Source organism: Triticum aestivum, chromosome 1A (genome assembly GCF_018294505.1).
Source record: "Triticum aestivum cultivar Chinese Spring chromosome 1A, IWGSC CS RefSeq v2.1, whole genome shotgun sequence".
In the NCBI taxonomy this organism is placed as follows: domain Eukaryota; kingdom Viridiplantae; phylum Streptophyta; class Magnoliopsida; order Poales; family Poaceae; genus Triticum; species Triticum aestivum.
Window position 1 is genome coordinate 145045424 of NC_057794.1, and position 72089 is coordinate 145117512.

The 72089-nt window shown below is 49.1% G+C and overlaps 1 protein-coding gene across 1 annotated transcript; it reads right to left on the minus strand.

Moving 5' to 3' along the window:
* Positions 1-46107: 46107 nt before the first annotated feature.
* Positions 46108-51297, minus strand: LOC123168507 (serine/arginine repetitive matrix protein 1-like). Its single transcript, XM_044586690.1, has 3 exons — positions 51157-51297; positions 46647-47402; positions 46108-46167 (listed from the first exon to the last, which is right to left on the minus strand). The coding sequence occupies exons 1-3, from the start codon at positions 51295-51297 to the stop codon at positions 46120-46122; spliced, it is 945 nt and encodes a 314-aa protein (XP_044442625.1). The 3' UTR covers positions 46108-46119.
* Between the last annotated feature and the right edge of the window lie 20792 nt (positions 51298-72089).

Sequence of the window (72089 nt, forward strand, 5' to 3'; positions counted from 1 at the left end):
TGCCTTTTTATTTGAATGATGTCGGGGTGCGGGTTGAGTTTTTGGCTAGAATGCCTCTCTATCGCGGCCACGAGGTGGCCGATCAGCCACGTCATATGCCTCTAGTCGGGGTAGCAACCTGCATTTTGGGTAACTCTTGGAGGGGCATTCGAGTTTATATTCCTCGGCCATGAGGACTTCAGTCCATCTGTGAGCTAGCAGATCTTGATCAGCTTGAAGCTGCTGCTGCTTTTTCTTAAGGCTATTTGCCGTGGCTATAAGCCGGCGCTTGAAGCGCTCTTGTTCGACGGGATCCTCTGGCACGACGAATTCGGCATCGTCGAGGCTTGCCTCATCTTCGGAGGGGGGCATTTAATTATCATCCTCCGCCTCTCCATCTGCCGCTCTCTCTGGAGGGCTGGCTCCTCCATCCTCCAGCTCTAAATCTTGCTGGAGGGGATTGTTGCCATCTTCGGCACTATCCGGAGTGTTGTTATCTCCTGTGCCGGTATCAACACTTTTGCTTTGGTGGGACTTAGAGCAGTGCCACTGACGTCGGCGCTTGGGTTGCTTCTTGGAGGGGTCATCCTCCGCTGTCTCGTCGCCATTACCTTCTTTGGATGTGTCCACCATGTATATATCGTATGATGAGGTGGCTGTCCAATGCCCTGTGGGAAGTGGTTCCTCTTCGTCTCCCGCATCATCGTCCATACCGTCGATGTCTTCGGAGTCGAAGTCGAGCATGTCGGTTAAGTCGTCGACAGTGGCTACTAATTGGGTGGTGGGTGGGCACTGAATTTCTTCGTCATCCGCATCCCAATCCTGCCGGACATAGTTCGGCCAGGATCCTCCTGACAAGGAGAGAGACCTTAATAAGTTCAGTATGTCGCCAAAGGGAGAGTGCTAAAAAATATCCGCGGAGGTAAACTCCATGATCGGCGCCCAATCGGATTCGCTAGGAACGGGCGCATGCGGTTCGGAGTCCGTGGCCGGAGAAGGGTCTGACAGTCTGACAAAACGGCTCTCGCGCAGGGTAAGGTCGATGTTCAGCTCGATCGCCGCTGAGGGTAAGGCCTCCGTGGCGGGGTCCATCCACCCGTCCATGGACGACACAACTGGCTCCGAATTGAGGGTCAGAGCGGCTGCCGGTGTGATCTCCCGAACACTGTCTGATGGTAGAGCTAAATCGTACTCAACGTGACCGTGTGACGCACAAGGCAGAGGCTCGAATCCGTCGAAGATCAAGTCTCCGCGGATATCTGCCGTGTAATTTAAGCTTCCAAACCTGACCTGGTGGCCAGGGGCGTAACTTTCGATCTGCTCCAGATGGCCAAGCGAGTTGGCCCGCAGTGCGAAGCCGCCGAACACAAAGATCCGTCCGGGGAGAAAAGTCTCACCCTGGACTGCATCGCTATTGATGATAGAAGGAGCCATCAAGCCTAACGACGACGACACAGAGGAACTCTCAATGAAAGCACCAATGTCGGTGTCAAAACCGGCGGATCTCGGGTAGTGGGTCCCGAACTGTGCATCTAAGGCGGATGGTAACAGGAGGCAGGGGACACCATGTTTTACCTAGGTTCGAGCCCTCTTAATGGAGGTAAAACCCTACATCCTGCTTGATTTATTCTTGCTGATATGGGTATTACAAGAGTTGATCTACCACGAGATCGGAGAGGCTAAACCCTAGAAGCTAGCCTATGGTATGATTGTATGTTGTCCTACGGACTAAAACCCTCCGGTTTATATAGACACCGGAAAGGGCTAGGGTTACACAAGGTCGGTTACAAAGGAGGAGATATACATATCCGTATTGCCTAGCTTGCCTTCCACGCCAAGTAGAGTCCCATCCGGACACGAGATGAAGTCTTCAATCTTGTATCTTCATAGTCCAACAGTCCGGCCAAAGGACATAGTCCGGCTGTCCTGAGACCCCCTAATCCAGGACTCCCTCACTTAGTATAGGATGCTAGTTTATGATCAGTGGCCCTACATTCTTGTCAGTCTGGCATGCTATACTAGCGGGCTGTGATCACGTCGGGTGTTGACACTACAAAAAATACACTTCCGTGATGATACGTGTTTGTCACAGTAGGTCGCATTTTTTGTCATGCATGTACATCCATGAAAAATTTATGACAAAATCAAGATAGTCATACCTGTGCTGTCGTAGAAGTGTTCCATGACATTAGCAAAATTATCATCACGGAAGTGTCCACTTCCATGATGATAAATCGCGTGTCACAGAAGTGCTTTCGTCAAGGGTGACCGACACGTGGCATCCACCGTAACGGAACGCCGTTAAGCTAACCGGTCGGGTTTTGGATCCAATAACCCGTTAACAGCCCTGACCAATGGGGATTTTCCACATGTAAAATCATCATTGGCTGGAGGAAACACGTGCCGGCTCACCGTTGGGACAAATGTCATCCGCTCATTGGACCGAAGGCGCCTATGATACGACAACACATGGCACGACCCAACAGAGGCCCATTCCTGTGAAAAGGACAGCCCGTTTGACTTGGTCAAAAGGTGGCGGGCCGGCCCACGGAAAGCCTATTAACGACCTGTTCGCATATAGCCCATTTACAGCCTGCTAACCCAGGGCCTGTTACGCCCTTTCCGAATTAGGCCCAGTAGCGTCATCTAGGCCGTCCAATATGATTCAGCCTGTTTTAACTTCCGACCCATGTGTGGCCCATGACTTCTTTCGGCCCATATGAGGACCTTTGTAACTCTTGGCCCATTAACGGCCCGTGGTGAAACTGGCCCGTAATGAGTAGTGTATCACTTTATACCCATTAACGGCCCGTTATTCCATTGGGCCATTTCCAGCCCAAGTTATCTTTCGGCCCTCTCAGGGCCCATTGATTCTTGGGCTCATTTGCAGCATTCGGTTACATACGGCCCGTTACTGTCATTTTCTGCTTGTGGGCCAAATTCAGCCCGTCGTTACAGTCGGCCCGTTTGCGGACCGTTAATATGTTGGGCCATTTTCATGTAAAAAACCCGTTGGGCTGTTTTCATAGAGTTATCAAATACGGCCTATTAACGACCCGTTATGGTCCACGAATAGTACGGCCCATGATTAGCGAAATGATGATACGCCCCGTAGAAGGCCCATGGATAGTACGACCCATAGAAGGCCCATGGATCGTACGGCCCGTAGAAGGCCCATGGACCCTAAGGCCTGTATAGAAGGCCGATGGATCCTACGGCCAGACGAAGGCCCAAGGATCATACGGCTCGTAGAAGGCCCATGATTATTTTGGCCTAGTTACCAAAAATAGGCTATTGTGGCCACTAGAAAAAACAGAAAAAGAACTGCAGTGACTACAAGCAAACAACTAAACAAGACAATAAGGAAATAAACAAGCAAGCAATTAATGCTAGCCTATTACCGCTATTACACATATTACATCCACTCGGCATCAAAGTTCGCCACCAGTGCAAATATAGGGAACAAAGCAGCACATTACATACATTGGCCGTCAAAACTTGCCACCAGTGCAAATAAACGCGGCAACAAAACAAGAGCATAACTGACACAACTTCAGAAGAGCTCAAGAAATGTTATCCTGGGTATCCACCATGCTGGCAATAAGCTTAGCAAGTTGATTAGCTTTGTCCTGTTTGGCGCTAAAATCCTCCAACGCTTGCTGTTGCACCAGAAAGTATGCATTTGAATGCTCCAGGGACTTCTGCAGTCCTTCCGCTTCTTGTCGCAGCACAGCTGATCGATGTCTTTCAGCTTGTAGTTGAGACTCAAGAAACTGAACTGATTCAGACAGTGAGTTTGAATAGCTTGTGCAAGCGGTAGTGGCGAGTAACTCGAACAGCAAACCAAGACATGACTTTGGGGTTGTCTCGCTGTCTTCAAGATAGTCTTCCTTAGCTGTTTTATCAGCTTTGTTGGAGACCAACAAGGATGTGTCACTATCCTGAACCTTATCTGCATTACTTCCTTTACCATTGCTTAATAAGGCACTCTTCCCCAATATTCTGTCAGCATTCTAAAAGAAGAAACAAGCAGACGCATAATAAGTTTAGCATGTACTAGTATATGAAACTCATTTCGGTGAACCAGTTCATTAGTAAGGTGGACAGGATCAAACTACCAAGTCTTCTATTGCCAAGTACTAGTACATAATAAAAGCATCAAACAAACATATATCTATGTCCTATGGTGTCGGTGTACTAGAGTAGGGGTACCCTAGTATCCCGAACTCGTGCACGGGCAGTTGCAGCACCCCGCGGCAAGGCTTGCCGGGTGACCGCCAAGACCCTCCGTGGTTCCCTTGAAGACCATTCATGAACAAAGTACACAAACCAAGGCCCCGGCAAGAGGAGCTTGCCGGGAAGGCCAACCAAGGCCCCAGCAAGAGGATCTTGCCGGGAAGAGACAAGACCCCGGCAAGAGGAGCCTACCGGGAAGGCCACTCAAGGCATACCAAGAAAGCTTGCCGCGACGCGCCCTGCGTCCCGGCAAGATCCGGCGAGCGACAAGCTTCCGGACGCGACAAGACGACGGTCGCGGCAAGGAGCTTGCCGCAGGAAACCCCCACTTCGTGCCCGCGCTCCAGCACACCTGCTAACGTGTCGCTCTAGGACTCTCCCAAGCACACGTGGCAGTAGGCCGTGCAGCTAGGGGTACGTGGTGGCAAGTGGAGATGAAGAGAAGCCCATCGTGGCAAACGGTGGCACTCCTAACGGTCACCTTTTGCACTGTTTAGGAGACTCAGACAGGCATTTAATGCCCTTGTTCCCTGCCGTCAGAGTTAGGTAGGGTGCACTGTATCCACAGTAGCGGTGGCTGCACCTACCGCATCCTTTTCCATTTTTACCCTTTTAGTCTATGTTGCCACCTGTGGGTAACCCCTTGAGAGTATAAAAGGAGGCCCAAGCGCAACGTAGAAGAGGTTCGGCCGGTTCGGCTCATTCGAGACACCAGAAACACTCCCACGCTCAGTCTGGTAGCATCGATCGCTCCTGAGCAAAGATTCAATACACACAAACAAGCAGCAGTAGGGTTTTACGCATCCGTGCGGCCCGAAGCTGGGTAAAATCGCCCGCGTGTACTGCCTCGATCCGCTCTTTGTGCGCTCTCCGCCCCCCACCGAACCGAAAGGGGCCTGTCCCCATAGGTGTTGGTGGATCAGGACCCCCCGACATCTCTGGCGCGCCAGGTAGGGGGATTCGGCGGCAGCTGTTCCGTCCACGTCAAGGCTCAGCTGTTCTTCATCGTCATGGCTCCTAAGGAGCGGGCGAGCAAAAGAACGACGCCAGTGCGGCAACAGAAAAAGCTAAGTCATGCAAAACTTTAGATATTTCCTTTCTATATAAGGTTATCCGCCTCGGAGATCTTGTTCTTTGTACGGAAAATCTGTGCGCGAAGGAATCAACTCGTAGCTAGTTGCGCCCTTACTTTGTTTCGAGTCCGCTCAACAACTTAAGTGAGCTGCTAGCGCCCTTACTTTGCTTCGAGTCCGCTCAGCAACTTAAGTGAGCCGCTAGCGCCCTTACTTTGTTTTCGAGTCCGCTCAACAACTTAAGCGAGCTGCAACTAGTTGCGACAAGGTTGCTTGTCGGTAGCGACCCCGCCAGCAGGCTGCTGAAGTTCCGCACTCGGCGCTCGCGGCAAGGGTGCCTGCACCGGCAAGTTTCCCTAGAAAGCGTAGGGTGGACGTACAAAGAGAGGTTGAACAGGAAGATAGCATGCACTATTTATTTGGGATTTCTGCATAGACCTGTATGCCAAGGAGCCTTCTCGGCGCTAGTTGCGCTGCATGTTGCCTCGAGTCCGCTCGGCAACTTGTGCGGTTGCGCTAGAACCAAGAAGGTAAACCTTTCCGGGAGGCGATGTTCCTGAATAGCCGCTAAGGGCCCGTTCCCTCAAGCACTGCTGGCTGGATCGTACGCACCGGAAAGCATTCCAGCAGGCATAGGGAATATGCCGCAAAAGTCAAAATTCGCAAGCGAGTTAAGTGCACTTCAGATGCTAATCACTTGTCATGTTTAAATGCAGTTATGGCCCGGGGGCTGGCAACGCCCCTAGGGCCAATCTTTCCGGTAACGATCTTGCCTGGAGCCGGCGTCAAGAACGATGAAGTTCTTCGCCATAAGCCTTTCCGGCAACGATCTTTCCGGGAGCCGGTGTCGAGAACGACGAAGTTCTTCGCCATAAGCCTTTCCGGTAACGATCTTGCCGGGAGCCGGTGTCAAGAACGACGAAGTTCTTCGCCATAAGGCTTTCCGGCAACGATCTTGCCGGGAGCCGGTGTCAAGAACGACGAAGTTCTTCGCCATAAGCCTTTCCGGCAACGATCTTACCGGGAGCCGGTGTCAAGAACGACGAAGTTCTTCGCCATAAGCCTTTCCGGCAACGATCTTGCCGGGAGCCGGTGTCAAGAACAACGAAGTTCTTCGCCATAAGCCTTTCCGGCAACAAGCTTGCCGGAAGCCGGCATCGAGAATGTCAAAGTTCTCTGCCGAAGATAAAAGCCTTCCTGGCAACAAGCTTGCCGGAAGCCGGCATCGAGAACGTCAAAATTCTCTGCCGAAGATAAAAGCCTTCCTGGCAACAAGCTTGCCGGAAGCCGGCATCGAGAACGTCAAAGTTCTCTGCCGAAGATAAAAGCCTTCCTGGCAACAAGCTTGCCGGAAGCCGGCATTGAGAACGTCAAAATTCTCTGCCGAAGATAAAAGCCTTCCTGGCAACAAGCTTGCCGGAAGCCGGCATCGAGAACGTCAAAGTTCTCTGCTGAAGATAAAAGCCTTCCCGGCAAGCCAGTATCGCTGGGGGCTGCGAGTGCCAAGAATCGTCCACGGCAAACCAGAGTTGCCGGGGGCTGCAATATCAGATAAGTCTTTCATCCCTCATCATGCATCCTCTTATGGACTGGGGAATGCGAAACCACGTTTCTTCCCGAAAACTGCCGTGCTCCCTCGACTCTAGGCCCTGGGCTCATTCTCGGGGCCAAGTTTGGTCGTAGTCGCGGCAGCAAAGGGATGAAACGAGGAGACCGCACCCACCTCGTTCCTGCCTCCGTCAAAAGCGTGAGGAAGGTCGAGCGACGTGGGAAGGCGGCAGGGCCTGTTGCCGGGAGATGAAATGTCTGTCCGAGGGATACCAAGGATTTGCTCCTTGGCGTGGGTTTAACTCGCGAGACAAATAACCTGGCAAGCATCCCCTTTTCATTAAAAAACATCCCACTCAGGTACAGTCCATAGAGGATGAAAAACATGAAAGAGAGGATTACAAGTTTTAGATACAGCTAAGGCCCGAAGGCTTACAAATTAAAAAGATAAGATGCCCGTAATCCCTTTCCTGTCCCTCTCCTCAGGAGGCAGGTCAAGGAGGCGAAAAGGGCAAAAGGAGCGCCTAGGCGAGCTACGGGTGCCAGAAGACACCAAGAGAACATCCCGGGGGCCGTCCGAAGGCTGGACGGCGACGGCGGCGCTGGAAGCGGGGCTCGAAGACGGGGCGGCAGGACGTCAGCACGCTGTCGAGGGCACCACGCCCTCGTACTCCGACCTGACGGCCTTGTCGCCAGCCCTCTTCCCCTTCCGCAGCCTCCCTACGCCAGCCGCCCAAGGAGACGACCCCGGGGAGTTCAAGAAGCCGGCGACGCGGATGATGGGGTCGCCGGTGCCGCGCAAAGCGGCGCCCGACGCCTAGTCAGACCCGCCGCTCCGCCGCCCGCTACCCTCATCGTCGCTGTCGCTCCCCTCCTCGTCGCTCTCGCTCGAGGAGGAGCCTTCGCTGTCGGGGGAGCTGTCCACGCAGCACTTCGCCCGAGTGCCGAAGCACCCGAAGGCCTTGACGGAGAGGAGATCGCCCTCCATCAACTTAAAATGGAGGGTAAACCCCTCCGTCAAGCTGTGGATGCGGGCGAACGTCTTCCACCCTCGATCAAGATACATCACATTAGGGGCTGGGAATGCAACGCGGACTCGCGTGCCGCTGATCCCACAGCCCCTCATGTGCAGTCTCAGTGTCTCGGGCGGGTCCAACTCCATCGCGCGCGCAAACGGAGCTGGAAGCCGGAGGCGACGACGAGGCGCCCGACGCAGCCTGACGAAGAACTCGCAAGGGTCGTCCCCTATATGGACCGCCGTGGGGGGAGGAGCCGCCGGCGGAGGTGAAGCTGACGCGCCGCCCCGTCCGCCTCTTCCCCGAGCGCCTCGACCTCGTCCTCGACCTCGTCCGCGACCTCGCCCCCTCCCTCTTCCCCTTATGGCTGGCTCTGCCACCACGGGCGCGGAAGAGGGAGAGATGCGCTGTCTGGCGGCGACCCTCGCCGCCACCGATGAAGGGCCTGGGTTCCCTTTCTCCATGGCAGATGAGAGAAAGGGGAGCAGAAGCTGAAGAAAGGAGAAGATGAGAGAGTGCGGGTTTCTGTGCTCCCGTCCCGCTCTTTATAAAGGAGCGAGGTGGGGGCTCGGCCGCCCCGCTCAGCGAATCAAGGCACGGGAAGGGCAGGGAGTCGGGGCCAACCCGCTGCCTCTGCTCGCGACGGCCCAGTTTCCCACTCCACCGTCCGTGACCCCAAGCGCATGGGAGCCGCGTGGCGGGGATGCAGAACCAAGGCGACAGATGAGGCGGCCTCGCTCCGCCCCGTGAACGCGGGGAGTGGACGTCCCGAAAACCGCGCACCGGCCCCGTCCAGTAAATGCACCGCGCCCCCACGCCTACCTCCGTTTAGGGGGGAGGGCGTGAACCGTCCTCATCATCGTGGCCTGACGCATGCTCGAGGGGCTTAGCCCCGCGCACGCCGCCCGCGTCACCCACGACGCCGCGTTTGACGCGTGCCGTTCTGGGCGTGCGCGGTGGGAGCGGAGTTAGATTCGGCGTGACCTAGGCCGCGCGTGCCCGTGCACTGTTTTGGGCCTGGCCCAACAGCGCTCGGCACCGTGTATGGCCCAGGCCCGGGGGCTCCTGTCGGTGTACTAGAGTAGGGGTACCCTAGTATCCCGAACTCGTGCACGGGCAGTTGCAGCACCCCGCGGCAAGGCTTCCGGGTGACCGCCAAGACCCTCCGTGGTTCCCTTGAAGACCATTCAAGAACAAAGTACACAAACCAAGGCCCCGGCAAGAGGAGCTTGCCGGGAAGGCCAACCAAGGCCCCGGCAAGAGGATCTTGCCGGGAATAGACAAGACCCCGGCAAGAGGAGCTTGCCGGGAAGGCCACTCAAGGCATACCAAGAAAGCTTGCCGCGACGCGCCCTGCGTCCTGGCAAGATCCGGCGAGCGACAAGCTTCCGGACGCGACAAGACGATGGCCGCGGCAAGGAGCTTGCCGCGGGAAACCCCCACTTCGTGCCCGCGCTCTAGCACACCTGCTAATGTGTCGCTCTAGGACTCTCCCAAGCACACGTGGCAGGAGGCCGTGCAGCTAGGGGTACGTGGTGGCAAGTGGAGATGAAGAGAAGCCCATCGTGGCAAACAGTGGCGCTCCTAACGGTCACCTTTTGCACTGTTTAGGAGACTCAGACAGGCATTTAATGCCCTTGTCCCCTGCCGTCAGAGTTAGGTAGGGTGCACTGTATCCACAGTAGCGGTGGCTGCACCTACCGCATCCTTTTCCATTTTTACCCTTTTAGTCTACGTTGCCACCTGTGGGTAACCCCTTGAGAGTATAAAAGGAGGCCCAAGCACAATGTAGAAGAGGTTCGGCCGGTTCGGCTCATTCAAGACACCAAAAACACTCCCACGCTCAGTCTGGTAGCGTCGATCGCTCCTGAGCAAAGATTCAATACACACAAACAAGCAGCAGTAGGGTTTTACGCATCCTTGCGGCCCGAAGCTGGGTAAAATCACCCGCGTGTACTGCCTCGATCCGCTCTTTGTGCGCTCTCCGCCCCCCACCGAACCGAAAGGGGCCCTGTCCCCATAGGTGTTGGTGGATCAGCACCCCCCGACATATGGTCACTGCATTGTCTTGCCAAATCAAAATAGAGACATGGTTCAAATCATATCAGTTCAAGACAAAGAAGCAGTGAAAGAATACAAAGCGTGGGAAACTACACGACACAACAAGATTTCAGATGGGTACCATGGGTCTACATGTACAACAACACTATTGGCTCTGTTGTGATGCTAGTAATGTGCATGATATGAAAGTCAACTATATACACAATTGAAATTGAAATCAACAGAGCTATTGATAAGACCAAACCTGTTAAAGAAACATGCGTGAACATACCTGCTGTGCCATTGGAGTTTTGATTGGATCCTTCAATTTAAAAATAAGTTCGTATGAGTAAATACAGTGATACAAGAGCAAAGCAATCATAGTTAAAAAAGGCGCGCCTAAGCGAACGCTTAAGCACGCCTAGGCTCTAGGCATTGGCAAAACACATTGCGCATAACTACGCATAATCTGTGCATAACTGCGCATAAGCATGCACTTTGGTCAGTAAAGCGCAAGGTGGTGGCAAAACGCACAATTAATGCCTAGTGCTTTTTTGAACTATGATAGCAATGGAATCTTAAATTAGAACAGTTGTTCTTCAGGTTTAGGCACTTGTTCTACATGAACAGAGTACAGTAAGACACAAGCATATAATACTTAAAAATAGAAAATGAGCTCATAGACCTTACGAAATTCTTGGTTCGGGACCAGTACAGAACAAGGCATTCCTAGTCATCATCCAGTAAATGTGTCTCAGGAGAACGTAAGGGAATTTGATGAGTTTGTTTGCCGATGAAGTACATTTTCTTCAGGTAATTCTCATACTGCCATCAAGCATTCTTGAAGACAACAGAGGTATTAGCACAGGTTACCTCATCCTGAGTTTCCAAATCGGTCCTTCTCTATAGAGAAAAATGGGAAAATTTCCTGTATTATAACCATCATGGAGGTAGGATGTATGGGACAAAGAAAAGTAATTGCCATGAATAACATTACTTACACATAACTCCTGGACAAACACCTGCAACTGTCATTTTCCTTCATCTTCAGTATAATATTTCCAAGATGGGAAGATACGCACATACGATTTAACAACATCAAATGCGATAGATACTAAACTACGACTAGCTGGTTGTGCTTCCTCCACAGGAATAGGCGTACTAACTGGTGGAGTTGGGGTTCGCCGTGATAGTACTGACCCTTTGGCCACTGGAGCTGCCTTACTAACTGCTCTTGTTTGGGAGCTCTATGGTGGAGATGGTGCTGTGTCAACAGGAACTGCGTTACTATCGGCTGGGGTTGGGGTTAGATTGGGTGAAGCTGGTTCTCTGTCCATCGTAGTAGGCGTACAATCTGCGAGAGTTTGGGTTATGTGTGGTAGGGCTGGTTCTTGTGCATGTACAACCGGGGTGCTATCTCCACCAAGAGGTAGCACTGTTTTATTTGAAGACCATGTTTTTAGTCCGCTAGATACTGGCATCACCCGCTCCAATTCAAATGGCTAATAAACAAGAAACATAGTTGAATGTACATACATTGTATGAGAGACATATGCAATAGATAGTGTGGAAAAAAGAGGGCATGAAATAGTTGACATGTATATTGTTTAACTAAAATGGATAGCATGACATAATTTCACATATATGATGTCTATCTAAACTGGATAGCATAGCATGACATAATTCAAAGATATGATGAATAACTAAACAGGATCGCATGACATAATTCACCTACATGTTATCTAAGTAATCAGGATCGCATCATTTAATTCACATATGTGATTTATATGCTAAACAGAGGGCATTCGATATGATGTCTGAACTAAGAACATGGTATTGAATATTGTGTATATGATGTCTAAACTATGCAATGCAAGACACCGTATGCATGATATGAGCAGTATAACCGTGCCAAGTTAGAGCATACATCTCAGTGGGGGAATAGGACTGTTCATCTATCTCTGAATCCATCTCTGAGGAGCTATTGGGACCCAACAAGAGATCTGCTTCGACAGGTAGCACTGTCTGCTCTGAAGGCCTTGTTTTCACTCCAGATTTTTCCATCTCCCACCCAAATGGCTGATTCACAGGAAGAGTAGTTTAATGTACAAACATTGTCGACAAATGGAAATGTAATGAAGAAAAGGATGGGCAAGATATCATTCAAATATATGATGCTTGGTTAAACAAGATGGCATTGCACATTTCACATATATTATGGCTGGCTAAAAGACATGAGACTGCATAATTCCCATATATGATATAGAAAATAAACAGGTGGCATTACAGAACATGTCTAAACTAAGCAGATGATATATATGATGTCAAAAGTAGGCACTCCAAGGCAACATATGCATGATATGACTAACATCATCATGCCAAGGTAGAGCAAACACCTTGGGGGTAAATAGGAGTGGCCAGCGGCGTCTGAATCCGCCTTAGAACAGATATCTTACTCTGGATTACAATCTGGAGAGGGGTGGGGAGGGTTTGCCATTGAACCCACCATGGAGCGATGTCTGCATGACATTGTATTGCCGCGCAAAACTCTTCTCTTTTTCTCTACATGTTCAGCATGACTGTGTACAATACCTGACATGCATACGAAAAAAATATGGTGAGATTATGTAAGGAGAGCATGCAGAAATTTAGAGTGATGGTAACAACCAATGGATCGACGTTTTTCCATTGAACCAAAATAGCCCTAATGGATCGACGTGAATGCATAGTAATAAGTAATGCAACAAGTGTACAACCTCTTTGCCATAGCCGTGTCAACCTCAGGATCATTGGGTTGGTTGCTGAAGCAGTTGAGGCAGAGGTGGTTGTCGGAGGTGTGGAGGAAGATCTGAGGAATCTATAGACGGCGTCCAGGGCACTGCTCTGTTGTGATGGATCGTTCTGTCGTTGGAGAAGCTTCGGTGAGCCATAAGATGTCAAGGCTGAAGCAGCACAAGACAGACATCATCAATCTCAAGTGGGATTCTAATAGCATCTCCAATAGATGATGTAAAATGGATGTAAAATTAACATCACCAAAAACCACCTGACTACAACACATGAGGTAAAAACTGTTGACTCTGAACTTAACTGTCGAAACTGAAATTTACTGTGGAATCTGAATGCTACTGTCGACACTGAACGCAATGGTAGCAGAGAGGCACTTGACATGTAGTTTAGGGAGGGCCTGCAGTTCATCTTCAACCTACACCACCCTGAGCCGCCAGCCACCACCGGCCGAACCGCCGGCCCCAGCGCCGCCTCGCCGCCCCAGCCAGCCCTCTAGGCCCCCCGCCCCCACCCTGAACCCTAAGATAGATAGTGGGGTACCTCTCCGGCGAGCCCCCGTCCCCGCTGCGGGTGGTTCTTCCTTAACTCCGGCGAGCCCCCCAACCCCTGAAAACTGACTGACCCAAAAGTCGATTCAGTCGATTGAAGTGTGGCTTAATCGGAGCAGAGCAGCAGCACGAGCGAGGGGGAGAGCAGCAGCAGCAGCTGGGCGAGCGAGTGATCGAGCAAGAGCCGGAGCAGCAGCAGCAGATCCGGCTGGTATGGATGCCGCCGCCGAAGGGGCCTCGCACTGGGGGAGAGCCGCCATGGAGATGTCGCCCGCGGCACCGGCTTCAAGGTAGCCGCTCCATGGGGGTGCGGGATGGAGGACCATCGGCGCCGGGAGGTCGAGTTAAGGAGAAGGTGCAATGTGATGAGTGTACAACCTCTTTGGTGGCGCCGAGTAGGCCTCGGCTTCGTCCAAAGAGTTGTCAGAGCAGCTCCTTGGAGGTGGAGGACGGGGAGGCTGAACCGGCGGGACGGTGAGATGCATGACAGATCCTCATCCGGGGAGGTGGACGAGGGACGTCGAGCTGTTGCGGTGGATGACATCATCGGGGAAGAGGCTCCGGCTAGGCAGCGGTGACATGGCGGACGGAGGAGGGTGGGGTTTTGCGGCTGGAGCGGAGAGGTTATGGCGGCCTGGGATTTCGAATGGCAAAAAGGGGGCGATGGGAGGGGGTGAAGCATGACATAGGGATGTGCTTGTCCAAAATGTAGGGTGTGTTACAAAAGTACCCCCCACCGATTTGAACCAGCGGCCCTTTCGGCTCAGGGTTAGAAGGGGGATTTCGCGTTCGGGATTTGGCAGCTGGAGGGAGTTTTCGCGCGCGTTGTAAATTCGGGATAGCAAGGCGCGGGTTGTGAAGGCGCCAGTTTTGGGAGCACGATATCTGAATTTTTGGGATATAACAAGACGCGGGTTGAATTTTAGGGACAAGCCTAATGTGTATTAATATTGTACTTGTACGTACCAAATCAATTCGCACTTCCCTCAACGAAAAAGAAGACGAAAAAAATAAAACTATTCACACCACACAAAGAGAGAGTCTTGCCTTGTTTTACTATACAAATGCTATTCAAAGCTACTCCCTCCTTCCATCTATATAGGTCCTAATGCGTTTTTCGATGCTAACTTTGACCAAATATTAGAGCAATGATATATGACATGCAACTTACACAAAGCACACCGTTAAATTCGTCTGTGAAAGGTTCTTTCAATGATATAATTTTCACATTGTGCATGTCATGTACTATTAATCTTGTCAATAGTCAAAGGCGGTCTTAAAAATCTCATTACGCCCTATAAAGATGGAAGGATGGAGTATAAATCCATGTTATGTCCGATTAAATTTTTCCGCTTGCTGTATAATGCATGTAACCTACTCATACCAACATTTTAGTGCATTCCAAATGTCTATACTACCGCTGCAATTCGAACTAAATTTGAATTCGTTTCTCTATTTCAATAAGAATCTACAATCATGATTGTTGCCAACTTCAACCATCATAGTTTCCTTGCTATCCGCCAGATATAAATCGGACGGCCTATAATGCAGGATGGCAGGCACACCATCGTCAACAACTTTGTTTTTATAAGAGTAGAGATAAAATATATTAAATGTAGTATAACATGGTCATAACCACACCATGTGTATCACCGTTATATATATTCACACATGCGTCGGTTTGAAACACTATGATAAATTCTTCAAATATCCGAATTCACTTTTTATAATTATGTATATATGATCTCTATTCGTCTTTTACACCCACAAAACCCTCTTATCTTTGTAGCTAGCGCCAACTTTCTCTTGTGCATGCACACACCCGCATCCCTCTCACCCTCCCTCAGCATTCTCTAGCTCCATCGCACAAATTCGTCTTTTCACTTTAGGTCGTTCACCCATGGTCTGTGTAGGCCCCCCAGCTCCCTCTTTATGGCGCACATCGATCGATATGCCTCTCTAGCCAGGTGTGCCTAGCACAAACACAAGCTTCCCCTCTTCTCTTGTCACCGTCCATGCCTCACTCCCACCACTCTTTTCATCGTTCTCGTACTCGCACACTCCTCCCCCTTGATATAGTATGCCTCTCGTACCACCTCCTACATGCATCCCTCTCTCTCTATCCTTCTCCTCGTGCCTCATTTGCTTCTAACACACACATGCATGTATACCGATCGATCTCCCAACATATACCTAGATCGACTTTAACTACCCCCATCGATCGACGTACCTCACAAGTTATGTCTCTCCTTTCTTTAACAAAGGGCGATTGATCTTCCTATGTAGTTACCTCTGCTTACCACATCCACATCGCCCCCCTCATCATTCGTGCATGCCTCCTGACCCGTCTCTCACACGCACGTGCACAGACAACAAGCAGCCATCTCCTCTCTTATTGATATTGCGGGCGTGCCCTCCGTTTGTCTAGCAAGCCTATCCCACCATTTGTTAGAAGCAACTCCACTACCACCCCCTCCAACACTCTAGCTCTGTCTCTCTCCCAACCTTATTCCTCTCCTGCACATATGCATGGATGCCGATCGATCTCCCTTAATACATGAGGCAGATCGATCTCCTTAATACATGAGGTAGGCCTCTCTCCTCCTCCACACATATACCAGCCATTGTACCTCTATAGTTAATTGGGCCTCCCTCTTCCCCCACCACACACCGATAGTCGAGCGCTGTAGGTAGGTATCCATGTCATAGAGACAAACTGCACATGTCCCATCTCACGTTCCAGTAGGCCAGCCACTCTATATCTTTGACGTGGGCACACAAAAATTCGATGGCACTCTTTATCGATCGCGCGCGCGCACACACACACACATCATCCCTCTCTTCGGTTCTATGGACACCTCAAGATGCATTTGTTTGAGTAGTTTAACTTTTGAGAGAAAAGGTTGAACAAGGTAAGGCCTTATTTGCGAACGTGGAGAGACGTGTGGGTATATTTTTGAAAAATTGCCATAGTTTCTTTCCTATCTGTTAGATATAAATCCGACGGCCTATATTGCAGGATGGCACGCACACCATCATCACCAACTCTGTTCTCTACTCCCTCCATCCGAAAATACTTGTCATCAAAATGGATAAAAAGAGATGTATATAAAACTAAAATACGTCTAGATACATTTCCTTTTATCCATTTTGATGACAAGTATTTCTGGATGGAGGGAGTATTTGTCTTTTTAGAGATTTCAACAAGTGACTATGACCCGACCTTACCAACATACTCAAAAAAGTAGTCCATAATTTTGATGTTACCCTCTTTTCTTGGCGGCGCAGTGCCATCTGGATACCTCATAAATAAATGAAGTACTACATAATACTAATATATGATACATGGCGCAAGAGTACTAAGTATTATTAATACAATTTTGCTAGAACTCATCTAGATGAGATATAATTTGGTCTCATTCATCTTTTATAGCCATTGGATGTGATACTATATAAGATGCGTGTGTGCTGACGTGGGTTGTATTTGTTCTTGTGCAACGAACTGACCACTGCATGTCATGTTTGATAGTGTCAAGTCATTATAAGCATACAAGCCCCACATCTGTTCTTGGTTAATTCCTCTATTTATGTCAAAAAATAAGAAACAACATGAGAGTTAATGCACCACGCCTATGTGCTTACTATTTGGATTTCGTAAGATGACTTAATACTCACCTAGACGGAGGGAGTATTCGATTTGACAGCGGTCGGCGCAGTTCCCGACACGGATTTAATGCAGACGAGGGAGGGAGTAGCGGTTCCCGATATGTTGAACAGCCAATGCATCCACCTTCAATTAATGCATGAGGGAAGTAATGGGAGGAGGTCCGGGAAAAGAGGCTGCACGATGTGAATGCAAAGAAGTTTGCCCTCATTGCCCTCATATAAAGGCGCCCCTCCATTCCAATGCATCTACCACATCATACGCACCTAAGCATTTGCCTAGGCACCTACACTAAGCGTAAAAGAGCTCACTCCAGACCCATGGCAGCGATGCTCGTGAGCGGCCAGTGGCTGCGCCAAATGGTTCACGACGCCGGCCTGCAGCATGGCGCCGAGGATCGTATCCAGACGGTGTTGGAGACCGGCTGGTGGATGGCCGCCTTCAAGGCCAACTACAATTCTCAGTTGGACCAGATGATCGTTGCCACCAGCAACAAGTTCACCGTCCTCAAGAAGCTCGCGGACGACATCGCCGTACTACTCCATCCCGCGTGCCCGGGCTCCTCATTGCCTGCCACCCTAATCAGCCTCCATGGCCGAAACCTCTTTCAAGCACTGGTGGCCCTGCGACTGCCCGCCGACGCCATGAAGAATGTCCACTTGGAGGTCGCGCTCGCCGTGAGGCGCCTCGCCCTGCAAGAATTCGTCGACCTACACATCCACATGTACGAGGAAATCGTGTACATAGGTATCTACAAGCCCAGTGAGGACGCTACGGCGTTGGCCTTCCTCAACCGGCTGGAAGCCTTGGATGCCTTTGCTGAGAAGCACCTTGACCTCGCCACAAAAGCCGTCGCTCCTTAGCCGTCGGTCAGTGGCCCAGCGCACTAAGTTGAGGAGGAGGAGGAGGTCGTACATTCATGGATCCATCTTTCTTCTTGCCTTCTATAACCACCACTGTAATCGCATCATCGTGGCCTTAATTCTTATTGTGCTGTTGCATTCTCGTTCCAGTCAATACCGACATGTGCGATCCCTTTGCTTAATTATATGCATCACTGTAATTAGTACTCCATCCGTTAATTTATAAGTTGTGCTTACCTTTTCCATCAACTTCGTGCAACGCGCGGGCATCTTGCTAGAAACATTAGAATATGTAATCCGTATGTGATAGTCCATTTGAAATCTCAAAAAAGACAAATATTTAGGTACGGAGGGAGTAATATATTAGGAGTATATCAAAACAATAGTGATTTATTTCAAGTTTGTGAACAAATACTACTATTCTACTACTTTGGATCCGTCGCAACACACGGGCACATTGCTGGTAAAAGGAAAAGGCCTGCCGTGTTCGTGTCGCACCCCCACACACCCGGGAATCAGGAGTACAACACGGCCCGTCCGGCACGACACATAGCTTAGGGAAGGCGTGTTGCCTAGAATTTTCACTTTCATGTGGGACCGCCGTTGAGCAAACCAACACCCCGCCCGCCGCCGGGTTGGAAAACAGAAACGAGGGGAAGATCTAGCTGTAGCACGAAAGCCAAGAAATTTGGTGTCAGACGGGGCTCGTTAAAAGAGTAGGAGCATTCTGTACTAGTACTACTCCTACTAGTACCAAGTTTGTACTCCTAATACTATATTACTAGTACTACCACTATACAACTAGTAGGTACATGCACGACACAACATCGTAGGAACAAAAAATGGGAAGATCTTGTTTTGGGTGATTTATCTTTTTTTCAATCAATGTAGTATGAATAATATGATGTGGGGGGCACCCATGAAGCTTATGTGGCTTGGTTGCATGGCTACGGAAGGTTAGAGAAAAATAAATAGATAATGTGTTTAGACTGCACTCCACTAAATAGATATATATACTTTGGATCCATTGCAACGGACCGGCACATGTATATCTATACCCCCTATATAGTGTGTGAAAAACTTTGAAAGTTGGTCATTGGATGAAGCCAATCCGACGGTACAAAGATGGCAAATCCGAGCACTACTGGCCGTTGGATATCATCCACCAGATTCTGCCACATGTATAATCTAGAAGACTCCATGGTTGAACTTAATTCATGACTAAGGGCCTCTTTGATCCATAGGATTGCAGAAACACAGGAATAGGAAAAAAGTAGGATTGGAATGGCATGTTCATTGGATCCCTATAGGATTTGAGTTTGTTTGATTGTGTCACATGAAAAACAAAGGATTTCTTTCAAGAGGTTGGAGTGCATGTTAGAATTCCTGTGAAACGTAGTACAAATGAATCCTTAGGAAAATATTCTACATGATTCAATCCTACGAATCAAACGATGAACATAGGAAAAATTCCTAAGGATTCTAATCCTTCAAAGATCCTATGAAAATCCTTTGAATTAAACAGACCCTAACTTTGCCACAACTAAGCTTAGGCAAACTTACTAGTTCTTCAAAATGAGAAAAAAAAGTTGGCAAGCCTAAGGGAATCTTGCCACATTTTTTATGTGTATGTCATGTGGGGCCTTAGTGTGGCTTGCCTAAGGTGTGGCTTGAACCAAACACTCACCTAAGTTAATCAAACTTGCCTAACCTTACATTCCACCAGATTTTGCCACATGTTAGAATCCAGAAAGCTCCACATGTAGAAGCATAATGCACAAACCACCAGAATCTCATGCGTGCAATGCACGTGTACCTTACTAGTACTTGTAGTTGGTAGTAGTAAGAAACAAATTCCAGTTTAGGCACGAGCTCGTACTGCAGGAGCACCACAAGGCCTGCTGCAGGAGTTACATTTCCCTCTCGGGGCCCACGGGACCGAACTTCAGTGGCTTAGTGCCGGGTCTATGAGTCAATGACATGCGGACCTTAAATGCGGCTGGCCCACATGTCATTCTCATGGTGGTGGTGTGGTTCGCGACTCACTCGTTCAAGATGAACCGGCCGGTGGTGGCGTGGCCGTGGCGAGGGTGCCACAACTAGGCGTCGGGGCGTTACGAGGCGTAGATGGCCACACTGGCGGGTACTACCTGTAGTACTCCCTCCGGTCCTTTTTACTCTGCATATTAGGTTTGTCCGAAGTCAATCTCATCCAACTTTGACCAAGTTTATATAAAAAAATTATAAACATTCACATAACAACACCAATATCATTAGATTCATCTTGGAATATATTTTCATATTATATTTATTAGATATTATAGATGCTAATAATTTCTAATATAAAGTTGGTCAAACTTAGCAAAGTTTGACTTTCGGCAAATCCAATGTGCAGAGTAAAAAGGACCAGAGGGAGTACATAAGTACACCAGCTGAGGATTGATGCCCGGGACGAAATGTGTCACAACCGCTGGATGAAAATTCGATGGTGCGGGAGTACGGATCGGAGCACAGCAGCGGAGCAGGCAAACCGCGTCAAATCAGGCGTGTCTGTGGTAGAAAGTTGATGGTCGCCGCAGTTCAGCTGGCCCGCATGTCATGCACACAAAGGAAAAGGAGCGGTGGGGCCGAGAGGGATGAGGGGCACGTCGGGGGGATGAGGATCCCCTGACGCGAACAATCCTACCAATAGTCACTGACATGTGGGACCCATAAGCGTGGGTCCCACCTGTCAGCGAAGGAAAGGCAGGGCAAGGCAGTGATAGCCACATCAGAGGATCCATGTCCACGTCGGGGGATGGCGTGCCGTGGGTTGGAGCGGCGTCGTGGGAATCACGTGTGGGTGTGGCAGTGGTAGAAGCAAGAAACGTAATGGTCACTGTGGTTCAACTTCCATGGACAAGCTGTCATGTCTGCTGACACATGTATATCAAAACTAGGGTGTTTATATTTCAAGCACGTGAACAAGTATTATTCTACTACTTCGGATCCATTGCAACGCACGGGCCAACACATTGGTAGTAGTAGTGTCCATCTCTATCTCTAGAGGCCTTCCCTTGTTCATCCTTTTCTCTCACAAGATAAACTACTCATACAAATGCATCTTGATGTTCCGTGGAACACACGAGGATGTTTCCTTGGGGGTCTCTCCAGCGCGGTATGACCGTAGTTGCAAGTTAACACCCCTTGAGATGCCGACGTTGAGGGGCACTCAGATTTCCTCCGATGAGCAGGTAAGATGAGTTTGATCACGTAGTAAATGCATTCTAAAGACTACTTCCATGTCCATTTCCTAATTCTCCCCCTGCCCACTGTTTCACAGGTTAGGCTCGGTGCGAGTGGAGATTGGCTTGCATATGTACAGGAGGGTACCAACATCAATTTGCACAACATTTACAATGGTGACACCGTTCCTGTAGAACCTTTGTCCAACATTGGGATCAGCCATGCAATGGGCCACCGCATGAATTGGTACGATGGAAACACGGTGAGATTGAATAAGATAGCACGAACCTTGCACATGGCGGTCAAAGGCGGACCATGCTGTCTGCGGCCAATTTGTTGCCGTACGAGTAGGAAGATGTTGTGCTCCTTTCTAACCGCATCTTCACGGTGACAAACCAAGGGACTTATTTTGTATGGGACACATCCTACGATATACTCCCTCTCTCCCAGTTTATTTGTTTTGAATCTTTTCGTTTTATAAGTTTCAAATTCAAATTTAGAGCTCCCCATCACATGTTGAGATTACAATGTCCATTAAAACGCTGCGTGCATGTATAGTAAAGAAACAAATCTTGAGTTTGGCACGAGTTCGTGCTGCGGGAGCACCACAAACCCTGGCACAGGAGTTACATTTCCCTCTCAGGGCCGTCGGTACTAAGCTTCAGCGCCTTACTACACCTACCTTTGAGTCAATAACATGAGGACCCGATAGGTAATTGGTCCACATGTAATGCTCCCGTAGGCAGAAGGGCAGTGGGGCCAAGAGGGGTGAGCCACAGGTCGGGGGACGTGTGGTTTCATGGGTTCGAGCGGTGTCGTGGGAATCGCGGGTGGCTGTGGTAGAAACTTGATGCTCGCCGCATTTTAGGTGGCCCACATGTCATGCACACAAGCTGTCATGTCTACGGACACATGCCCTGCATACCGATCACTGGAAGGAGTAGCAGAGAAAGCTATATATGCGGATAAATAGTTCCTTATAGTCAAGCGGACCCACGCTACTACTCTGTTCCAAAGACATGCACACCATCGAAATAGTCCATCTATATCAATATACACCGAGAGGGAATAATTTTTTTAGAAGAGAGGAAATAGTTCATCCATCCATAATGCCCTCCTGCTGGTGCAGCCTTTTCTTCTTCTTCTTCTTCTTCTTCTTCTTATTCTCTGTGGGAGACGGCTTTGCAACAAGCTCTTTGGACCTTGTAGCTATCTCCAAACTCACACGGGCATCGAGGGCAGCATATTTTATCCGCTCCTATGTCAAGGGATAATTCTCCCATCCAGACGACCTTAATGCCACCGTCTCATCACCCTTCTGAAGATTTGTACCGAGCACAAAATTTGCTACATCGAATAGGGATGGTGTCTGTTTATCACAATCTTCTACAGGAATTTTGATTCTGGTTTGTAGGTCAGCGATGCTTTTCAAATCAAGGTTGTACGGCTTCAACTTCTGTTTGTCCCCTTCGATGGCTGCCCCACAGAAGTATACGTCCTCCCGAGACAAGAAATCGTGAAGCTCACGTGGTATGGAGGGCGAGTGTATGATGTGGTGCACCAAAACATCATCTTCGTGGCATAGCTGAAGGACGGCGGCTGTCGGTGTCAAAACTGGCGGATCTCGGGTAGGGGGTCCCGAACTATGCGTCTAGGCTGGATGGTAACAGGAGGCAAGGGACACGAAGTTTTACCCAGGTTCGGGCCCTCTTGATGGAGGTAAAACCTTACGTCCTGCTTGATTAATATTGATGATATGGGTAGTACAAGAGTAGATCTACCACGAGATCGGAGAGGCTAAACCCTAGAAGCTAGCCTATGGTATGATTGTTGTTCTGTATGTTGTCCTACGGACTAAAACCCTCCGGTTTATATAGAGACTGGAGAGGGTTAGGGTTACACAAAGTCAGTTACAATGGTAGGAGATCTACATATCCGTATCGCCAAGCTTGCCTTCCACGCCAAGGAAAGTCCCTTCCGGACACGGGACGAAGTCTTCAATCTTGTATCTTCATAGTCCAGGAGTCCGGCTGAAGGTATAGTCCGGCCATCCGGACACCCCCTAATCTAGGACTCCCTCAGTAGCCCCTGAACCAGGCTTCAATGACGACGAGTCCGGCGCGCAGTTTGTCTTCGGCATTGCAAGGCGGGTTCCTCCCCCAAGTACTTCATAGAAGATTTTGAACACAAAGAATAGTGTCCGGCTCTGCAAAATAAATTTCCACATATTGCCATAGAGAGAATAATGTTCACACCAATCTAATCTGCTGACGTATTCCGTAGCATGACAACACCACGGCCAAGCCTTTATCCGAATCGTTTTATTATCCCACTTCAGCGTGTCATGCGAGGCGGTTTCCTTGGCACGTCTTGTTAAAGCAGAGATCGTGTCCCCTTATTCCAGGATTCTCATCGATACGGGCGTGGGTAACCCAACCGCTTCTAGGACTCCTAGACTATAGGCAAGTCCAAACGGCCATGGAGAGGACACTTGAAATTCACCCTCTTTATAAAGGGACAAGGCTTTTATTTTTTCCCTCCCGTGCTTAATCGAATCCTTCCCCCACCTCAAGCTCAAACACCCAAAGTTCAGGTCAGGTGCTTCGAACCTTCAATCATGTCCGGATCTAGCCTTCAAGGTCGATGGATGCCTTCCTCCGTCACGGAAGAAGACATCAAAAAGTTGAGGGAGGCCAGATATCTAACCGCCAAGGTTTCGCATCGGCTGCCTGCCCAAGGGCAGGCCATCCCCTCCCCCGAACCCAACAAGAACGTCGTGTTCGTCCCCCACTTCCTCCGAGGTCTAGGCCTTGCTCTGGATCCTTTCGTCAGGGGTTTGATGTTTTATTACGGGCTAGATTTCCATGATCTAGCTCCAGACTCCTTTCTTCATATCATGACATTTATTGTCGTGTGTGAGGCCTTCCTCCGGGTTACCCCTCACTTTGGCCTGTGGCTCAAGACCTTTGAAGTAAAGCCAAAGATGATCGAGGGGAAACATTCATCGTGCGGAGGTGCCTCAGTATGCAAGATGACGGGAGCTCCATGGCCCAAAGGTTCCATTCCAGAGGTGTCTGAATTGTGGCAACAGGAGTGGTTCTACATCACGGCTCCTAGAAGTGCCAAGTGGGCAGCTGCCCCTGTTTTCCGCTCGGGCCCTCCACCACAACTGATGTCATGGATCAGCAGAGGTCTGAGCTGGGGTCCAGCCAAGGACGTGCCTATACTGCAAATCCGCATTCGAGATCTCTTCAATGGAGATTTTAGTTTGGTTGCGGTAATACAAGTTATGCTGGTTCGTCAAGTCCAGCCTTGCAAACGCCGGCCCCTTCACTTGTGGGAGTTCAATCCCGAGGGACCGCGTGTCATTTAAAATTTCCTCGGCCTGACGCACGAGGAGATGTACAAGTCATTCTTCGGACCTCAGGTAGAGTGTCCGGAAATCACCGAGGACGTGGGCCTGAGCAGTAACCTCGCCGCCGAACAGGTAAGGAATCTTCCGGCCGAACATACTATCTCTCATTTGTTACGAAGTTATTTCTGAGAGTTTTCTTTTTGACCAGGACTGGCTAACAAAGGCGAAGTTGATTCGGTGTTCGGCCCCCCTCCCTGAGGGTTTGGACAATCCGATATTGGAAAAGATGCTCCAGGTCGCACCTTGCCTGGAGCCCTTGAAGGAAGATACCGGGGAGGATAATACGAGCGGACGCGGGCCCCCAACGCTGCCCATTCTAACCGAGGGAGCGAGCGTCTCCATGAAGGAAGACGACCGGAGGAGGAAAAGGACTGCGCCCGGGGATTCAGAAGCTGAAGCTTCCAAACGGTAGAAGAAGTCTCCCACAGAGGGTCCTATCTTGGGGGGGTGCTTTTGCCACACAAAGTCTGGGGGGGGATCAATTCTCCAGCGAGTCGTAAGTGACCCGAAACACTTTAATAGTACAGGTATGCCATCTTTTTCTTCTAGAAAATAACCACCGCATATATCTTTGCAGTTCGGGCCTTAGCCCCTCTCAAATGAGCTCATCTTCGGGGGATCTTCTTCCAGAGATGATGGAGAGCGAAACGCCTCCTCCGGACTCCTCCGCTCCGGAAGCAGGCGACCCCGAAGTGTCATCGCGGAGGGCCTCTCCGAGTCCGGTGAGGCCAGAAGATAATCCCATTGACCCCCGAAGCTCCCATTGTCCGGCTCCCGAAGAGAGCAGACAAAAGAGTCCGGCACCATCTGGTGTGCGATCGGATGTTCTGAGGGAGTTGGTGGGACGAGCGGCCATCTCAGATGAACACCGTATGCTGATGAATACGGTGATGGAGAGAATCTCGTCCGCCGAAAGCGGATTGCATGAAGCTTTTATGAGTCTATTGACAGGCTTTGAGGTATGAAAAATAATGTATGATAGTCCTGCACATGCTAGGTGTGCCCTGTGTAGATAGTAGCCCCTGAGACTCTGGTTGTCGTCGGAAACAACGACGAATAGAGGATCATATTCCCAGGTAATAACCATACTGCCTCTATGTGCAGGTGATGGAAGCTCCGGTGGCTAGCCGGACTAGCGAGTTTGCCCATTTCAAACGGCAGTTGGATGCGGCAGACGCCGACATCGAGCTTGTTAACAAAAGGCTTGACGAGGCACAGGGTAAGTGTCATTATCTGGTAAACGCCACATAGTAAGAGCAGCATGATGCCAATATCTTTAATATGTTGTGACTGCAGATGGAGCTGCCACTGTTGAAGCCTTGCGGGCAGAACTTGCCCGAGCCAAGGAACAAGCGAGGTTTGGTAATGCGGCTGCTTTGAAGGTGGCTGAAGAGTTGAAAGCCGAGAAGGCCGTGCATGGCGAGAGCGGAGATAAGATGGCCAAGATGGCCATAGAATAAAAAGCCGCCGCCGACCGTTGTCGGGTTCTTGAAAAGGAAAACCTAGCAAAGGCATCGGACCTTGAGAAGGCTGCTGCGACGAGAAAAGACATCCGCTATTCTATGAGGGCGAAGAAGGAGGAGCTGTGGGAAGCCGGGGATATTGTAACTGGGAAATCCTTTATGTTGCGGAGGAAGTTCGGAGATCCACGGTATGCCCCTCTGGATCGACTGTGGAGTTCGGAGGATGTGTATATGGATTTGGCAGCGAACGCTGCCGATGCGGCCAAGTACTTCCACGCTCAGACGGACCGTGAAGTGGACCAGCTGTTTTGGACACAATTACATTCTCCCGAGCGTCCGCTTTCATTGACTGACCAATTAGCCGAATGGGCCGAACTGAATAGGTTGTCCGGACTCGCCATGAGGTCTGTTGTGGATCAACTATGGCCGGAAAGGCCAAAACCGAATAGCTATTTCATCTTGGTGCAGCAGTTCCTTGACGTGGTGCCGCGCATTAATGCGATGAAGAGGTCGGCGTGCATAGAGGGCTCACGGATGGCCTTTGCCCGTGTTAAAGCATACTGGGCGGAGATGGATGCTACCACTGTTGCAGCGCGGGATTCGGCCATAGGCCGAATGGCTGCTGAGCACTACTTTGAAGAAGTTCTTGAGGGTGCTCGTTTGATAGAGACCCAGTTCTCAAAAAATATTATGTTTGAGTGATATGTAATCTCATTGTAAGAGAAATGCTTTCATAAATTTTTATAAGGCTATTTTTATACTTTTTCTTGAAAGTAATATGATGTCTCCTGAGCGGCCGTTTACGTATACATGTGTATAACCTGAAAGATTGCAGCCGTCGGCTTCAACCCCCACGCATATAATGCGGAGGTGCTCGCAAAAAACATGCATTCACACTTAACCCAACGTCTTGGTCCTATTAAGGAGGTGATAGCGGAGCGAGCGAGGCAACCGGACTATAATGCTTTAGCACTTTCACTTAGCCATAGGAGTTTGACAGTGGGGCTACTAGATAGCCCCTGGTGGCTCTGCACTCTCCCGATCCCGGGGTGCGTACATGCCTGGCTGGAAAATGGCCCTTCATTAAGGCGGAGGAATTCTAACATTCCAATAGGTCATCGAGTGGTTGACCAGTCTCACGCTATATCATGACGGTCAGTTTTCGGCTTTCTCTACTGAGGTGCTCGTCCGGATGAACCAGGGCACAATCGCAGTAGTTCTCCTGGTGCTACCTTAGTCGGTAAAGCGGAACGTAAGGCACCAAAACACAGGAGCCGGGCAAACCCAACATTTGACCAAAGACAATGATTCAGAGCTGATGCATATAGGGCCAAACTCGCGACGCCGAACACTCCCTAAGGTATTCGGTCTTTATGGTATAAACCGGGCCTAAATAATGGCCTTTGTAAGAAGCCCCTTGTGTCCAGGTACGTGCATTGTTCTGGCGTGGCCACATGCCAAGACGTCAGCATCCTTCTCAACGTTGGATATGTATCAACAAGAGACAGTAAAAAAGGTTTACGCAGGGTCTTAATCTAAAAAGAATCCTTGGAGTGGGTCCCTGCTGCACGTCTGCGCCTGTGTCTCCATTGTGCCGTATCCTGGACGGGTGTAGCATGATGATTGTCTGTAAAAGAGAGGAATTTAGGTGAAAAAGTTGTCGTGCAAAAATATAGTTTTTAAAGAAACCATGTATAATTCAAGATGAGAAAAAATTGCCACTTGTCTGCGCGCGTTGAGCCCCTTGTATTAACAAATAGTGGTGTGACCATTTATTCAGTATAAACAGCGGCGCCGGACTTGATTAGTTGTGTCTGAGGTCTTGATGGCCTATTGGATGCTTTCTCTGGTCCGGGTGCCTTTAGTGTGCGGCTGCCAAGGCAGCCACACTCTCTTCAGCGCGCAGAGATCGCTTGATATTTCCGTTCACTGAAATGATGCCACCTGGACCGGGCATCTTGAGTGTGAGGGAGGCGTAGTGTGGTATTGCATTAAAGTGAGCGAAAGCTTCGCGTCCGAGCAGTGCTTGATAGCCACTTTGGAACGGAGCGATGTGGAAGGTTAAATGCTCGCGACGGAAGTTATCAGGGGAGACAAATATAACTTGTAGTAGGAGGGAGCCCGTACAACGAGCCCCTGGGCCTGGCGTTACTCCTTTAAAGGTAGTATTGCTATGGCGAATTTTTATTGGGTCTAACCCCATCCCGCGGATTGTATACTGATATATTAGGTTTAGATTGCTGCCACCGTTCATCAAGACATGTGTGAAGTGATATCCGCCAATTACTGGGTCTAATACCAGGGCAGCCCATCCTGCACGTGGGATACTTGCCGAGTAATCGCGATGGTCGAAAGTGATCGGTTGAGACGACCAGTGGCAGGACTTCGCGGTGACAGGCACTTGGGTATATTTTCCTGGGAGTGTTGCGTTGTTTTTTCCCTTGATCACGTGTAACACGTTTACTGTTCTGATTTCTGGTGGAAATTTGTTTTGTTCCCCAGTATCTTGCTTGGGAGGCTTGTCCTCGTCTTCACTTGGTGTATCCTCCCCCTTGTGTATGGCGTTGAGCTTGCCGGACTGCTTGAAGACCCAACATTCTCTGTGGGTATGATTAGCAGGTCTACCAGGGGTACTATGGATCTGACATACTTGGTCCAGAATTTTGTTGAGGCTGGACAGTTCATCCCTGGTGCCTTTAGAGGGCGGCTTTTGCTGACCTGGCCGATAGCTTTTGAATCCGGCGTTTACTGTCGTGCCCTTCATGCTGTCTTCTTTATTCCGGCGTTTGTTATTGCTGTTGCGCCATGATTTCCTGTTTCCATCTCTAACTTCAGATGTACTGGGGTCGCTGGTGCTGCATCTGGCTAGCCAGCTGTCCTCACCCGCGCAAAAGCGGGTCATGACGCTTGTTAATGCGGCCATCGTTCTCGGCTTATTTTGGCCGAGGTGTCTGGCGAGCCATTCGTCACGGACGCTATGCTTAGAAGCTGCCAAGGCTTCGGCGTCCGGACAGTCAACAATCTGGTTCTTTTTAGTAAGAAACCTGTTCTAAAGCTTTCGGGCTGACTCTCCGGGTTGTTGAGTTATATGACTCAAATCGTCCGCATCCGAAGGTCGGACATAAGTCCCTTGAAAATTTGCCCGAAAGGCGTCTTCGAGCTCTTCCCAACTTCCAATGGAGCTTTCGGGGAGGCCTTTAAGCCAGTGACGAGCTGGCCCTTTGAGCTTGAGGGGCAAGTACTTGATGGCGTGGAGATCATCTCCTCGAGCCATATGGATATGAAGGATGTTGTCCTCAATCCAGACCCTAGGGTCTGTTGTTCCGTCGTATGTCTCTATGTTTACGGGTTTGAATCCCTCTGAAAATTCATGGTCCAGCACCTCATCGGTGAAACATAGGGGGTGTGCGGCACCCCTATAGCTGGGTGTACCGCGTTGTTTGGATGTTTGTTGTGCTGTATTGTATGCTGGGGCGCGCTTGCGTGGTCCATAGATGGATCTTGTTGCACCGTCCTTTGGGTGCGAGCCCTCGCATGGGTCGTGTGTTGTATTGTGAGTGGCGTTGTATGCCGCTCTGTGTTGGTAGAGGGGTCGTCTATCCGGCCAGGTGGCTGCTTTGATAGTTGGTTGTGGGGGTCTGAGGCCTCCTCATCGAATTCAGGTAGCAGCTTCTGCTTTGGGTAGCTCTTGGAGGGGCGATTGTCGACGTACCTCGCTGCTGTGTTGAGTATTTTACTCCATCTGATTTGAGTGTGTCTTGCGCAGCCTTGAGCCTTTGCTTCTACTTTTTAAGACTCCTCACGGTGGCAACAAGCCTTTTACGGGCATTCTGCTGCTCCGGGTTCCTGTCCGGCGTTATGTCATCCGGACTATTATCCTTGATAGAATTTGTTTGTTCGGTTTGATTATTCGGATTGCCGTTGTCCGGCAGCGGTTCGCCCTGCTCCAGCGCTGGGTCTGTGTGATCGTTATTTCTGTCGAGGCGGGATTTGGGGCGGCGCTTGCGTTGCCGCTTTGACTGCTTCTCGAGGGAACAAGCCTTCGGTGCGTCCTTCCGCTCCTCGTCGTCATCTTTTGGTGTGTCCACCATGTATATGTCATATGATGAGGTGGGCGTCCAGCGCCCTGTGGGCGGTGGTTCTTCTTCGCCTCCCGCATCGTGGTCCATACCGTCGATGTTTTCAGAGTCAAAGTCGAGCATGTCGGTTAAATCGTCGATAGTGGCTACAAAGTGGGTGGTGGGTGGGCGTCGAATTTCTTCATCTTCCGCATCCCAATCCTGCTGGCCATGACCCGGGCAGAGCTCTCTTGACAAAGAGAGAGACTTTAGTGATTTCATAATATCGCCGAAGGGCGAGTGCTGAAAGATGTACGCGGCGGTAAACTCCATGATCGGCGCCCAATCGGATTCGATCGGCAGGGGCGCGGAAGGTTCGGATTCCAGGGAGGAGTCCGGCTCCTTGGAGTCACAAGTCTCGCGGAGTGCGGGGCTGGTGTTCGGCTCGATCATCGTTGGGATCACAGCCCCCGAGGCGGCGTCCAACCACCCATCCTCGATCGGCGCAGTTGGCTCCGAATTAAGGGTCGAAGTCGATGCGGGTGCGGCCTCCAAGCCACTGTTCGGCGGCAGAGCTAGATCATGCCCGTCGTGACAGTGCGGAGCGCTCGGCAGTGGCTCGACTCCGTCGAAGATCAAGTCCCCGTGGATGTCAGCCATGTAGTTTAAACTTCCAAACCTGACCTGACGGCCAGGGGCGTAGCTTTCGATCTGCTCCAGATGGCCAAGGAAATTAGCCCGCAGTGCAAAGCCGCCGAAGACAGAGATCTGTCCGGGGAGACAAGTTTCACCCTAGACCGCATCACTATCGATGATAGTAGGAGCCATCAAGCCTGACGGCGACGACACAGAGGAACTCTCAGTGAAAGCGCCAATGTCGGTGTCAAAACCGGCGGATCTCGGGTAGGGGATCCCGAACTGTGCGTCTAGGCCGGATGGTAACAGGAGGCAAGGGACACGAAGTTTTACCCAGGTTTGGCCCCTCTTGATGGAGGTAAAACCCTACGTCCTGCTTGATTAATATTGATGATATGGGTAGTACAAGAGTAGATCTACCACGAGATCGGAGAGGCTAAACCCTAGAAGCTAGCCTATGGTATGATTGTTGTTCTGTATGTTATCCTATGGACTAAAACCCTCCGGTTTATATAGCCACCAGAGAGGGTTAGGGTTACACAAAGTCGGTTACAATGGTAGGAGATCTACATATCCGTATCACCAAGCCTGCCTTCCACGCCAAGGAAAGTCCCTTCCGGACACGGGACGAAGTCTTCAATCTTGTATCTTCATAGTCCAGGAGTCCGGCTGAAGGTATAGTCCGGCCATCCGGACACCCCCTAATCCAGGACTCCCTCAGCGGCACACTGGATCTTCCTAGGGGCACGCTCCGTGTACTCTGCGTCAACACCGATGACCTTCGTCTCTACCTTTTCAAGGGAGTTGGATACATTGCTGATCCACTACCAAACAACCCTTGGGTGGACGGTGATGGTGGCAACTATGCGCATCGAGCCTTCGACGAGGACATGTTGGACACTAAAAACCTGCATCTCGATCTCTTCCGCCATTTGGAACCGCTGGAATGGAGGGCTATGGTTTGGAGAATTAGGATTAGATGGCTAGTCTAACTGAAGTAGTAGATGATTATTTAAAAAGGTTAAAACAATGTGAACACAGTGGGGTTTGGATGCAAATGAGGACGAAGGGGAGGTGAAGAAGCCGAGGAGAATCGGTTCCCGATGGAGAAGTAAATAGGAGAAGTGGCGTGCAGGCAGTTGATTAGACGGCTAGATAGACTAAACGAAAAGGCTATGCGGGTAGACTGATGAGTCGTACCTGTTCGTGTACGTGCCCATCCTTCCTGATAGGTGGGACCTATGCATGCAAACAGATAAAAAAATGTCATGGATACAGAACATGGATAACACTGTATATTTAGTGTAGAATCTTTTTAGTACTTTGAATTTTGGCCACTACTTCTACTGTTTAGTAACTTTTCTGAATTTTGGCCACTACTACAGTAAGTTCAAGTGAGTAACTATAGTAACTTCAAGTGAGTAACTCCATTTCTGATTTTTTTTACATAAAACTAACCATGATATTTGTTCCTCTGTTCTGGTCATAATTATAATCTTATTGCTGAACCCTTAATCATTCTCATAATGTTTACATGATGCACAATTATACCGCCGTCAAAACTACTCCATACACACACTGTCGAAACTGACAAGATGGTGGTGGAGGTGAGAATAAATGTTTAGTATTGGTGCATTTTCTATGCTTACAAAATTCAGATTGAATTTCACTACCAAAAGAAAAGAAGTGGAGATTAAATGTTGCTTTCCACTTACTTCACCCGTGTGTAACTCTTTTGGTGCATTTTCTACAAAACCTATGTGTAGCTGCAGCATATAGGCCAGTTCATCAACTGCTCGAAGAAGAAAAGAAGGTGGCATTTACTTGCCTTTAGCATACAGGCCAGTTCACTTAATGTCCTCTGGTGCTATATTTCTGAGAACATCCAAGTTTTTACTTATCACTTTGCTAGCATTCACAAGTCTATTGAAGCGTGCATGTCTCTATGAATCTTGTTGTCTACTCCAAGTAGATGGTGTGTAACCTGGCAAAGGATATTAGTACTTGGTGCATTCTAAGTTTAAAACCATTCTAGATTTACAAGTGTTTACTGAAGATGACAAGTGTTTATTCAGTTCTAAATTTGAAGTAACTAGTAGATGAACAATATTCATCTTTTTCTGTATATGAAGAATAATAAACCTAGCTAATTCAAATAATTCCAATTTTAGGGACATGTTTTTATCAACTCTTAGTTAAGGGGTTGTAGCAGTTTTCAGTTTTCAGTTTTGTGCTGCTTGAATTGATTCTACAGGAATATTTAGGGAAGAGTCATGGCTATGCTTAGCTCTCTGTAAAATGAATGACTGAAATTGGACAATTGGAAACTTTAGGTATGTTTGCAATTGGACAAATGGTGTATAAATCCAAATAAAGCAAATAAATTCAAATGATCCAAATAAACATGGTTGATCTTCATTTTGCATAAACCTGCTTGAGTATTACAGAGTAATTGACAACAAATTGACCTGGTTGGAATTCATACAGCAACAGTAACAGTTAACTGAACTTCTTTTTGCGTGCATTTATCACTCCAGAAAACTTTCAGTAACAAGTGAGCAGCCTCTGCATTTTCTCAGTGAACTTTTGAGTGCATTTATCACTTGTTGGAGTATGCTACAGCTTCTGCAAATCACAAACTCCTTTAGTTTACATCTCAGTTTTAGCAAACACCAGTTTCAGTAAAGGAGTCATAACTGAATTACAGGCATTGTTGTGTCTCTACAGTATTGGAACACTGAACATTTTCAGTTAACTGTAGCAAGAAAAACTTCCAAAAACTAGCAGATCTCCAAGAATGCCAAGAGTATTACTCAATGAATTTGATGGCATCAAACTAAATTTTCACTATAATCTGTTCATCATTTAGCAGCAGTGTACAACCTTTGTCCTGGATTATTTCTCTAGCTTTGTATCCCCTGACTGAATTTTCTCCGCCTGTACTGAGGACAACAAATTCAGACTCACAGCAACAAATTGAATAGCAGCAGTAGCAGAGGCGGGCGGGGCAGACTCACCAGCACAGGCGGGAGTGGCAGCGGAGGCGAGGCAGGGGAAAAGGCAAAAGCAGCATCAGAGGTCCACGACACCGGCGTCGTCCACCAGTAGCAGCATGAGAGGCGGGAGTGGTCGGAATTGTCCACGGTGCCAGCGGCCGAAGCGGACGAAATTGGAGGCGCGGGTGGGTGGCGAAGGTGGGCGAACATGGGCGGCGACCTTCAACGGGGCCGGCGGCGTAGCTTGAGGAGGGCGCCGGCGCAGGTCGCCTTCATGGAGGACGGTGTAGGTGGTAAGCCGCGACACAGGTGCAAGCGGGCGGCGGCGCTATTGTTGGTCGTGGGCTGGGCCATGGTTCTGGTGTTGGTCGCGGCTCAGAACCAGGTGGGCGGCGGCACAGGTGGGTAGCCGGCGATGGCTGCAAGGCGCGGGCGATGGGGGAGGAGGAAGGAAGGAGAGGACTTCTTTGTGACGTGTTTAAAACTCTGTGGGGTTTTTCTTTGCAAAAAAACAAATACACTGCCCTATGGACAACTTTCCCCGGACGGAGGGAGTACTAGTTAAATCCGAGCTATGGGTGTGAAGCACTGATATGCCAGTACATTTGATTGTGACATGTTCTAATTTTGTACCTGAACTTTTTTAGAAAGGGTTGTACGTCAACTTAATGTGCTAGCAGAACTTATTGTGTTGTCTGTCTGTTTTCTTTGCACAACATTCAAGATATTTCCCCGTCATTGATAAAGACGATGAACCGTTATGTACAACTTCGTTGGTTTCAACATAGCCCTTCCCGTAGCGATCCACTGCTTCCATCCTGATTGTGCCGCCTGCGAGAAATTTTTGTATGCAAGTTCAGTGTGCTATGATGTTCTATATGATTGTGTCAACTATATAAGTTTTTACTGAGCATCAGCAATGCATATGGCTGAAAGATGTATTTATGAGCATCGATCGATGGGTCTCTCTCTCTATCTCTTTCTCTCTCTCACACACACACACACACGCACACACACGCGAAGACGCACAAGTGGGACCCATTGAATTATTTATTTGCTCGTGACAACTTTTAATTAGGTTCCACTGTAATCTAACTTTTTTCTTAAGTTATTAATTGAGCTCAGTGACTTCAAAAAGTTGTACAGAAGCCTTGTTTGGGCCTTTCCGGCGTCGCTGAATGTGGGTTGAGTAACCATGTTAGGTTGTACTGTACTACACAGGCCTTTTTTTCAACATCAGCAATGCAACTGGGCCGACAGTTGTACACAATATCCGGGTCAACTTGTTATTCTTCGCCCCGCTGGGCTGCAAACTTTCCTAGGAGGTATGCATTAGGCTTAACAAGAAAATGGACTTTAAGAAATAATAAATGGGATGTAATTATAATAGCTGGACAGTTACTATGCACCAAACACGTAATTAGTTTGAAAAATATATTATTTTTGGAATTTGAAAATTTTAATTTCATTACTTGTTGCGCGCGCAATATTTCGTTGGATTTTAACGTAATACAACTTTATTTTGAAATTATATTTGACCTAACTAGAAATTTCGGATAAAAATATTTCGGATCCACTCAAAATGTGGGAATTTTTTCTAAATTCTGTTTTGAGCGGTTGTTTGAAATTATTAATCATTGTCCTAGCTAGAAGTTGGGCGGTACTTTTACCAAACTGTAAATGGGCTATAGTAAATTCTATTAGAATTAAAAAATGGGCTGTACATTCTTACAAATCGCAAATGGGCTATTTGTTCTCTGCCAAATCCGAGCTGTGGGCCTACTAAGTTGACGCGTACCAAGGGCTTTGTCAACTTAGTCAATATAAACGATTCTAGCTACAGTGATCATATGATGTCCATCCAATGACTGTAGTGCTTCTGCAACCTCTGTTCTTCTTGCTCTAGCCGCCCAAAGCAGCGCCGGTCGTGTCGCGTGCTCCTGCCTCCCGTGGCCGGCTGTGATGCCGTTGAGGCCTCACCGCCCCGTACTACTCCCACCGCTAGCCAGGCCATGCCTCTACTCACCCACACCCCCTGTTATTCTGCAGCGACGGCAGCCTCACACCGCAGCCGAACCAGTGATCCCTCGTACTCCTCTCCGCGCGGGCTTCCACTGCTGTGTCTTCCCCGGCTCTGCATCATCCCCTTCCTAGGCCTCGCCATCGTCCAGACCACCGCCTTGGTGCTCTCGGTGCGGCGTGGTCAACGTGATCAACGACCGACTTCCATCGGAAGAGTATTGTACGTGGAGAGGCTGACAGCTGGGTCCAGGCGGCCGCAAGGAAGTGCCTCCTTATTACGCGCAAAATAATTATTCCTCCACCTGACAGCAGGGACCCACCGGACGGGCCACCTTATTTTGCAAAAAAACGTTTCCCCTGACTGCTGGGACCCACCGGACGGGCCAGCGTATTTCGCGAAAAAAACGTTCCCCCTGTTGTCAGCTCGGACCCACCGGAAGTGCCTCCTTATTATGCACAAAAAAATGAATACCCCCCTGCTAGTTGGGACCCACCATGGTGGGAGGCTGACTTGTGGGCCTACTAAATTTACTGGGACGGGGGCCTTTGTCAACTTTAGTCAATATGAACGATTCTAGCTCCAGTGACCGTACGATGTCCATCCAGCGGCCGTAGTGCTTCTTCAACCTCTGGTCTTCTTGCTCCAGCCGCCCAAAGCAGTGCCGGTCATGCCGCATGCTCCTGCCTCCCGTGGCCGGCTGTGCTGCCGCGGAGGCCTCACCGCCCCCTACTATTCCCACCGCTGGCCAGGCCCTGCGGCGACAGAAGCCTCACACCGCAGCCGAACCACCGAACCCTCGTACTCCTCTCCGCGCGGGCTTCCACTGTCGCGTCTTCCCCGGCTCCCCGTCGTCCCCTTCCTAGGCCTCGCCGTCGTCCACCGCCCTGGTGCTCTCGGCGCGGCATGGTCAACGTGGTCAAGGAACAACTTCCATCGGACGTGGACTGTACGTGGAGAGGCTGACAACTGGGTCCATGGCCGCAGCAAGGAAGTGCCTCCTTATTACGCGGAAAATAATGATTCCTCCACCTGACAGCTGGGACCCACCGGACAGGCCACTGTATTCGCGAAAAAACGTTTCCCCCTGACTGCTGGGACCCACCAGCTACATCTTCGCATGCAAGGAAGTGCATCTGGGAAAAAAAAATGATTTGCCCCACTGACTGCTGGGACCCACCAGCTACATCTTCGCAGGCAAGGAAGTGCCTGACAGTCGGGACCCACCTGGTCGAAGCGCTGTGTTGTCATTCTGGTCGCGAACGTGTACGTACATATATACTGGTGGATGTAGAGGCGCGCACGTGTCGTAGTAGAGGCGCGTACGTGTAGTAGTAGAGGCTGTAACGACCAAACCTCGAAGGATTTGAGTCTCTGTGCTTACCGTGCTAGTCCCTGGATCGAACTCGCTAGCACACACAGTATAGATGAATACCAGAATAGCAAGTGCATCACTTATTACAACGTATGATCCAGAATGTATAAAATAAAACAATCTGCATAGCACTTGGCTAGCTTTATTCAATCAAACAACGGAAAGTAGCAGAAAATAACGATGAGTCCCATCATAGCCCACTGGCGATGCTGAGTGCAGACTTGCGACCCTAACGGTACCTTACTCTTCGTCAGAATATCCTGCAACATGAGACGTTGTAGCCATATAGGTCAATACTTGGAATGTATTGGCAAGTTACACAGGAGTAATAATAAAGCAGACCTACATGTATATGCATAGTACAACAAAGGAAGGCTTGGGGGTTTATTTTTGCAGAAAGCTGATTTTATCCTAATAACTACCTAATAGTCAAATTTTTATTTAGTTCCTTTATTACTACAAATAAATACACAAGGTTGAGTTGGAAAAATCAACTCCAACCTACCCTTTATTAAGTTGCCCACAAATATTATTAAGTGTCACATCTGTCAAGATCATCCTACAACTGTAATGGCATAGTGGCTCAAATTTACCCATAACCAGGGCACGGCTAATCCTGATTAGTTTTATTACTCTGCAGAGTTTTGTACGCTTTACCCACTGGACCCAATCTGAAGATTGAGACGAAGTCTTTCAGAAGAGGTTCCCTTAACCACCTGACGGCCACATCCCACCTACATATGCTACATCTGTTGACACAGTCTGGGCAAGGGTTCCAATAACTGATCAACTAAGCCAGAGCCCATATAGCCAGTGGCCGCACATGGAAGCTACTAGTCACTAAGTCTGTCTGATCTTTTTGAACCTGGGCGGCATTCCACTTAGGGTTCACTCTCATGAGCGCATGGCCTTAGAAAAGGTGCAAGACCCCATGATGCCTTCCCTCAACACCAAGCAATACCAGTTCCGCCTAGAGGTGAGTTAAATCCTGAGTTAGTACTCAATTTGTTAAATATATATAATCCTCATAAACTCAATGAATACACGAACCACCCCCGTCTACAAAGCATAGCAACCTACCACTACCACGATTTGCAAAGACGGGAAGATAGCTCATCAGCATAGCAAAAATAATATAGTATTCCGATACATGCATATATTCATAGTGTGATATAACTACATGCATAGAAAACAATAGGTAAAGGATGATCAACATGTAACTTGCCTTGGTTCTGGTTCAGAAAGTCACACTCCTGACAATAGCTCGCGTCACACTCCGGACAATCTACACGTTTCACACAATTCAACAAATCAATCACCGGAACATGAAAAGATCCAAAACAAAACCAACAACAAGGAAAACATTTTAAAAACTCAACAATAGAAGATTAACAACAGCTAAATGGCACTATGGTCACAACACAAAAAGAATCACTCAATTCTGATAAACGGTTTGAGAGTTATGGCCTCCGGAAGATTTGATTCAAACTCGAATGAGTTCAAATTTGAAAGGTGCAGACATGTGCAAAGTTGATGCTATGATAATGTGCTGATTTTTGTGAGTGCACAGGAAAAAGAATTACCTAAATTGGACTTATAGGTTAAAAGATATAGCTAGTTGATGTTTTTGGTGAAAATCTGAAAAGAAAACAAAAACAACAGAAATCTCCTGCACAGTTAATGCGTTACTGTAGCAACTCCTGTGCGTGCCCTGTAGAGAAGTGCCAAGTGGCAGTGTCCGATTGGCTAGGCGCATGTGCTCACTAGAACAGGGGGAAAAACGGCGGCGGTGCTCAGGCGTCGTCGGCGGAGGCTTCTCTGGTGGGTCTCCGGCGAAGGTGAGGTGACGGGCGGAGGCAGCTTCGAGTTGCGGACGCAGTGGTGAGGTCAAACGACGACGGGGGGCTGCTCTGCGGCCGACGGTGATGACATGAACAGCCGCTGCTCCGGCGGCGTCGGGTTCGCTCGGGCGGCTCGCTCCGCTGCGATTCCGGCGACGAGCGTATGTCAGAAAGGTGCGGCGTTGAGGGGAGGGTCGAGGGGAGTGAACGGTGTGGCCGGTGGTGTCCTTACGGCGGTGGAATCCTCCGGCGAAGACGGCGGACAGCGGAGCTCCGGCGCGAGATCCGTTTCTCCCTAGCTCCCGCGTGCGGCAACAAGGAAGATCGAGGAGGGGGTGCGGGGTCCCTCGAGCAGTTGGGCTCGCGTACGGTGTCCCTAGGTTGCACAGGGTTGACCAGGGGCGCGGGACGAACCGGCTCGGCCTCGCGTGCATGCGGCGGTTGTAGTGCCCGGCTCGGGGTAGGGGACGGGTGCGTGGCGGGGTCCGCTGGCAGAGAGAGAGAGAGAGACAACGGGTCGGGCGCTGGTGCGGGTCGGATCGGGTGCGTACTGCTTCGCGTGGGATGTGGTGGCTGTGGGCTGCAGCGGTGTGTTGCTGGGCCGCGGGCGTTGGGCTGCGTAGTGCGCTGCGCTACGGTGTTGCGTGCTGTGTTTTTTTACTTTTCTTTAAACAAAAACTACAGCAGCAAAAATAACTAAAATAAAACCACAATATAAAAACTAAATAAAAATACGTAGACGCACCTAAAAATATATACTACTAACATAAACTACAGGAACACTAGTTCCTCACCTAATGCAATTTTAGAAATTCATTTTGATGCAAAAGGCCACACAAACAGTAAAATAACACACAAATAAAATACTTTGAAGATCACAAATATTACCAGAACATATCAGATGAACTGGAAATAATATTTTGCACATTATGAACATTTTTAAAATATGGGAGAAGTCATGGTATCTCCACTCCAAATAAATTGCCTTTTGTTGCATAATGATTTGAATATTCTGAAAAAGAAAATAATGCAATAAAAAATATGATATGCATATGAATGATCTATTAACATCCTAATTTAGGAAAATTGGGATGTTACAAACCTACCCCCCCCCCCCTTAAGATGAATCTCGCCCTCGAGATTCGGGCTGGCTAGCAAATAGGTGTGGGTGATCCTGCTTGAGATCTTCCTCTCGTTCCCAGGTAGCTTCTTCCTCTGTGTGATGATCCCACTGAACCTTGCATAACTTAATTGTCTTGGTGCGAGTAACTCTCTCTGCTATCTCCAGAATCTTAATAGGCTTCTCCTCATATGTCAAATCACTCTCCAACTGAATTGCCTCAAGTGGCATTGTGTCCCTCAATGGATCCATCATCTCTGCATGGCACTTCTTCAACTGAGATACATGAAACACATTATGAACTCCCGACAAGGATCCTGGCAACTCCAGCTAAAAAGCTACCTCTCCTCTACGCTCCAAGATCTTGTAAGGCCCCACAAAATGTGGTGCTAACTTACCCTTGATTCCAAACCTCTTAATTCCACGAAGTGGTGAAACTCTAAGGTATGCACGGTCTCGTACCTCATATGTCACCTCCTTACGTTTTGCATCTGCATAACTCTTCTGTCTGGACTGTGCTATCTTCAGCCTGTCACGAATCAACTTGACCTTCTCCTCAGCATCTCTGATCAAGTCTGGTCCAAAGAATTGACGCTCTCCAACCTCATCCCACATCAATGGTGTCCTGCACTTCCTACCATACAATACCTCAAATGGTGCCATCTTCAGACTAGCCTGGTAACTGTTATTATATGAGAACTCTGCATAAGGTAAATTATCATCCCAACTAGACCCATAGTCCAAAGCACAAGCTCTCAACATATCCTCCAAAATCTGATTTACCCTCTCTGTCTGCCCATCTGTCTGTGGATGGAAAGCTGTACTGAACTCCAGCCTGGTGCCCAAGGATTCATGCAACTGACGCCAAAATTTAGATGTGAACTGAGTACCTCTATCAGACACTACCTTCCTTGGAACTCCATGCAGACAAACAATCTTAGACATATAAATCTTTGCTAGCTGAGCACTGGTATAAGTAGTCTTTACCGGGATGAAGTGAGCAACTTTAGTCAAACGATCAACAACTACCCAAATAGAATCATAACCTGATCGAGTCCTGGGTAAACCTATAATGAAGTCCATACCAATCTCATCCCACTTCCAATCAGGTACAGGCAATGGCTGTAACAAACCTGCTGGTCTCTGATGTTCCGCCTTAACTCTTTGGCACACATCACATGTTGCAATATACCCAGCAATTTCCCTCTTCAGGCTAGGCCACCGAAATATTTCCCTCAAATCCAAATACATCTTAGTATTACCCGGGTGAATAGAATAAGGTGAATCATGCGCCTCCTGAAGAATCAACTTCCTGATATCTGCATCTTGAGGTACACAAATACGCTTCTCAAACCATATGGCTCCATGTTCATCCTCACAGAAACCTTCTGCCTTACCTTTAACCATATTCTCTTTTATCTCAGAAATCTCCTTATCATTCTTTTGAGCTTCTCTGATCCTGGCAAGCAAAGTAGGCTTTACCTCAAGTGTTGCTAAATATCCCTTAGGAACCATCTCCAACCTGAGATTCCTGAACTGTTCACATAACTCGGGTGGCATATTATCAATGTTAATTGCATTAGCATGGCTCCTATGACTCAATGCATCAGCAACAACATTAGCCTTACTAGGATGATACTGCACATTCAAATCATAATCCTTAATAAGCTCCAACCATCTCCTCTGCCTGAGGTTCAAATCCTTCTGAGTAAAAATATACTTCAAGCTCTTATGATCAGTAAATATATCACAATGATTACCAATAAGATATTGCCTCCAAGTTTTCAATGCATGCACAACTAAGGCTAACTCCAAATCATGTGTAGGATAATTATGCTCATGATTCTTAAGCTGACGTGAAGCATAAGAAACAACTTTACCTTCCTGCATCAAAACACTCCCAAGTCCTTGACGAGAAGCATCACAATATACTTGAAAGTCCTTATGTATATCCGGCAGAGTTAAGACTGGTGCTGTAACCAAACGCTGCTTCAATTCCTGAAAGCTGGCTTCACATTCATCAGTCCAAACAAACTTCTTCTCCTTCTTCAATAATTCAGTCATAGGCTTTGCAATTTTGGAAAAGTTCTCAATAAACCTCCTGTAATAACCTGCAAGGCCCAAAAAGCTGCGAATCTCTCCAACTGTCGTGGGTGTCTCCCACTCTGTAACTGCAGCAACCTTAGATGGATCAACTGCAACTCCATTACCTGACACAACATGTCCAAGGAATGCTACCTCATCCAGCCAAAACTCACATTTGCTGAACTTGGCATACAACTGATGTTCCCTTAGTTTCTCCATTACCAAACGCAAATGCACCTCATGCTCTTGCTTATTCTTGGAGAACACCAATATATCATCAATGAAAACAACCACAAATTTATCCAAGAACTCCATAAACACCTTGTTCATCATATTCATGAAGTATGCATGTGTGTTAGTCAATCCAAATGACATAACAGTATATTCATACAACCCATACCTCGTAGTAAAAGCAGTCTTTGGAATATCTTGTTCACAAATCTTCAATTGATGATAACCAGAACGAAGGTCAATCTTAGAAAACACAGTAGCTCCCTCCAACTAGTCAAATAGATCATTTATCGTAGGCAAAGGATACTTATTCTTAATGGTTACCTCATTCAGAGAACGATAATCAACACACATCCTCAAGGTCCCATCCTTCTTCTCCACAAACAAAACTGGAGCTCCCCAAGGTGATGAACTTGGGCGAATAAATCCTTGTGCCTGCAATTCTCTTATCTTCTTCTTCAATTCTTCCAACTCTTTAGGAGGCATTCTATACGGTCTCTTTGCAATAGGTCCAGTGCCCGGTATTAAATCAATAAGAAACTTAATATCTCTATCTGGTGGCATACCTGGCAATTCCTCTGGAAACACATCTGGATAATCTCTCACAACTGGGAGCTCTTCCAGGCTACCCCCCTTAAGAGAGTTCACCTGCACCTGATTACGCTTATACTTACACACATATTTGATCCTCTTCCCTCCTGGTGCACTGAGAGTGATAGATCGACTGGCACAATCAATACGACCTTTATATAACTGCAACCAATCCATACCCAAAATAATATCCAGACCTTGTGACTTTAATATAATCAAATCCGTAGGAAAATCATGCTTTCCAATAGACAAAGTCAACTGATGGCAACCAACACCTGCTATCATCTCAGCTCCTGGGGAACTCACTCTAATAGGCATACTAAGTGTTTTGGTTGGCAATCCATGTTTATCAACAAATACCCTCGAAATAAATGAATGCGATGCACCAGTATCAAAAAGAACAAGTGCAGGTACTGAATTAATCAAGAACTTACCAATCACTGCATCAGGTTCATTGTAAACCTCCTCCACATTAACATGATTTACATGACCCTTTTGGAAGGGGTTTGGCTTGCTGGATCCTGAGTTCTTCGCCCCCGGGCAATCTGTGGCATAGTGCCTCATAGCCTTACACCTGAAGCACCGCACCTGACTCAAATCCCTTGGCGCACGTGTAACCTGGTGGTTCTGGTTATTGTTCCCTCCATTGCCATTACCATTACCATTACCTCTGCCATTGCCATTGTTACTCTTGTGCCCATTATGATGATGGTGTCCATTATGGTTGTGGCCATTCCCTCCATGATGATTATGATCATTACCTCCATGATGATTATGTCCATTACCTCCATTACCATGATATGAAGTGCGTGGTTTCTGCTCTGGTCCTGAATTATACCTGTTATTGTTGTTGTACTTCCTCTTGTGATTCTCTATGGCATGTTGCTTTCCCTCCAACACAATGGCCTTATCAATTAGGTCCTGACAATTCCTAAAAGCAGCCACTGTCAACTGAAGGCTCAAGTCATCATTTAGGCCCTCCAAAAATTTCTCCCGCCTAGCTGCATCAGTGTTAACATCATTAGGAGCATAACGTGCAAGATTATTAAATTCCTCCACATAAGCATTAATTGTGCGACCTCCCTGGCGCAAACTGCGAAAGTCCTTCTTTTGCAGACTCATAGCACCAGCAGACACATGTGCAACACGAAAAGCATCCTGAAAATGAGGCCATGTGATGGTAGCAATGGGATAAGTGACCAAGTAGTTGTCCCACCAAGCTGCAGCAGGACCCTCCAACAAATGTGAGGCAAACCTCACCCTCTCTGCATCAGTGCATCCAACCATCTTCAGGTTCCTATTGACTGCACAGAGCCAGTCATCAGCCACAATAGGTTCAGGGGAACTGGAGAACCTCTGAGGATTCAACCTCAGGAACCTGGTAAGCATATCCACAGGTGGCGGCGGCGGCGGATTGTTGTTCTTATTGTTGTTGTTCTGGTTCTGAGTAAGCAACTGGATCAACTGGGCCTGTCCCTCAATAACCTGTTGTATGTATGGTGGTACTCCATTGCCATTGTTGTCTCCTCCTGCTGTATTGCATGTAGTATCATGCCTCGGCGGCATCTGGTGGGCAAGCATAGAAGAGTTATAGATATAATAGGGCCAAGGCTATGTATATATAAATATATTCTACCCATATGCATAATATGATCAAGCCAACAAAACACAACAGCGAATAACACCAACAAACAAACAAATAACAAACAACATAATATAGTATTATATATATAGTCAAATAATTTCGACAAGATGTAATTTAACAAACAACTACCAATCAAGCAAACAATCTAGTATCTTCATACCACGAAAGTGGGCATAATCAGATACGCTAACACGATAACGTTGCAATATAAAACAAACATGAATGGTTGTCTTAGCACTAGTTCCTACTTAACTGGTCAAGATACTTGATGGATTTACTAATAAACAGTAAGAAGGATAACTAGTTTATAAAATAATTTCACTCCTATGGCTTTTCTAATCCATTTTCCAGGGTCACATCTTACAATCAACACACTGCTCTGATACCATCTGTACCGACCAAACCTCGAAGGATTTGAGTCTCTGTGCTTACCGTGCTAGTCCCTGGATCGAACTCGCTAGCACACACAGTATAGATGAATACCAGAATAGCAAGTGCATCATTTATTACAACGTATGATCCAGAATGTATAAAATAAAACAATCTGCATAGCACTTGGCTAGATTTATTCAATCAAACAACGGAAAGTAGCATAAAATAACGATGAGTCCCATCATAGCCCACTGGCGATGCTGAGTGCAGACTTGCGACCCTAACGGTACCTTACTCTTCGTCAGAATATCCTGCAACATGAGACGTTGCAGCCATATAGGTCAATACTTGGAATGTATTGGCAAGTTACACAGGAGTAATAATAAAGCAGACCTACATGTATATGCATAGTACAACAAAGGAAGGCTTGGGGGTTTATTTTTGCAGAAAGCTGATTTTATCCTAATAACTACCTAATAGTCAAATTTTTATTTAGTTCTTTATTACTACAATTAAATGCACAAGGTTGAGTTGGCAAAATCAACTCCAACCTACCCTTTATTAAGTTGCCCACAAATATTATTAAGTGTCACATCTGTCAAGATCATCCTACAACTGTAATGGCATAGTGGCTCAAATTTACCCATAACCGGGGCACGGCTAATCCTGGTTAGTTTTATTACTCTGCAGAGTTTTGTACGCTTTACCCACTGGACCCAATCCGAAGATTGAGACGAAGTCTTTCAGAAGAGGTTCCCTTAACCACCTGACGGCCACATCCCACCTACATATGCTACATCTGTCGACACAGTCTGGGCAAGGGTTCCAATAACCGATCAACTAAGCCAGAGCCCATATAGCCAGTGGCCGCACATGGAAGTTACTAGTCACTAAGTTTGTCTGATCTTTTTGAACCTGGGCGGCATTCCACTTAGGGTGCACTCTCATGAGCGCGTGGCCTTAGAAAAGGTGCAAGACCCCATGATGCGTTCCCTCAACACCAAGCAATACCAGTTCCGCCTAGAGGTGAGTTAAATCCTGAGTTACTACTCAATTTGTTAAATATATATAATCCTCACATAAACTCAATGAATACACGAACCACCCCCGTCTACAAAGCATAGCAACCTACCACTACCACAATTTGCAAAGACGGGAAGATAGCTCATCAGCATAGCAAAAATAATATAGTATTCCGATACATGCATATATTCATAGTGTGATATAACTACATGCATAGAAAACAATAGGTAAAGGATGATCAACATGTAACTTGCCTTGGTTCTGGTTCAGAATGTCACACTCCTGACAATAGCTCGCGTCGCACTCCGGACAATCTACATGTTTCACACAATTCAACAAATCAATCACCGGAACATGAAAAGATCCAAAACAAAACCAACAGCAAGGAATTTTTTTAAAAAACTCAACAACAGAAGATTAACAGCAGCTAAATGGCACTATGGTCACAACGCAAAAAGAATCACTCGATTCCGATAAACGGTTTGAGAGTTATGGCCTCCAGAAGATTTGATTCAAACTCGAATGAGTTCAAATTTGAACGGTGCAGACATGTGCAAAGTTGATGCTGTGATAATGTGCTGATTTTTGTGAGTGCATAGGAAAAAGAATTACCTAAATTGGACTTATAGGTTAAAAGATATAGCTAGTTGAAGTTTTTGGTGAAAATCTGAAAAGAAAACAAAAACAACAGAAATCTCCTGCACAGTTCACGCGTTACTATAGCAACTCCTGTGCGTGCCCTGTAGAGAAGTGCCAAGTGGCGTCTTCCGATTGGCTGGGCGCATGTGCTCACCAGAACAGGGGAAAAACGGCGGCGGTGGTCGGGCGGCGGCGACTTCTCTGGTGGGTCTCCGGCGAAGGTGAGGTGACGGGCGGAGGCGGCTTCGAGTTGCGGACGCAGTGGTGAGGTCAAACGACGACGTGGCGTGCTCTGCGGCCGACGGTGACGACGTGAACAGCCGCTGCTCCGGCGGCGTCGGGTTCGCTCGGGCGGCTCGCTCCGCTGCGATTCCGGCGACGAGCGTATGTCAGAAAGGTGCGGCGTTGAGGGGAGGGTCGAGGGGAGTGAACAGTGTGGCTGGTGGTGTCCGTACGGCGGTGGAATCCTCCGGCGAAGACGGCGGACAGCGGAGCTCCCGTGCGAGATCCGTTTCGCCCTAGCTCCCTCGTGCAGCAACGAGCAAGATTGAGGAGGGGGTGCGGGGTCCCTCGAGCAGTTGGGCTCGCGTACGGTGTCCCTAGGTTGCACGGGGTTGACCAGGGGCGCGGGACGAACTGGCTCGGCCTTGGCGTGCGTGCGTGCGTGCGGCGGCTGTAGTGTCCGGCTCGGGGTAGGGGACGGGTGCGTGGCGGGTTCCGCTGGCAGAGAGAGAGAGAGAGACAGCGGGTCAGGCGCTGGTGCGGGTCGGATCGGGTGCGTACTGCTTCGCGTGGGCTGCGGTGGCTGTGGGCTGCAGCGGTGTGGTGCTGGGCCGCGGGCGTTGGGCTGCGTAGTGCACTGCGCTGCGGTGTTGCGTGCTGTGTTTTTTTCCTTTTCTTTGAACAAAAACTACAGCAACAAAAATAACTAAAATAAAACCACAATATAAAAACTAAATAAAAATACGTAGACGCACCTATAAATATATACTACTAACATAAATTAAAGGAACACTAGTTCCTCACCTAATGCAATTTTAGAAATTCATTTTGATGCAAAAGGCCACACAAACAGTAAAATAACACACAAATAAAATACTTTGTAGATCACAAATATTACCAGAACATATGAGATGAACTGGAAATAATATTCTACACATTATGAACATTTTTAAAATAGGGGAGAAGTCATGTTATCTCCACTCCAAATAAATTGCCTTTTGTTGCATAATGATTTGAATATTCTGAAAAAGCAAATAATGCAATAAAAATATGATATGCATATGAATGATCTATTAACATCCTAATTTAGGAAAATTGGGATGTTACAGAGGCGCGCACGTAGCATGTACACGTACGTACAGCGGCCAGGGTGCAAGAAAGAAAATACGGCCACGTATGTGTACATACGGGCGGGGTCTCGAACGCCTACTCGCGCATACGTACGGCCATGAGTCGTGTACATGGCTGGGTCGAAACGGAGAAACAGCGTCATCGTCGTGTTCATGGGGAGGCAACGGAATGCGCCTTGTTCATGGGGAGGCAACGGAATGCGTCGTGTTCATCGGGAGGCAACGGAACGCGTGGGAGCCAACCGGCTGGGTCAGAACGGAATGCGTGGTCATGTTTATCGGGAGGGCTTGGACGGAACAGGCGATGGAAACGAGGCCTGGCGTACCGCACAACGGAGGAAATGGACCTCCTACGTTCGGAATGGGGTCCTGTTGATCGGGAGGGGTCTGGCGTACCGCAAAACGGAGGAAACGGACCTCCTACAGTCGAAACGGGGGTCCTGTTGATCGGGAGGGGTGTGGCGTACTGCAAAACGGACGAAACAGACTTGTGTTGGAGCGCTACGGTCGAAACGGGGGTCCTGTTCATCGGGAGGGGTGTGGCGTACCGCAAAACGGGACTCCACGGGATATTGTTCATCTCCACTGTCGACCTCCTCCAGCCTCCACGGGCTACCATCGACCTCCTCCAGCCTCCACGGGCTCCTGTTCATCCAGCCTCCACCGCGCGCTACTCCACCGGCTACTGTTCAACCACCCCTCCATCGTCTACTGTTCATCCAGCCCTCCACACCACGGGGTCCTATTCAACCACCCTCCAAGGGCACCCCTCCACCGTCTACTGTTCATTCAGCCCTCCACCACACCACGGGGTCCTGTTCATCCGGAGGCAACGCCACCGCTCACTGTTCATCCAAACCCCCCGCAACACTCACTGTTCATCCCAGAGGCAGCATCGATCGACTTCAGTTAGCAGCAGTAGCAAAGGAATCGCTCGATCGGGTTCAGTTAACATCCATCGATCGATCGCTCGGGTTTAGTAACGCGTAGCCTGCAGTGCGATCTCCCGGGTTCAGTTAGAGCCCAACGCCTTGCTCGGGTTCAGTTAGAGCCAACGCCTCGCACACACGCGCGTACGTGTACGAGGGAACGCGCATCGCTCGGCCCCCGACCTCCCACCGTAACCGAGAACTCCCTGAAATTTTCCTCCCCCTCGCTTCTACCATGGTTTTTTCCGTCATGGACGGCCCAAAGAATGTCATGCAGCAGCATCTCCGGCCCGCCCAGTACGAAAAGCCCATTTTCTGTCATGATTTTTTGTCATAGAAGTAGGAGCCCACCACATCTATGATGATACCGGGTTTTGTCACAATTATCGTCATAGAAGTGTCATATGTATGATAGAAAAAAATTTCATTCGGCCCAAAATGTCACGGATGTGTCTTTTTTTTGTAGTGTGATCATGGGTATATACTATACATATTACACATCATACATGTTGTGACTAAAGTCGGGTCGTCTTGTTGAGTACTCGTGGTTGATTCACGAATTGGGGGCTGTAAGGACATACTTTCCCGATGGCCCTCTGTGTGGATCTTTGTGGCAGAGCGACATGGCAGGTTGAGACCACCCAGGAGAGAGGTGGGCCTGGCCCTGGTCGGCGTTCGCGGTTACTTCAAAATAACACGCTTAACGAGATCTTGGTATTTGATCTGAGTCTGGCCATTGGCCTATAAGCACTAACCAACTACGCGGGGATAGTTATGGGCACTCGACGTCGTGGTATCAGCCGAAGCCTTCTTGACGTCAGCAACTGAGCGGCGCACGCCGGGTTGGACCGCGTAACGCAACTTCCTTTGTAATGGAGGTTGCTAGGTCTGCTCACCGGCCGCCCTCGCAACATGCAGGTGCGCAATGGGCGATGGGCCCAGACCCCTGCGCACATAGGATTTAGACCGGCGTGCTGACCTCTCTATTGTGCTTAGGTGGGGCTGTAGCATGTTGATCTTCCGAGGCCGGGCATGACCCAGGAAAGTGTGTCCGGACAAAGGGGATCGCGCGTGTTGGGAAATGTGGTGCACCCCTGCTGGGAAGTTTATCTATTCGAATAGTCGTGTCCCTCTGCAAAAGAATGACCCGGAGTTGTACCTTGACCTTATGACAACTAGAACCGGATACTTAAATAAAATACACCCTTCCAAGTGCTATATACAACCTGGTGATCGCTCTCTCACAGGGCGACGAGGGGAGGATCGCCGGGTAGGTTTATGCAATACGATTATACTTGGTTAACTTACCATCTACTCTCTTCTACTGCTTCAAGATGGAGGCTGCCAGAAGCGTAGTCTTCGACAAGACTAGCTATCCCCCTCTTATTCTGGCATTCTGCAGTTCAGTCCACCTATACTACCCCTTTCATTTGATACCAATGCATATGTAGTGTAGCTCCTTGCTTCCGAGTACTTTGGATGAGTACTCACCGTTGCTTTGCTCCCCATTTTTCCCATTTCTATACCTGTTTGTTGCGACCAGATGTTGGAGTCCAAGAGCCAGACGCCACCATCGACGACGACTCCTACTACACTGGAGGTGCCTACTACTACGTGCAGGCCGCTGACGACGACTAAGAGTAGTTTAGGAGGATCCCAGGCAAGAGGCATGCGCCTCTTTCGATCTGTATCCCAGTTTGTGCTAGCCTTCTTAAGGCAACTTGTTTACTTACGTCTGTACTCAGATATTGTTGCTTCCGCTGACTCATCTATGATCGAGCTCTTGTATTCGAGCCCTCGAGGCCCCTGGCTTGTAATATGATGCTTGTATGACTTATTTTGTTTGTAGAGTTGTGTTGTGATATCTTCCCGTGAGTCCCTAATCTTGATCGTATACGTTTGCGTGTATGATTAGTGTACGGTCAAATCGGGGCATCACACCTAGGTATCCTTGCAGGCGGTGAAGATGTTCTTGAAGCGCTCCCTCATCTCCTTAATCACGGCCTGCTGGTGATCTACAACCTATGTTAAAAACTCAAGCTGTGCAATATTTTGATTAATGGTGTCAGCCATGAGACTGATCTGATGGAAGATACCATCGACCCTTGCCTCAAGGTCTTTGCTCGTCATCCAATAAGAGTTAATACCCTCTCCAATAGTGTTCACATGAGCTTTAGAGACTTGCTACAAATCCTTGATATTTTCCTTTATCTCCTCCGGGTAGGTGGTTCCTTTCCCCACTCCTTCTAGGGAGCCAAAGAGGAAATAATGGAATAGATCCTTGGATGTTGAACTTATAAGGGTTTGTAGGATACTCATCTAGAGTGGATTTATCATCTCCTTCTTGTGCCAATTATCCCTCCTTGATCTCCAGCATCTTCACCTTGTTGCCAACCTCCTCCTCCAGGCATGGTTCATCCTTAAGGATCAACTTCCTCAAGTCCTCCCATCCAGCAGGCACCACTTCATCAAGTTTGGGGAAAGGGACGATGCGGTTGGTGGTTGATGAAGACTTGTTGTTCATGGCGGCGCCTGTGCTCATCATCTGCAACTAAAGATTTTTGGAGGAGGTGGCTGATACGTCTCCAACGTATCTATAATTTTTGATTGTTCCATGCTGTTATATTATTGATCCTGGATGTTTTATAATCATTTTATATCATTTTTGGTACTAACCTATTGACATAGTGCCAAGTGCCAGTTGTTGTTTTTTGCATGTTTTTTACATCGCGGAAAATCAATACCAAACGGAGTCCAAATGCAATGAAACTTTACGGAGATTTTTTATGGACCAGAAGACACCTAATGGGCCAAAGCAGCGCCTGGGGGTGCTCCGAGGAGAGCACAACCCACCATGGCGTGCCAGGAGGCACAGGCACACCCTGGTGGGTTGTGCCCACCTCGGGTGCCCCCTTGACCGCCTCTTTGCTCTATAAATACCCCAATATTCTAGAAACCCTAGGGGAGTCAACGAAAATCAATTCCAGCCGCCGCAAAGTCTAGAACCACCAGATCCAATCTAGACACCATCACGGAGGGGTTCACTACTTCCATTGGCGCCTCTCCGATGATGCGTGAGTAGTTCTTTGTAGACTTTCGGGTCCGTAGTTAGTAGCTAGATGGCTTCCTCTCTCTCTCTCTCTCATTTGATTCTCAATACAATGGTCTCTTGGAGATCCATATGATGTAACTCTTTTTGCGGTGTGTTTGTTGGGATCGGATGAACTTTGAGTTTATGATCAGATCTATCTTTTTATATCCATGAAAGTTATTTGAGTTTCTTTGATCTCTTATATGCATGATTGCTTTTAGCCTCGTATTTCTTCTCCGATATTTGGGTTTTGTTTGGCCAGCTTGATCTATTTATCTTGCAATGGGAAGAGGTGCTTTGTAGTGGGTTCGATCTTACGGTGCTTGATCCCAGTGACAGTAGGGGAACCAACACGTATGTACCGTTGTTACTAAGGATAAAATGATGGGGTCTATCTCTACATAGATAGATCTTGTCTACATCATGTCATCATTCTTATTGCATTACTCCATTTCTCCATGAACTTAATACAATAGATGCATGCTGTATAGCGGTCGATGTGTGGAGTAATAGTAGTAGATGCAGGCAGGAGTCGGTCTACTAATCTTGGACGTCATGCATATGTAATGATCATTGCCTGGATATCGTCATGATTATTTGAAGTTCTATCAATTGCCCAAGAGTAATTTGTTTACCCACCGATTGCTATTTTTCTCGAGAGAAGCCACTAGTGAAACCTACGGCCCCCAGGTCCCTTTCTCATATTATTTGCCTTCGCGATCTATTTTATTTGCCTTTTATTTTTAGATATACTAAACCAAAAATACAAAAATACCTTGCTGCAATTTATTTTATTTGGCGTACGATCTATCAATATTTACAACTCTCTCACGTCCGTTTGCCAATTTCTGGCGCCGTTACCCGAAAGGGATTGACAACCCCTTTTACATGTCGGGTTGCGAGTATTTGTTATTTGTGTGCAGGTGTTGTTTACGTTGTGTTGCTTGGTTCTCCTACTGGTTCGCTAACCTTGGTTTCATATTTGAGGGAAATACCTACCTCCGCCGTGCTCATCATCCCTTCCTCTTTGGGTAAATACCGACATAGCTTCAACCGACGTCAAAAGGAATTTCTGGTGCCATTGCCGGGGAGGATCTTCAACATATACCAGGTTCCTAATCACAAATCTTATCTCCTTAGAATTTACATTACTTGCCATTTGCCTCTCATTTTCCTCTCCCCCACTTCACCCCTCTTGCCAGATCTATCTATGTCCTTGCCCTCTAGTCATAATGGCTAGCGTGCCTACCCCTCCTTTGTCACCAAATTTTGAAATTCTTTACTTCAAGCAAAGACAAGGAGAAAATTTGAAAGATGCTTGGTATAGGCTTATGGAATCTTACCGTATTTGCAATTTAAAGGCGGGGGGGGGGGTGCTAAGATCTTGCTTCATAATTTTTACATAGGATTGGCTTTGCATCATAGACAACTCCTAGATTTTGTCGTTAAAGGGAATTTTATTAAGCTTGATGCCACTGCTGCCTATGAAATTTTGCGAGGAATTTTGGGTGTTCCACCTCAAAAGAAGGGGTTTTCTTTTACCCTAGAGGGAGTTCAAATGTTAGACAAACTTGGTGATTTGCATAAACACATGGTTGAATTACAAAAATATAACGAACCCCTCAAACATCTCAATGGTAGTATCAATCGCATGAATACCTTGATTACACTTTGCAACAAGTGATTGGATATTTTGGATCTAAAGATGGTTTCTTTTTCTAAAAATTTAGGGAAGTGCAAAGAGCCTCCCAGGTTTGAGAAAACCCTTACCAAAGTCGCTAAGCCTACGGATGACAAAACGTAGATCCTTGCTTTATGCCTAGCTACAAGCGTAAAACTATAGCGCTTATTGGGAGGCAACCCAATGAATAAAATTTATTTTTGCTTTTTGCTTCCTGTTCTTGAGTGTTTGCACAATTATGCTAATGCTATGATTGTATTTTTTATGTTTTAATTAGTGTTTGTGCCAAGTAAAGCCTTTAGGATCTTCTTGGGTGATGGTTGTTTGATCTTGCTGAAAAAACATACACTTTTGCGCTCATGAAAATAATTCTCATTTTTAACCAGGGAGCGATAAAATAGCCATTCCTTTTGCAGTAGATCAATATACAAATCTCTCAGGCCCTGCTAATTGTTTAGAGTTTTTGGAGTTAAAGAAGTATTCGTAACACCCAGATTACTACAGACTGTTCTATTTTTAACAGATTCTGTTTTCTTTGCATTGTGTGCTTGTTTTGATGGCTCTATGGTTTTCTTTGATGAGTTTTTGCCATAGAAAAGTTGGAATACAATAGATATAATGCAAGAACAAAATATGAATTGGTTTACTACATCACTTATAGTAGTGATTTGTTTTCTTATACTAACGGATCTCACGAAGGCTTTTGTTGAGTTTTGTGTGATTGAAGTTTTCAAGTTTTGGGCTATCTTACGATGGATGAAGGAATAAGGAGTAAGAAGAGCCTAAGCTTGGGGATGCCTGGGCATCCCAAGCTATTATCCAAAAGAGATCAAGCAACTAAGCTTGGGGATGCCCCCGAGTGGCATCCCTTGTTTCCTCTAACAACCATTGGTATTTTACTCGAAGCTATATTTTTATTCATCACATACTATGTGTTTTGCTTGGAGCATCTTGTATGATATGAGTATTTTCTTGTTTTATTTTGTCTTTTAAGTCTTGATTCCTTTCTAGACACACCTATTTGAGAGAGCCAAAATTATGTCATGACTTGTTAGAATTGCTCTCTATTCTTCACTTAAATTTTTATGAGCTATGGACTTGCTCTAGTGCTTCACCTATATCTTTTTGAGCATGGTGTGCTTTAGTATATTTGAAGAAATGCTCTCTTGATTCACTTAGATTTATTTGAGAGTTAGTAAAATTTTCAAGAAATTCTCTCTTGCTTCACTTAAATTAATTTGAGAGAAAGAAATATTATGCTCATGATCTTCACTTATATTTGTTTGAGCTTATCAAAAGCAACATATGAAAAATAGTTCCAAAGTGATAGATATCCAAGAAGGATATAATAAAAACTTTCATGAAGATCATTGGACATAATAAACTTGATTTTAGTAATAGTTTTGAGATATGATGATGTGATATGTGAGTTATGTTGATGAGTAATTATGCTTTAGTAAGAATATTGGTGTTAAGGTTTGTGAATCCCTATACAAGAACGAAAGTCAATAATTATGCAATGAAAGTATATCCTACTTGTGGTGTATTATTCGGTGTTAATTATGCTTAATGCTCGCTTATGAGATTATTCATTTCTTGGTTGGTAGCTTCTCAATCTTTTGCTAGCCTTCATTTTGCACTATGTATGATCACTACTTGTGCATCCAAAAACCTTTAAACCAGTTTTGCCACATGAGTCCACTATATATACCTATATGCGGTATTATTTTTCCGTTCTAAGCAAATTTGTATGTGCCATCTCTAATTTTCAAAATAAACTTCTCTTTTGTGTGTTCGTTTCGCTCGCGGAGCGGTGAGGGGTGGCTAATATTTTCCATGCTAGATGTGTTATTCTCACGATGAGTGTTTATTCACTTGTCATTGCACGAGAGTAAGGCAAAAGTATTAGGGATGCCCAGTCCCGAAATGAAAAATGAATTTTCTTTATGTTGTCAAATAATAAATTTCTTGGGAAGTGTTAGTATGGAAGGCACCCGTGGATACGGTTAGCCATGGAAAGTGGAAGTATGGTGGAAAAAGGAATAAACTTTATTTTCTGTTTGGGAACCTCCTATGATATATCTAGCCTGGAAAGTGTTGGGAACTCTAAGTCATTTTCGTTGGTGGGAAGGACACACCTCCCAAAATGTTTTTATCTCTAAGTTTTTCGCTTTGAGCTCTGGCACCTCTACAAATCCCAACTTCCCTCTGCGAAGGGCCTTTCTTTTATTTTATGCAATTTTTATTTTTGAATTTGAGTCTCCATCTTCTCTTATAAAAGCACCAACTAGGAGGCACTATGATCGTACTTGAGCATTGGGTGTAGTTAATATGGGAGTGTGTTTCATGAATGGATCAATGATTGAGCATGATGGGCTAGGGATAGCTTATTTCAGCGTTGATATTTTGAAAGACATGGTTGCTTGTTGATATGCTTGAGTATTTAAGTTATCATGTCAAAACTAGACTATTGCTTTGAACAATATAAAAGTCCAAATGTCCATGCTATGAAGAAAATAATATGATATGACATGTTAGGCAGCATTCCACATCAAAAATTCTATTTTTGTCACATACCTACTCGAGGACGAGTAGGAGTTAAGCTTGGGGATGTTGATACGTATCCAATGTATCTATAATTTTATTGTTTCGTGCTTTTATATTATCAATCTTGGATGTTTTATAATCATTTTATATCATTTTTTGGTACTAACTTATTGACATAGTGCCAAGTGTCAGTTGCTGTTTTTTGCATATTTTTTACATCACAGAAAATTAATACCAAACGGTGTCCAAATACAACGAAACTTTACGGAGATTTTTTATGGACCATAAGACACCTAATGGGCCAAGGCAGCGCCTAGGGGTGCTCCGAAGAGAGCACAACCCACCAGGGCATGCTAGAAGGCCCAGGCGCGCCCTGGTGGGTTGTGCCCACCTCGGGTGCCCCCCGAACCGCCTCTTTGCTCTATAAATACCCCAATATTCCAGAAACCCTAGGGGAGTCGACAAAAATCAATTCTAGCCGCCGCAGAGTCCAGAACCACCAGATCCAATCTACACACCAGCATGGAGGGGTTCACCACTTCCATTGGTGCCTCCCGATGATGCGTGAGTAGCTCTTTGTAGACCTTCGGGTCTGTAGTTAGTAGCTAGAGGGCTTCCTCTCTCTCGTTTGATTCTCAATACAATGGTCTCTTGGAGATCCATATGATGTAACTCTTTTTGTGGTGTGTTTGTTGGGATCAGATGAACTTTGAGTTTATGATCAGATCTATCTTTTTATATCCATGAAATTTATTTGAGTTTCTTTGATCTCTTATATGCATGATTTCTTATAGCCTCGTATTTCTTCTCTGATATTTGGGTTTTGTTTGGCCAACTTGATCTATTTATCTTGCAATGGGAAGAGGTGCTTTGTAGTGGGTTCAATCTTACGGTGCTTGATCCCAGTGATAGAAAGGGAACCGACACGTATGTATCATTGCTACTAAGGATAAAACGATTGTCGGAGTAATGGGCCACGGGTAGGCCAACCCGAGTCCCATAACCTTTCAAGACATCGGGGCAGGCTGCGCCCCTCAAGACCCCAGGGCGGAGAGCCGCCTCCTGAGGAGTCGACGGCAGGGTGGCCGACTGCCCGCTCACGGCCGAGTCCCAGGGACGACTTCCAGAGAAGCCGGCTTTGGGGAGTCGGCCGGCGACTCCAACAAACCCATGACCTCATCGAAGGGGATGGGGCAGGGGCGTGGCTACAGTGAAGCCCACTCCCGCCCCTTACCAAGGGCAGGCATGGCCACAGCACGCCGTACCCGGGAAGATCTCCGTGCGGCGTGGCACTGTTGCCCTGCCGGCCCTGACATCAACACCACAGTACCGAGTCCTGCGCCCATGACAGCTTGTCTGAACGGCCTAGAAGCAGCAGGTCCCACCAGTCAGTGAGACCCTAGGAGACAGCGAGAGGACCGCCAATTGGATCCGTCAGGAGTTAGCCCGGGGAGTCGGCCGAGCCCTCCCCTGGGCCCCATGCACCATTAATCAAGATGTGATGGGGAGTGGCAATAGTGATCGCCCGCCAGGCGGCGGGACTGTTGCCACGACCCCATGACCAAGCCCGCGTCATCAGAAGCATGGCTACAGTAATCAGCAGCCGGCAAGACCCGCCCGCGGCGGACGCGGCCTGTCGGCTCCGTACCAGACCAGTCGGCGGGGCCCACCAATCGGCGGGCCCCAGTAGTCGGCGGGGAAATCGGAGGCCAGAGGCACCGACGGCTGGGCCCACGCCCAGTCGAATTACCATTGTACCCCTGGGGGTAGGCCTATATAAACCCCCCAGGGCACCCATGCAAAGGGTTGGAACCTAGTAGCTCTAAACCATACCAGATAGAAGGAGAGAGCTAGCCTTGCCCTCTCATACCTCTAAGAAACAGCTCAAGGAGCAACCGTGTAAACACTTTGTCGGATTTCGGGTTCCGGCAGACCCTTGAGGTTCGAACACTAGGGTGCGCGTGGAGATTTCGCCTCCTACCTACCTGCACCCCTCCGCCTCGCTAAGATCTAAGCTATGGAAAGAACAACACAAGAGACACATGGTTTATACTGGTTCGGGCCATCGTTGTGGTGTAATACCCTACTCCAGTGTGTGGTGTGGTGGATTGCCTCTTGGGCTGATGGTGATGAACAATACAAGGAAGAACAGCCTAGCGAGGGTCTGTTCTTGGCTGGGGCGATGAACTGCTAGGAGGAGTCCAGTCACCCTCCCCTCTCTCTCTTCTCGATTGTTTTTCTCGATCCCCCTCAACCCCCCAATCCCGTGGGTGGCTGGTCCTATTTATAGAGGCCCTGGTCCTCTTCCCAAATATCGAGCGGGAAGGGAGCCAACAATGGCGGGCTAATTTGAAAGGGGACAGCTAGTACCAGCTATCCTGACAAAAGTAGTCTTCGCCTGCATAAAGCTCTGGTGGTGACGCTGTCTTGGGCTCCACGATGACCTCCGTCTTGCAGTCCTCCTGGTCTTGGTCTTGTTGCACCGAAATGGCAACCTTTGCCTGATGCCTCGGTACTCCACGGCTGTGCTTTCCCCCTTTGCACCAAAGGGGAAAGGAGGACACTACGCGGGCTGGCACCCGCCTGGCGCCCTTGGTCGTCATGGCTTGCGTCACGGGCACCTCGTGAGGTACCCCGCCTTGATCGCTCCGCCTCCTCGCGAGCCAGCCTAATGAGGCCGTGCTTGAGGAAGCTCCGCATCGTCCGCCCCGCGAGGCTTGGCCCCTCGCGAGGGTCTTGGGTCTGTGTTGGTGAAGATGGGCCGTGCTGGGCCCCCTTTTGAGCCACGCCATAGGCCGCAGGCAGGCAAGTCTGGGGACCCCCGTTCCCAGAACGCCGACAGTAGCCCCCGGGCCCAAGGCGCGCCCGGACTTGGCCGTGCAGGGAGGCAGAAGGGCAAGAGCGAAGCGCCGCGGGCCCTAATAGCCTGCGGCCTTGGGCGCCGCGTGGTGGTTGATTGGACATGGGCGCCTCCACTTCCCCATGGCGCCTCGACAACTGCACGGACTGGACAAGTCCCTGCATGCAAAGTGGGTCATGATTACCTGCAATCGTGGAGGTTGGCGGTTGGCCTTCGCCGTCCATAAGCACGGAACAGTGCGCGCCCTTCCAGTCCATCCCTCCTTGCTTCTCCTTCTTCCCAGTCCTTGCTCTGTCTTGCTGCGATGGCTCTGATCCGCCGGTTCTCGACGACAGAGAAGGGAAAGGCTCCCCTAGAGGAACCAGACCCGCTCCCGCCGAAGAAACGACTCGTCCTCCGTGGCTCGGACGAGGGGGCCCATCAGGTGGTGTCGAGGCCTTGGTGCAAGCGGGCACCACCGGGGTTCATGCTTCCCTTGTACGCCCACATCGAGGGCCCTGAAGGAGCTGATGCTGATCGCCACGGGCGGCGCCGCCATCGGCGCCGACGAGTCACGAAGGTGTGGGTTGTCCCCCCTGGGGTCCACACCGAGGGCTCCTCCCGAGAGTTCGTGCTCCATGTCGCCATGCCTCCTTAGTCTTGGATTCGCCTTCCTCCCTTCTTCGCCTCCATCATCCCGCAGGGAGAACTCCTGGAGCTTTGGCTGCAGCACACCGGCTGCAGCACCCTCGCGACCGAGGCAGAGGTCGCGGTCGTTACCCCGGGCGAGGTCTTCATGACTCGGGGCTGGAGCGAAATCGCCCGGGTTTGCAGGACAAGAGGCGCCCTCGCGATCCACTTGGAGTACGATAGTGCTTCGGTGATGTTCTTCAAGGTCTTCGATGCAAATGGGCGCCGGCTGGAGTGCTTCCCCGGGAGAGGTGGCCAGGACCCTACTGCGGTGAGGACTGGGCCCGCCAACCGCTCCCTTGGCGGCTCCTCAGGCGGTGGAGGCGTCGGAGGTTCCAGCGACTCCGGCGAGCTCTTCGCGACTCCGGAGACGAGCGACGACAGCTACGAGCCCCCGAGTCAGCGCCGCTCCTGGAGCAGGGCGGGCTCGTCAAGCCGCCGCTGACTCTGATCTGGATGGGGTTGGCGCCGGTGCTTGACGGTCCACTATTGATGATGGCGTCTTTTGCAGAGGCGCGCGTAGTTAGTGTCCCTTTAGGATTTGTTCCCTGCGAGGAATCAAAGACGCGTCCCGTGGGGGCTTGTAAGGTGCCTGCGATCCTGTTTTGTTAATATAACCCTTGTCGTAGAATTGCGCGAGTTGCTCATTCCATCTTAGCTCTGTCCTCCCTTTCGAACCTCACGAGGGCTTGGTGCTCTGCACCGACAGGTCCCAGTCCCAAGGCGGCTTCAGCCGTCGTTGGTATGCCAGGTCGCGATGCCGTGGTCAAGGCCAGGAGGTGATCGACCCGGAGTCCGGTAAGAGCCCCTGAGTCGCGATGCTCAGGAGGTCCCCTTTGGCGCTCAAGCAGCCGTCGTTCGGTGAGAAAGGAGAGCGGTGTCGCTAACACGGGATTGCATTAGGTGCGGGGATGATGCCACGGTAGCTGGCGCTTCCGGGTGGTGACTTATCTCGAGAATCAGGGGCCGCTCTCTGGTGTGTCGCCGGGTCCGTGCATCGGCAGGCATGAGGTTGCTCGGCGAGGTCCTCGTGTGTCCCTCCCCTCTCACCCCTGCTCCCCTTTCTGCTCTACGTCTTCGAGTCCTGGCCCTCGAGCGAGTCTCAGCCGTCGCTGGTATGCCAGGTCGCGATGCCGTGGACAAGGCCAGAGGGTGAGGGCTGGAGAGCCAGTAGGAGCCCTGAGTCGCAATGCTCAGGCACCCCCCTTTAACGTGCAAGCGGTTCGCGCGGACGAGAGTGAAGGAGACACCGCAAGGGCCTTGCCTGACGCAGCTCCTTCAGGAGATCCTGTAGATCCATCATAGAAAAAACAAGGGGGTTGCCATGACAATTGATAGTCAGCCGTTGGTTGCTTCCGAGGGGTAATGAGGCACTGAAGGCTTGACGAGGTAGCGCCATGCGGGGCTGCCGCGGCCAGAGCTCAGCCATTCAGGTTTGTCAGCGTTGCAGGGACGGACCCATGCGCAAGCGTCGTGCCGTTTGGGAGCAGTTCTGTCAGTTGAGCGGGCAACTAGGTCAAGCACATTAGCCGCGGAGGAGTGGATTCATTTAAGTAGATGCTGGGAAGGCGGACATCACTGAGTCTGGCCCGAGCGACTTGGGGATCATGCAGCCCGAGGGGCGCCGCCAACAAGGTAAGCTAACAACATGAAATAAAAGGGATACACGCCGCAGGGACGGACCCACGCGACCTGGGAATAATGCAGCCCTGGGGGGCGCTCCCAGCTGGAAGTGAAACTTGAAAGATGTCACCTGATGACGTTGAGGACGAAGGGGTGTTGGTGTAGCAGACTCAATGGGCTGCGGAAGCTGATCCTCACGAGCCCCCAGGCCAAGGGGCCTCGGGAGGCTCCGGAGGCGCTGGCGGCTCCTCGCGGACCATCTCCATCTCTGCCAGGGCTGCGGAACGCCTGGCCTCTTGTGCCTCCGTGATGCCCCTCATGAGGCGCTGGTACGTGGCAGCCGCGTTCAGCAAGCCGTAAGGCATGTGAACGTAGCTGTGGGGTGGACCTCTGCAGCGCCCCACTCGCGACGGCCAGAGGCGCTCCAGAGAGGTGACTCGGTTGAGCCCTAGTATGTCGATGCAGACGCGCAGCCCACCATCCTCGCCTGGATGGGGAGCCACTGCTGGTAGGCAGTGGCCGCCTTTCATGACTCTTGACTCCTGTAGCTCCTGAATGGCCTTGCTGATGAACTCCTGAGGGTCTGGCTCTCCTTGCCTTGCTCCTTCTTGAGGGAAACGTGCTTCGAAACACACCTCCATGTGGTGCCCAAGCGCCTCCCTCGTGACCCTAGCTAGGTCGGTGGCCCTCCAGGGGAGAGCCCCCGAGCCCTGCCCGAGGAGGGTACCGGGCGTGCTTTCCTAGGCGATGGAAGGTGGTTCCCCCTGGGCAGGCACGGGCCTAGAGGGGCCTGCCTCCTAAGGGGCCGGGCCGGACGATGTCTTCTTCTTCTTGGGGGCGGTCTCGGGAAGCCTCCTGCTTCCACGATCCGGGTCTTCCAGCGATGCGGCTTGAAAGGCTCGTTCCAGGGAACACACCGCGTCCTTCTCTTCACAGGGCACCGTGATGACTCCGCCACTTCCTGGCATCTTGAGGACGTTGTAGCCGTGGTGAGTTACGGCCATGAACTTGGCCAGCGCTGGGTACCCAAGGATGGCGTTGTATGGCAGGCGAATGTGAGCGACGTCGAAGTCGATGAGCTCGGTGCGGTAGTTGTCGCGTGCCCCGAAGGTGACAGGGAGGCGGACCTGCCCAATCGGGACCGTGGAGCCGTCGGTGATTCCGGAGAAAGGCTTGGTTGGCTGAAGCTGGCTGTAGGGCACTTGGAGATTGTTGAATGTTTCCACGGACATGACGTTGAGCCCTGCCCCGCCATCGATGAGGGTCCTGGTGACCACCATGTTGCTGATGATTGGGGAACAAAGCATCGGGAGGACTCCGGCTATAGCCGCACACTTGAGCTGATCTGCTGAGGTGAACGTGATGGCGCACACCGACCACCTGAGAGGGCGCGTGGCTTCGAGCCTGGGGAGGGCTGCATTCACTTCGCGGGTGAACTGCTTGAAGATGCGTTGAGAGGCTGGGGCTTGAGCCCCACCCAAGATGCAGGCGATCACGCGCGGCTCCTGGAAGCCCCCAGCCCCCTCGTCCTGGTGGCGGTCCTCGTTCCTCCTTGGCTGCGGCAGCAGCGGAGGGAGGCATGTGTTGCCTTGCGGGCGATCCTCGCGAGGCTGATCCCTCTAGTCTCCCTCGCGAGGCGCGTCTTGCCAGCGATCCTCGCGAGGTTGATCGCGCCACCCTTGGCGCGGGCCATGGTCTTCCCAACGTCCTGCGTTCCTTCCTCCTCCTCGACCGTAGCCCCAGTCACCGCGGTCGGGGCAACGGCCGATCCTTCCTTCTCGCACGGCTTGGAGCTCTTGACATTCGTTGGTGTTGTGGGTGTGGAGGTCGTGGTACACACAGTACGACTGCCTTTGGGAGGTTCGGGCTGATCTCTGCCTCGCTTGGTGTCTGGTTCTGCCGCGAGCATGGCAGCCCCCTTGCGCTTCACATCCTTGGCCTTGGGCTTCTTCTCTTCTGGGTCTGCGGCCGGCAGCTCGAGGAGGGAGAGACGCCCTTCCTCATCCCTGGCGCACTTGGTTGCCAAGTTGAACAGCTCCAAGGAAGTGCACATGTCTTCATGCATCGCCAGCTCCTCCTTCATCTTGACATCGCGCACGCCCTCGGAGAAGGCTGAGATGATGGCCTCCTCAGTCACCTTGGGAATCTTGAGGCGTGCGTTGTTGAAGCGCTGGATGTACTTATGCAGGGTCTCCTCGGGTTGTTGCTTGATGCGGCGCATGTCGCTCATGGCGGGTGGCCGGTCGCGAGTACCTTGGAAGTTGGCGATGAAGCGGGTGCGCATCTCGTCACAGGAGGAGATCGTGCCCGGAGCCAGGTTCAGGAGCCTGGTGCGGGCCCCGTCCTTGAGCGCCATGGGAAACCAGTTCACCATGACCTTCTCATCTCCGTTGGCAGCTTCGATGCCCAGCTTGTAGAGCTGGAGGAACTCCGCAGGGTCAGCCGTGCCGTCGTAACGAGGAGGCAGATCTGGCTTGAATTTGCTGGGCCACACGATGCTGCGTAGCTCGGTGGTGAAGGCGCGGCAGCCTGCTGTGGCCACGGGAGGCCTTGGGTGACAGAGAGCTTGGTCTTGCATGTCCCCACGCGCTGCAGCTAGGAGCAACGGGGGGTCTTGACGCGTGGGAGTAGGAGCATGGTCGCGACGTGCTGGAGCAGGATGCACCCGGGCAGCTTCTTGCGGGCGAGGGACTTCTTGGCAGCTCTGCTCTTGCCGCACTGGCACCTGACGGAGCGGGTTCCGCCCAGGGGCCACGCGCCTTGGAGCCATGGCGCCTTCCTGAGGAGGAGGAGGCCGGGGCGCCGTCGAAGCTTCGTCGCCCGCGCGGGGCGGGGTGCTGTGCAGCGGAACGGACGGCGCAGGAGAGCCCCCTGCGGCGCGGACGAGCTCGGCCACGCGGTCGAGCCATTCTTTGTAGATGTCGTCGACGGGACGGTAGCGCAGGAGCTCGTTTGCTGCGATGAGCGCAGCTCGAGCCTCCATGGGTGCGCAGAGCGCGCGAGACGAAGAACCAGTTGGGGTGAGCGAGGGAGTTGCGGTGCGGCCTTCTTGCCGCACAGACGGATGCTGAGACGATGCTTGCTGCTCGTCCCCCGCTGGGCCGGTGGCGGCGTTGACGCCAGGTGACGGGGAACGGCGAGGACGCCTGCCGACAGGGGCCGTCTGGGCGACGTGGGAAGCGAGAGCGGCTCGGTGCTCGGCGTGGGCCCGACGAGCGTCAGACATGGGCGCGATGGTCGGAGGAGAACAGGGTGGTGGAAGACGAATTCCGACGCCCCCCTACCTGGCACGCCAAATGTCGGATTTCGGGTTCCGGCAGACCCTTGAGGTTCAAACACTAGGGTGCGGGCGGAGATCTCGCCTCCTACCTACCTGCACCCCTCCGCCTCGCTAAGATCTAAGCTATGGAAAGAACAACACAAGAGACATAGGGTTTATACTGGTTCGGTCCACCGTTGTGGTGTAATACCCTACTCTAGTGTGTGGTGTGGTGGATTGCCTCTTGGGCTGATGGTGATGAACAATACAAGGAAGGACAGCCTCGCGAGGGTCTGTTCTTGGCTGGGGCGATGAACTGCTGGGAGGAGTCCAGTCACCCTCCTCTCTCTCTCTCTCTCTCTCTCTCTCTTCTCGATTGTTTTTCTTGATCCCCCTCAACCCCCAATCCTGTGGGTGGCTAGTCCTATTCATAGAGGCCCTGGTCCTCTTCCCAAATATCGAGCGGGAAGGGAGCCAACAATGGTGGGCTAATTTGAAAGGGGACAACTAGTACTAGCTATCCTGACAAAAGTAGTCTTCGCCTGCACAAAGCTCTGGTGGTGAAGCCGTCTTGGGCTCCACGATGACCTCCGTCTTGCAGTCCTCCTGGTCTTGGTCTTGTTGCACCGAAATGGCAACCTTTGCCTGATGCCTCGGTACTCCGCAGCTGCGCTTGCCCCCTTTGCACCAAAGGGGAAAGGAGGACACTGCGCGGGCTGGCACCCGCCTGGCGCCCTTGGTCGTCATGGCTTGCATCACGGGCACCTCGTGAGGTACCCTGCCTTGATCTCTCCGCCTCCTCGTGAGCCAGCCTGATGAGGCCGTGCTTGAGGAAGCTCCGCGTCGTCCGCCCCGCGAGGCTTGCCCCTCGTGAGGGTCTTGGGTCTGTGTTGGTGAAGATGGGCCGTGCTGGGCCCCCTTTTGAGCCACGCCGCAGGCCGCAGGTAGGCAAGTCTGGGGACCCCCGTTCCCAGAGCGCTGACACACTTGGCCATAGTGATCATGCGGAGACCCCGCAGAGTAGCAGTAGGGGTATTATCTCCCCGGAGAGCCCTGAAGCTGGGTAAGATTCGCCGGCATGCATGTCTTCGCCTCATCCCATTTCCAAGCACCGGCGACGTTCTACTCGCCCCCACCATGATAAGCCATCCGTTGGCATATGTCGCACCAAACCCCCGACAACGATGGGGTCTATCTCTACATAGATATATCTTGTCTACATCATGTCATCGTTCTTATTGCATTACTCCGTTTCTCCATGAACTTAATACACTAGATGCATGCTGGATAGCGGTTGATGTGTGGAGTAATAGTAGTAGATGTAGGCAGGAGTCGGTCTACTAATCTTGGACGTGATGCCTATGTAATGATCATTGCCTGGATATCGTCATGATTATTTGAAGTTCTATCAATTGCCAAACAGTAATTTGTTTACCGACCGTTTGCTATTTTTCTTGAAAGAAGCCACTAGTGAAACCTACGGCCCCCGGGTCTCTTTCTCATATTATTTGCCTTCGTGATCTATTTTATTTGCCTTTTATTTGGCGTTCGATCTATCAATATATACAACTCTCTCACGTCCGTTTGCCAATTTCTGGCGCCGTTATCCGAAAGGGATTGACAACCCCTTTTACATGTCGGGTTGCGAGTATTTGTTATTTGTGTGCATGTGTCATTTACGTTGTGTTGCTTGGTTCTCCTACTGGTTCGATAACCTTGGTTTCATATCTGAGGGAAATACCTATTGTCGCTATGCTGCATCATCCATTCCTCTTTGGGGAAATACCGACGTAGCTTCAAGCGACATTAGGGGCAAGCAAAAGAAACTTGAGATTAGATTGGTTTGGGGCTGAGGGGCGTGCCTCTCAGCCCTTTATAAAGGTTTAGCACCCTAGTAATCTCCAGATTAGGCATAAAGAGTTAGTTAGAAAGAGATTAAAACAAAATCAAGAAAGAATCGCGGTAGCAGATCAATCGATGGCCTTCCATATGAGTGGGAGCACCCTCATGGCCGGGCGTATAGCTTGTCGTTGAGCCCTTCTCTGTTTTTTACTAACCTATTACTGCGGTGCTCCATGTGACCGATCATACTATCTCCATTGGTCGTATCATACATCATCGTTCGATTTTTCACCAAACCCTTCCTCAAAGAAAAGCCATGCAATCGCAGGTGCTTGCATGAAACATCATCAATCTCTATGTTATCATCGTCATTTCTATTTATTTCGATCGACCATGCGACAAGCTCCATCATATGATTCCCCGTCTTTGCCTCTGTTGGTCTCTTCATCAACTTCTTCCTTTACATCTATGGACGAAAACTTCAATGAGTAAGTCATGAGATTAAACATGTCTAACTCAACAAAAATAAATTCTAAGGCAGCATTTACATCTATGTTATAAGAATACTTTTTCATACCTTTAATTTTCTCCTAAGAGATTCGGCTTCCTAGACCGTGATAAAACTTACTTCTTCCACTTCTCGTTCTTCTTTTTGTTCATCAGTGAGGTATAGCTTAAAACATTGTCCATCCATGATCCAAGGTCCATCTCTTCCCCCTTTTAGTCGAACAACTCCAGAATTGTAGACTTCTTCAGTCTTATAAGGACCTTCCCAGTGAGAGCTGAGTTCCTTCGAAACAACTTGAGACGAGAGTTAAATAGGAGGACTTTGTCCCCTGTAGTAAACGTTTGTTTCAAGATCTTGCGATCATGCCACATCTTAACCTTCTCCTTAAACAATCAGGCACTCTCGTAAGCATTGTTCAGAAGCTCCCCTAAAGCATGTATCTAGTAGTCTTTTTCTCTCCTTCTTCCTTGAGACTAAAATTTATATTTTTGTTTACCCAATAAGCCTTATGTTATAGTTCCAAGGGTAGATGACATGCCTTACCATAAACCATCTTGTATGGTGACATACCCATGGTTTTTTAAGCGGTGCGATAGGCGCAAAGTGTCTCGTTTAGCTTCCCTGCCCAGTCTTTTCTGGAATTTTGCACCGTCTTCTGTAATATTCTCTTTATCTATTGATTTGAGAGTTCAACTTGACCACTTGTTTGAGGATGACAGGGAGAAGCTATTCAATGAGTTACTTCATACTTACGAAGTATTGTCCCAAACATTCCCTGTATAAAATGAGATCTACCGTCAGTAATAAGAACTTTAGGGACTCCGAAGTTGAGAAGGATGATGTCTTTTATCATCTTCAACGAGGTAGCTGCATCTACATGATGAGTAGGAATTGCTTCAACTCATTTGGTACATAATCTACAATCATAAGAATGTGAGTATGCCCATTGGAAATGGGGCAAGGTCCCAAATAGTCTAGGCCCCAAACATCAAAAGGTTCACAAACCAGACTATAGTTCATAGGCATTTCTTGTCTCCTACCTATATTACCTGTGTGTTGACATGCATAACAACTTTTAACAATCATGTGCGCATCTCTGAAGAGTGAAGGCCAGTAGAATCCTGATTGAAGTACCTTGGCAGCAGTTCGGTTGCCTGCATGCTATCCTGCATACAGGCTACTGCTACCTCTTGAGCATGCGTTGGATTTCCCTTGAAGAGGAAAGGGTGATGCAGCAAAGTAGCGTAAGTATTTCCCTCAGTTTTTGAGAACCAAGGTTTCAATCCAGTAGGAGGTAACATGCAAGTCCCTAGTACCTGCACAAACAAACAAGAACCTCGCAACCAACACGATAAAGGGTTGTCAATCCCTTCATGGTCACTTACGAATGTGAGATCTGATAAAGATAATAAGATACATATTTTTGGTATTTTTATTGTGTAGATTGGAAAATAAAGATTGCAAAATAAACAACGATAGAAATAGCAAGTAGATAGGAAAAAAATATAATGGAAAATAGACCCGGGTGCCATAGGTTTCACTAGTGGCTTCTCTCAAGATAGCAAATTCTACGGTGGGTGAACAAATTACTGTCGAGCAATTGATAGAAAAGTGCATGGCATGATCATGTATATAGGCATCACGTCTGCGACAAGTAGACCGAAACGATTTTGCATCTACTACTATTACTCCACACATCGACCGCTATACAGCATGCATCTAGAGTATTAAGTTGATAAGAACAAAGTAACACATTAGGCAAGATGACATGATGTAGAGGGATAAACTCAAGCAATATGATATAAACCCCATCTTTTTATCCTCGATGGCAACAATACAATACGTGCCTTGCTACCCCTGCTATCACTGGGAAAGGACACCACAAGATTGAACCCAAAGCTAAGCACTTCTCCCATTGCAAGAAAGATCAATCTAGTAGGCCAAACCAAACTGATAATTCGAAGAGACATGCAAAGATATTAAATCATGCATAAAAGATTTCAGAGAAGAATCAAATATTGCTCATAGATAATCTTGATCATAAACCCACAATTCATCGGATCTCGACCAACACACCGCAAAAATAATTACATCGAATAGATCTCCAAGAGAATCGAGGCGAACTTTGTATTGAGATCAAAAGAGTGAGAAGAAGCCATCTAGCTAATAACTATGGACCCGGAGGTCTGTGGTAAACTACTCACACATCATCAGAGAGGCTATGGTGTTGATGTAGAAGCCCTCTATGATCGATTCCCCCTCCGGTGGAGTGCCGGAAAAGTCCCCGAGATGGGATCTCACGGGTACAGAAGGTTGTGGTGATGGAAATAGGGTTTCGTGGTGCTCTCGGATGTTTTTGGGGTATATGAGTATATATAGTGTGATGCCCTCGATTCAATCGTACACTAATCGTACAAATGTGTATGATCAAGATCAAGGACTCACGGGAAGATATCACAACACAACTCTAGACACAAAATAAAATAATACAAGCTTTATATTACAAGCCAGGGGCCTCGAGGGCTCGAATACATAAGCTCGAATACACAAGAGTCAGCGGAAGCAACAATATTTGAGTACAAATGAGGGAGTCCTGGATTAGGGGGTATCCGGACAGCCGGACTATATCCTTTGGCCGGACTGTTGGACTATGAAGATACAAGATTGAAGACTTCGTCCCGTGTCCGGATGGGACTCTCCTTGGCGTGGAAGGCAAGCTTGGCAATACGGATATGTAGATCTCCTTCCTTGTAACCGACTCTGTGTAACCCTAGCCCCCTCCGGTGTCTATATAAACCGGAGGGTTTGGTCCATAGGACCAAGAACAACAATCATACCATAGGCTAGCTTCTAGGGTTTAGCCTCTTCGATCTCGTGGTAGATCAACTCTTGTAATACTCATATCATCAAGAACAATCAAGCAGGACGTAGAGTATTACCTCCATCAAGAGGGCCTGAACCTGGGTAAACATCGTGTCCCCTGCCTCCTGTTACCATCCGCCTAGACGCATAGTTCGGGACCCCCCTACCCGAGATCCACTGGTTTTGACACCGACATTGGTGCTTTCATTGAGAGTTCCTCTGTGTCATCATCGTTAGGCTGGATGGATCCTTCAATCATCGATAGCGATGCAGTCCAGGGTGAGACTTTTCTCCTCGGACAGATCTTTGTATCCGGCGGCTCCGCACCGCGGGCCAACTCGCTTGGCCATCTGGAGCGGATCAAGAGTTACGCCCCTGGCCACCAGGTCAGGTCTGGAAGCATAAACCACACGGCTGCCATCCACGGAGACTTGATCTTCGATGGATTCGAGCCCTTGCCGAGTGCGCCGCACGGTCACTATGAGCATGATTTAGCTCTACCATTGGACAGTGTTCGGGGGATCGCACCGGCGACCGCTCCGACCATCAATTCGGAGCCAGTTGCGCCATCCAAGGACTGGTGGATAGACCCCGCCACGGAGGCCGCATCTTCAGTGGCGATCGAGCCAAATACCGACCTTACCCTTCACAAGAGCCGTGACGCCGAACTGTCGGATTCTTCCCCGGCCACGGACTCCGAACCGCCTGCGCCCGTGCCTATCGAATCTAACTGGGCACCGATACTGGAGCTTACCTCCGCGGATATCTTTCAGCACTTGCCCTTCGCTGACATATTGAACTCATTAAGGTCTCTCGCCTTGTCAGGAGAGTCCTGGCGGAACTATGTCCGGCAGGATTGGGATGCGTATGACGAAGAACTTCACCGCCCACCCACCACCCACTTAGTAGCCACTGTCGATGATTTGACCGACATGCTCAACTTCGACTCCAAAGACATCGATGGTATGGACGACGATGCAGGAGACGAATAGGAGCCACTGCCCACAGGGCACTGGACGCCCACTTCATCATATGATGTATACATGGTGGACACACCCAAAGAAAACGACGACGAGGAATGGAAGGACACAACGAAGGATTGTTCCCTCGAGAAGCAGTCAAAGCGGCGGCGTAAGCGCCGCTCCAAATCCCGCATCGGTAGAAACAATGATCATATAGACCGAGCGATAGAGCAGGGTGAGCCAGCGGACGACAAACATGGCATTGAACCACCGTCCGACCACGGCAACACGGAGAATCAAACCGAACAACCCGACTCCGGCGAAGATAACAGTTTGGATGACATCACACTGGACAGGCACTCGGAGCAACAGAATACCCATCAAAGGCTTGTTGCCATTGCGAGGAGTCTAAAAAAGTAGAAGCAAAGGCTCAGGGCTGCACAAGACACATTCAGAATTAGATGGAGTGAAGTACTCAACACTGCAGCAAAGTACGGTGGTAGTCACCACACAAAGAGCTACCCAAAGCGAAAGCTGCTACCTGAATTCGATGAGGAGGCCTTAGATCCCCCGCAATCAAAAAACAAAATAGCCATCCGGTCGGATAGACGACCTCGTGGCCAACATGGAGCGGCAAACGATGCCGCACACAAGCCAGTACGCGATCCACGTGAGGGCTCGCATCAAAAGGAAGGTGCAACCAGATCCATCTACGGGCCAAGCAAGCGCGCTCCAGCATGCAATGCAACACAACAAAAATCCGAACACCACGATACACCCAAATACAAGGGTGCCGCACACCCCCTATGTTTCACCGAGGAGGTGCTGGACCATGAATTTCCAGAGGGATTCAAACCCGTAAACATAGAGGCGTACGACGGAATGACAGACCCTGGGGTCTTGATTGAGGACTAAATCCTCCATATCCACATGGCTCGAGGAGACGATCTCCATGCCATCAAGTACTTACCCCTCAAGCTCAAAGGGCCAGCTCGGCACTGGCTTAAAAGCCTCCTCGAAAACTCCATTGGAAGCTGGGAAGAGCTCGAGGACGCTCTTCGGGCAAATTTTCAAGGGACCTATGTCCGACCACCGGATGCAGACGATTTAAGTCATATAACTCAACGGCCCGGAGAGTCAGCCCGAAAGCTTTGGAATAGGTTTCTCACTAAAAAGAACCAAATAGTCGACTGTCTGGACGCTGAAGCCTTAGCAGCTTTCAAGCACAACGTTCAAGACGAATGGCTTGCCAGACACCTCGGCCAAGAAAAGCCGAGAACAATGGCAGCATTAACAAGCCTCATGACCCGCTTTTGCGCGGGCGAGGACAGCTGGTTAGCCCGATGTAGCACCAATGACCCAAGTACATCCGAAGTCAGGGACGGAAACGGGAAGCCATGACGCAGCAAAAA

Coding starts and splice junctions, on each gene's coding strand:
- LOC123168507 (XM_044586690.1), bottom strand. CDS start 51,297: ATGAACAACAAGTCTTCATCAACCACCAACCGCATCGTCCCTTTCCCC. Junction 47,403..51,156: donor AGGAGGAGGTTGGCAACAAG/GTGAAGATGCTG, acceptor TTGTTGCTGTAG/TTTTTGTTCAAAGAAAAGGA. Junction 46,168..46,646: donor GCCGTTTTTCCCCTGTTCTG/GTGAGCACATGC, acceptor TGAAACATGTAG/ATTGTCCGGAGTGCGACGCG.